Below are 70,041 nucleotides of genomic sequence, written 5' to 3'. Positions count from 1 at the left end.
GGACCAGCTCCTGGACGATGGCTCCCCATCAGGGGACGGGCAGCTGAGCACATCCATTTCCCAAAAGCCTTCATGTAAAGCAATCCTGCCCACTTGGGACTTCTCACCTCATGCCTCAAATGGTGCCCTAGCGTTGCTGACCTCTGGCTGTAGTTAGACCTGCCTGCCCAGCTACGGTGCCGGGCTCTGGCCTCAGGCCAGGACCCGGTTCTCATGCTCCCCGGTCAGCGGTGATGGACGGTCAAGGGCCTGGGCTCCCCGATGCCCCCCCCCAACCAGGACCCTAATGCCAGCAAAACCCCCCCATTCCAACTACTGTGCCCACCGTCCCTCTGCTCGGTGTGGCTGATGTCAAGCCGAGTCCTCACCACAGCCAACATCATCAGGCAGGAGGCAGATGAGCTGCTTCCCCAGGTGGCCTGGGCGGCCAGCGGACCCCGGGCAGAGATGCTCCCGGGCACTGTCCTCGGGCCCATCACACGGGGCAGGCCCCGCGTCACAGTGTCCTTCCCACGCGTTATCCCACCACTAGGCTACCGAACTTTTCCGAATATTTTTCACAATGCCCCGTGTTCCGAACCCACCGAGGCAGGTTATTCCGCTCTCAGTCCTCATTCTGGGGGAGGAAATACCATTTCCTGAGCTCCTAGGATAGGCCAGTGAGTCTAGGGGCCTCCAAGCACGTTTTCTCTTTAACCCGCACAGGAACCTTGTGAATTATGCCTGACGTTACCGTCTCCGGGAAGATAAAGGGAGGCTCGGGAGAGTGAAGGCAGCCCCGGGCTCAGGCTGACGCGAGACGCCGGCCGATTTCCAGCTGGCCTGGGCGTGTTTCTCTGCTTTACCCCACATGTATCATGATCTCATTATCAACGGGGCCCCTCATGTGCATTGAGCTAAATTTCTCCGCGGTCTATTCTCCACCCTCTGACCTGTTCCACATCATAGTCCAATAACCATTTCGATCCTTTTTTCTATTGATCTTCCTTCAGACATTCAGTAGTCAGCCTGAGCCTCTGACCCAAACCTGTTTCCGGGCCTGGCCCAGATGAAATAGGTAGTTACCACAGGAGCTTTGGTGAATAAGGGGGGGGGGGGGGGGGCTTCCAAACATGGGCCCCTCGACCCAGCTCCTTAAAGGAGAACTTCCTGAAAGGCCTGTGCCTGTCCTTCCTCTGGGAGGTGCACGGAGGCGTGGCTGGGGGGGTCGGGCTGTCCTCGCATCCCTGGCCTGGAAGCAGGTTCCTGCTCTGCCTCTCACGAGCAAGTCACTCTGTGACCCTCATCTGTAAAATGGCCAGGTAGGGTCCCTAACTCCCCGGCTTCTTCGGAGATCTAGATTCTGGCGTGCACGCGCACCCAGGGCCTGGCACATAGTAAACACTCCAGACCTGGAGTTCCTGATCTTCCTTATTTGACACTTGTGCACTCTACAGTACCGTGCGTTCCCGCAGAATGCCAAGTGCTGCTCCACAAGGACAGGAGAAAGAAACACCCGTCCGCTCCCACACTCGATCACACAGACCCAAACAGGGACGCTCCTGTTTCCTGCTGGAGGAGTCCAAGGTCAGAGCATGTACCGACTTGGGAAAGTACTGGTCCGAGCCTGTGAGTCCGATGAGGTGCAAAGAGGATGTATTTGAGCAGCCAAACGTCTTCCTTCTGGAAACGGGGAGCGCTCAGCCCAAGGCCAGAGGAATCTCTGCGACCCCCTCTGATACAGGACACAGGTTTTCTTGAGCCCGGGGACGCCTGGCTGCCCTCGGCCTCCAAGCGTAGAACCCGGTGCTGTGGACCTTGCCCTTGGAGCAGCCGGCGTCTCCCTTCCCCAGAGGCACCCAGCCCCCGTGCACCTGCCTGCCACGTGGCAGTCCTGGGAGCCAGGCCTCTCCTCCCTCCGGGCCGGTCTGCTTCCCACAGATGGGGCCCCTGTGCTGTCGCCCTTGGCACAGCCCTTCTTCACGCAGACCTCATGGGACCACACATGCCTCTGGGAGGCTTGGGAGCCGCCTGTGAGCACCCCTGCACGCCGTCAAAGCCCACGCCCAGGGGCATGCCCCTCACACATTCCCTCGCCGGCGTGTCCTCTAGACCCAGAGCCCCCAAGAGTCAGGTGACTTCGAGTCCTCGTGTTCCCACCACGAGCACACGTGGCATAAAGGCACCCACAGGAAAGAAAGAAAGGAGGGTGGGGAACCAAACTCATTCCCTGGGTCCGGGTCCCTCCACCGCCCTCGTCCCCCCGTGACCGGCTCCCCCCAGCAGGGGCTGCAATCTACACTTGCCTCTGCAGCTTTGGGGACAGACTCGTTGGGACAGTTTGGATGTGAGAGGTTGAACCAGCAAGAGAAGTCACACTGCTCATTCCCAGGTGCTTCTTGACGTGATCCTTGGGCAAACAGTGCACCTGAAGCCACGAGTAACAGGACAGGGAGGCTGTGCATGCAGGCCAGGGAGCAAACCACACACCGACTCACAGGACTGGAACACGGAAGGAACTGGGCTCAGATTTCAGCTGGGCTCAGGAGGCGGCCAGGACGTAGAGCAAGGCATTCTAGGGACTAACCTCCTGAGCCCTAACCACCAGGTATTGCACACCTGAGCCCCAGGTGCTACATACCTGAGCACCAGGGTACCACTCACCAGAGCCCCGGGTACTACACACCTGAGCCCCAGGTACTGTATACCTGACCCCCGGGTACTGCACATCTGAGCCCCAGGTACTGCACACCTGAGCCCTGGGTACTGCACACCGGAGCCCCAGGTACTACACACCTGAGCCCCGGGTACTACACACCTGAGCCCCAGGTACTGCACACCTGAGCCCTGGGTACTGCACACCTGAGGCCCAGGATACAATAGACCTGAGCCCCAAGGTACCACTCACCTGAGCCCCAGGTACTACAGGTGTTGCAGGCTTGATGCCTACTGACCACAGGCCCATCTGCCAGACAACTCACGTTTCTGTCTCAAGGGCTGTGAAGCATGTTCACAAACTGTGCTCCTGTGGGCCTCACCACAATCCCATGAGCTGCGACTATCATGTCCATGTTACAAGTGAGGAAACAGAGGCCCGGAGAGGCTAAGCAGGTAACAAAGCCAGACCCAAGCCCCTGGGCCCCTCCGTTCCCTCTCCTGCAGGGTGAGCCGTCCCGCAGAGCTGCGTAGACCCCAGCCCGCCTACTCTGTCCTCCTGAGCCTCCCGACCCCTGGCGGGAGGACACACTGACAAACTGCTCTGAAAAATTGTTTGTAGCAAAGGACTTGAAACAAATATGTTTATATGCTTTCACCCGTTAAGTACCTTCTGGGAATCCATCCAAATGAAATAACCCAGAATATAGAAATAAAGCTTTATGTACAAAGATGTTCATTGCCTCATTATTTATTAAGAATACACTGTATTCTGAAAAACTGGAAAACACCTAAATGTCCAAGAGTAGGGAAACGGTGCAGTACATTAAATTATGGTTTCATATGCATTTATTTAGAAGATACTAGTCAGAAAAAGAAGGTAAAAAAAGGCAGGAAAACACACTTAAATTTAAATGAGAACAAGAGGCTACAAAAGCAGATACGTATTTTTTGTTCTACAACTTTACTTTAAAACTACTCGTCGAGCACTAAAAGGTCAGAGGAATAAAATGGAAAATGAGAGAAATTTCAATCCTATCTACTGAGGCCCGTAACCAAGGGACAACTGCAACCAGGTAAGAAAATTAATGCGCAGAACAAAATGTACCGAAGGGTAACAGAGCTAACTTCTGATTGTAGAAATGCAGGTAGTTACAATTGGCAGCCAGGGGTATTACCTGAGTATTATTTCCTTAGTTAGACAGATACTGGATTGTTTAAAGACCTGCGCCCCCTGTCCTCCCTCCCACCAGCCCCAAACCCATGGCTCTCGGGATGCAGCCCAATGCCCCGCGGCGAGCACCCGGCTCAGGGACCATCAGGCCACCAGGTCACGGGCGGTTGGCAAACACCCCGGTGGGGACAAGGTGGCCGAATGAAGAGGCTCAGCTTTGCAACAGGTGAATCGCAGCTCAGCCCATTCCCTGGCCGTGTGGGTCCCCAAGCCCCCGTGCCCCTCCATTTCCTCTCTAAGGATGAGCGGCCCTGCAGAGCTGGGTGGACCCCACAGATAAACACGTGGAGTCGGCTCCCAGTTACCAAAGGTTACGGTTCATGGAACTTAGTGGAACCCGGGTCACGGTCGGCAGCTGCCCTGGTCCGATTGCGCTGGTCTTGCTTCCACCTTAACCACGTCACTGAGCCCATTGTTCAGAGAGGCCAGGCTGAGGCGCCCTGGTCTGGGAGGGGTTCAGCAGCCACTGAGCCATCCAGCACCTTCCGTGTGGCAGCAGAGGGCGTCCGGCCTGGCTCCCCTCCTCTGGGGCCCCCACCTCGGGGCATCGACGGAAGCTCCGTGAGGTCCGGTGAGATCGGCGCCCGGTCTGTGGTACACAGACCATGGCGATGATGAGGGTCATTTTCAGATGCATCCAGATAAGCGACTATTTTTCTCTGACCTTTGCAGTCATTCTCACACAGTAGGCGGGTGATGACGCTTAACTGTACCTAATAACCCCCACAGACAGCCGAGGGTGAACCTGACAAGAAGCGATCGCGTTCAGAAAGGACTTCTGGGGTTTGGTGTGTTGTTTTCTCTGGGTTAGGAGCTTCTGAGTCTGAAGAGAAGGGTTTTTTTTTTGTGTTTTTTTCCTTTTCTGTTCCCTACAAGAGTACGATCTGGGGTAAAATACCATGAGTGGTGCTCAAAGGATGGGTGGTCCAGCGTCGGCCCTACCTGCGGCCAGCCACGCTGCCCCAGGCCCGGGACGCCCACCCGCAAGGTGCGCAGCCTGGACAGAGGGCACCTGCGTGTGCTCCAGCCCCACCGACGGGGCCTCCTGTGCCCATAAATGCCAACTCCATAGACCTCAGGCTCCAGGAGCCTCTGGGGACCAGTGTCATCTGTGCACCGCCAGCTAACCACAACCACAGAGCGTCCCGGGGTCCGCTGTAGGCAGCAGCATGGGACGTCTCTCTGCGCTAGTCTTCCCGTCTGTGTACGGAGTCCTCTTGTCCGTGTCAGCTTGCCAGGGTTGCCGCAGCTTTAGCGCCACAGACTGGGCCGTTCGGACAACGGAAATCCATTCTCTCACGGTTCTGGAAGCCGGGGAGTCCAAGACCGAGGTCGGCAGGCTTGGTTTCTTCAAAGTCTCTCTCCTTGGCTCGTAGATGGCCATCTTCTCCCTGTGTCCTCACACGGTCGGCCCTCTGCGGGGGTCTGTGTCCCAATCTCCTCTTCTTGTAAGGTCCCAGTCATACTGGAGTAGGACGCATTCATCTGACCTCGTTTCACCTTAACCACCTCTTTAAAAACTCACTCTCCGAATACGGTCACATTCGTGGGTAGTGGGAGTTCGGACTTCAGCGTGTGCATTTGGAGAACACAAATCAGACCACAGGGATCCCTGGGTGGCTCAGTGGGTTTAGCCTGGGGCGTGATCCTGGAGACCCGGAATCGAGTCCCACGTCGGGCTCCCTGCATGGAGCCTGCTTCTCCCTCTGCCCGTGTCTCTGCCTCTCTCTCTCTCTCTATAACTCATGAATAAATAAATAAAATCTTTAAAAATAAAAAAAATAAAAAAAAAAAAAACAAATCAGACCACAATATCATCCAAACTGCTCTCTCACAGATGGAAAGCCAGCCTTTTCCTAGATCTCAGAGCAAACAGGTATGAGAGGCCACAGGGTCCAGTGCTCCGTCCCTCCCCCAACCTTTTATTTTTATTTATTTATTTTTTTAGTCCCCCGACCTTTTAGAACATGCTCTCTGCTCTCCGAAGCCCTGTAATCGAACTCCAGCTTGTATAAAGTTCCCACTCACTCGGTGGAAGAGCACTGGGTTGGAAGACAAAAGGCCCCTGGATCAGACTCAGGGACCAGCTCCAGCCTCTGGAAAGTCATTTGAAGCTCACCAAGCCTCAATATCCTCATCTGTAAAATGGGGAAGTTAATACTCAATCCCCTAAAGCATGAAGTCTGCATTGGTGAGCACCTTGGGGCGAGGATAAGGAGAGATGCCCCCGTCAAGGGAAAATATAAATGAGGCTCCTCGTGACAAGGACGCTACCTGAGGACAGGTATCGGAAGCCTAATTTTACAGCAATCATATAAATTAAATCACAGGTGATTTAATTCTAGGACATTGAAATAAGTCCTCTGCCTAAGACCACCTCCAGACCCAAGTCGGCCAGCCTCTTTGAATTTCTAGAAGTTCGTGAAAGAAGACAGTGGTTCTTCCAGAGTGTTCAAGACTGCAGAAGCTACCCCTGATGCAGATTGACAGGCCCCTGGGTGGCCCAGCCAGCCAGCTGGCCCTCATTGTCCTCTGCAGAAGTGTCCTCTGGAGAAGTGTCCTCCCAAGCGTGTCGTTCACCACAGGAAGGAGCCCAGAGGCCCGTGCAGAATTCTCTGCATTCTAGAAGAAAGGGAAGCCCCAAGGTTCCAAATCCCTGCACCATTTTCATTCATGATGTAAAAACCCCATCTCTGGACTCCCAGTTGCTCACCTATAAGATCACAAAGGAGAAGCCAGGGCGCCTGGGTGGCTCAGTGGCTGAGCGTCTGCCTTTGGGTCAGGGCGTCATCTCGGGGTCCTGGGATCAAGTCCCACATCGGGCTCCCTGCACGGAGCCTGCGTCTCCCTCTGCCTGTGTCTCTGCCTCTCTCATGAATAAATAAATGAGATCTTTTTTAAAAATTTAAAAAAGAAAAGAAAGAAGGCAAATGGGTGCCACTCCGGATGTTTGTAGGGCAAGGAAGAAAGGACATGGCCTCAGGGATGGGGAGACCCAACTTAGAAGCCCTCTGCTCCGTAACCGAGTGGCAGGCAGCAAGCGCTCTGGCAAGTACTACTTTCTCCACGTGCCCGTGAAGTTCATCAGGGACATGACAGTGGGGTCGTTCATAACAACTCCTGGGTAAATGAGCATTACGCGGAGCTGGGTGAGGGTCTGCGTATTGTATCAGCTTCCTCCCAACGTCCCGACAAGCAGGTGACCTGTGCAAGGTCTTCTCCGCTCGGGCTTCTGCAGCTATTCTAATGCCACCTTACGTGCACAAGCGCTTTGCAGTTTAGAAGGTGTTTCGTGGTGCCCCTCATTGAATAGGCCGCGAACACGGGTCCCTTGGATAGCAACCGCCTCACTGACCACTCAGACCCGGAGAGGTTAAGTGACCCGACCGACTGCCATAGTGACCGAGGCTCACCTGGCTCAGCTACGGGCTCCCATAAGTGGGCTCTCCTGTCACGGCAAACAAACAGACACTTTTCCTGTTCCCTGTGGGGAGTGCAGGGACCTGCACCCCGCGAGAGCAGCACTGAAATGTCGGGGCCAGACCTTGGCCTTGCAGGTCACGTTTGCCATCAGACTCCTCGGCTCCCCGGGGCCTTCCAAAGTTCCCCTGGAACTGTCATTTGATGTGATCCCTTGCCTTCTCCCGGCGGGGCTCTCTTTTCCTTCTTTTAAGCTAAGGGCTTCCAACTATTATAATTTTAAAAAGGCAGGAAGGTCATTAGCTTTTTAAATCCTCCGTATTTTACCTTGAGGTTCTATTTTCCTGTCTCCTTAATGAGATGTGAGAATAAATTGATAGTTTCACCTTCAGGACTTGAGCGCTTCTTTCAGCCCAGAGCGAGGCAAAGAAATCCCGCTGCCCCAGAAGTTCCCACGGCCCCATCTCCCCCTCCTCGCGAGCATCGAGGGCAAGGCAGGTGGGGCCCGTAGCCGGTCTGCATTCCACTTGGTGAGCCCGGCCGAGCCCCGCTCCCGTCTCTGCTGTCACAGGAATGCACACACTGTGCTGTTTCTGCAGTTGCTTTTCCTCTTTTTGATGAGGCTTTGATGAGGAGAGAGGCGGCTCTACCTCTGGCAGGCGCGATCCCTCACAGCGGCTCACCTTCTGCTGTGGGTGTCGGGCCCCGGGCACCACGCACGATGCCAGCCGGACCCGGCCCTCCCCAGCCGGCGGGGACGGCCACATCCCGTGTTCTCAGGAACACGGCAACTGGGCACTTGTGGTGTTCGCTCAAAGGTTCGGAATTTGAGGCTCGTGGCTAAATTCAGTAATAACACCACAATTTCACCCAAAAGCATTATAGTGATTACTGAGTTATATTAGGAGCTTATTTAAGATAACATCTTATTTGCACAATGTAGTTCAAATAGATGGTTAGTGCAGTCACTGCAATTGTTAAACTCCTTATGTACATTAGCATAATCACTCTGGAAGTGCGTGCCGCTTTTAAACATATGAACAGTTAAAACCGAAAGCATAAATATATGTCTTTTAAGGTGGCGGCAGTTAGAATAAGAGGGTTTAGGTTTATATGTAAACAGGAATTTAGTTGTCTCTTTAGCTGTACAGTAGGATTTAAAAATCTCTCCAAGACAGTTCTCTTAAAGAAGCCGAATCTGCTCTCCCAAACTGCTCTGTTTTATTAATAATAGTTTCTGTCTATCAAATACCCTCCGAAGGCCGGGCGCGGAGCTGGGCACACTCCGTAAATGTCTCACGTAGTTCACTTCTCCCCGCGCTGGTAGTCGTGGTAGACATTAATATGATTATTCCCACGGGATTGAGGGTCTAAGAGGTGACATGACTTGCCCGAGGCCACACAGCTAGAATTTGGGGGGCACTCTCCACCATCACCCAGCACCACCAAATGTGGAGCGCCCGGTCGGGTTCCAGACAAACAGCAACACAGAAGGACGGGCTTGTGGGTCCTGACTGGTCCCCCGGGGAGCTCGGAGTGCCCCTGGGCTCCAGGACCCACACTGGGCCGGAGGGCACAGCAGGAAGCCAAGCCCGAGGCCGGAGCCAGGAAGGGACTTCCGACGCCAGCGCCTCCCTCCTCCCTGGAGAGGCCAGCGGCTGGACAGAGGCCGCGGGCGGCCCACACACCACGTACACCCGGGCCTCCGTGCACGTGAGAACGTGCACCGGCCCCGCTGTCGCCCACGATCACGGCACCCTGAGCCAGCACGATGGCTTCTCCCCGGCTGAGAACCGTCACTCTTTGGTGACCCTCGTCATCACCCCAGCAGATGGCTGTCTTTCTGTGCTGGGTTTTTTTTTGTTTTCTCTTAACGGAGAAACATGCTTTTCCTGACTTCACACACGAGACTCTGAGCTGCTCTGAGAGGCGCAGGTCAGCACTGCAGGGGCGCGGGGAGCCCCCCTCGCCAGCACCCCGGCCTCCCGAGCCCGAGATGCTGCGCTTCCGCTGCATTCAGACTATCGCACCGGGACTCTTCCAGGTCATTCAAGAATAATCCAAACGCCAGTGCCCCGGGGTCCAGACTCACCGGCGATCCTTCTAACCACAGCTTCCACATCGCCACTCTCTGAACTTCTGGAAAATGCTAACCAGTAGCTCCACTGACTAATTTGAGCTCAACTCTGACCGTCCGTCTGGCAAGAAAGCTGTCGGGCTGCAAATTAACTAAGCCGGCAATAATGCAGGAGGGACTGCCGCGGACTGTGCATTCTATTTCACACCTAATGTAAATTCGTGTAATGTGACCCGTTGAACTATGTTACAGAGGAGCACTAAATCCGCGCACGTTCTTTAGCAGGGACTTTTGCTAAGCACACAGAGCATTCCCAGGCGAGGTCAAGCCCGCTGTCTGTGCACACGCTGCCCCGGTGAGCGCCCTGTTGGCCTTTCCCACAGAGGCTGATGCCACCTCTGTTCAAACCCCAGCCCTGCCCTCTCCCCACTGGAAACCCCGGAGCATGTGTCTGAGTCCTTTCTGTAAACTGGAGACGGCGACGGTCCTGCCACCACGTTGCTCTGAGCACAGGGTCCAGCGCTCAGTGGCTATTAGCCTGACAGTAACTGGTATTTTCATTAGACACATACACAGGTTCTCTTGGACCGTTGTATGTCGCACACGGCTTATGCTGAGAGACCGTGTCGGCCCCGGCATACCTATGCACACTCCCTCATCAGCTGGCCCGGTTTTGCTCACGCCACCGCATCCCGGGCATCCTCGAACTTTCACGAATGGACAGCGAGGCTGCAGAGAAGCCATCCTCAAAGTCCTCAGGCCGAGTCCGGTGGCCCTGCACCTGCCTCCCACTCATCACTGCACCGTCCTCATTCCGGTGTCCACCTCTGGCGGCCTTCCCTGGGCTAGCACAGAGAGGCTTGGAAAATGCCTTTTTTTTTTTTTTTTAAGATTTTATTTATTTATTCATGAGAGACACAGGGAGAGAGAGGCAGAGACACAGGCAGAGGGAGAAGCAGGCTCCCTGCGGGGAGGCCGATGTGGGACTCGATCCTGGGACCCCGGGATCACGCCCTGAGTCACAGGCAGATGCTCAACCGCTGAGCCACCCAGGCGCCCCAGCAAATGCTTTATTTATTGAAAGAAGTTGCCAAGTCTCCCTTGGCTGATGATTTAAGTGTAAGTTTTGGTCTGGTTCCTCCAACAGGTGATTCAAGGTGGGCTATAAACTGATACACACACCTGCGTGGCACGCTCGGGGAGCTCAGCCGGGGCCCACGCTGGTCCTGGAACGGTCCGTCTGACCCCACACGGTGACCAGAGGCCCTGCACCTGGAGGGGGGCCGGGGAGGACCTGCGCGCGTGGTCGTCCCGTCCTTCGTCCTCCAAGGTAGGTGATATCAGCCCTATTTTACAGATGAGCACCCCGGCCCTTGGCAAGTCTACGTTCCCAAAGGTCACGCAGCTGCTAGGTGTTTGTCTACACTCGAAGGCAGGAAAGCAATTGGTGTCTGTTCTAGGAATTAGGGACGTCGGTGCTGAGAACACTTAAAAATAGCCCTGTGCGTTTTCCCATTCTCGAACCAGGTTTACTGATCACGGACTCAGCTGAAAAAATCCAGCAAAATGACTCAGTTCCTAGCAATTTCTCCCCGTCACATTGGGACAACCCCAGCAGAGCCTGTGGGCATAGAAAGAGAGAGAGACACAGAGAGAGAGAGAGAGAGAGAGAGAGAGAGAGAGAGAGAGAGAGAGAGAGGAAAAAGGAGGCATTAGCTAGAAGGCCCTAGCCATTTCCTCTCACTTGGCCCTGCAGCCTCTCTGTCAACTCCGGGGCGCTCGCAAGCCGAAAGCGCCTGCGGTGAAGGCAAGGGCAGGCTGGAGGGCTTGTTTCCTGTCTTCTAAATATACTCTTGTTCCGATGGTATCTGGTCCCCTGCGTCATGGAGGATGGCCGCCCTTTACATTGCAAATGTCTCAGGAACTCCTCAGCCCAAAGGAAGCTCCAGGGGAGAAAGCGCCAGTTTCTAAAGCACCTTCAGGAATGGCGTGCTCAGGCTCCTCGCTCCTCTCCTCCTCTCCAGCCTCCTGCTCCCCCTTCTCCCCGCCGCCCTCCTCCTCTCCAGCCAGGCCACTGCCAGCCCTCAGGGCGGGTGGCAAACATCCCGCAGTGCAGCTCCCCGTGAATGTTAGCAGAGGAAACACTCAAGAGCAAGAAGCAGGCAGAAAGCCCTGTACACCTGCTGTCACCCTGCTGCCTCTCCATGCCCAGCCTCCAACCGGGTGTCCCTCCTGGAAGAAAGGACCGACTCAGGACTGTGGCAGGGGATTCTTGAGCCGAGTTCCTTGAACACGGCAGAAAGAGAGGAAAGACGGGACAGGAGGTGGCAGGGCCTCGCGGGTGGCCTCAGAGCTGAGAGCGGACAGCCACTCAGGTAGCATGGCCCTCGGCCCCAGCCGGATCACCTGGAGGGCGGGCTCCTGAGAACTGGAGGGTTTTACGAGGATGAAATGACAAGTGCCCTGAGCCACACACCCCGGCGCTATCGCTCGGCACTAGGATTTGGGAGGCCGTGTGCCCACCCGGGCCTGGGGCATTTCCGCGATCTCACCTCACACTGACAAATGTGCCTCCTTCCTTCTCACAATTGGTGTCAGTCAAAATGACAACAGTGTGCTTCACAGCCACGGACAGGACCCTGAGGCCCAGAGAGGTAAAGTAATGGGCCTGATGTCACAGAGCTCAGAAGTGGCAATGGTGGGATCCAAGTCCACGCGAGTTCCTGTACCCTCAGCATCCTCCCCAAGGCAGTGGCCGCACCTGTGGTGGGAGGGGCTGGTCCTCCAGGTGCAACCCTGGGACGTCCTCTGTAAGCCCTGGGACCCCAGCCCCTTCCTCGGTGTGGGAGAAGGGAAGGGAAGGGAAGGGAAGGGAAGGGAAGGGAAGGGAAGGGAAAGGAAGGGAGGGGAAGGGAGGGGGAGCTTCCAGTAGGGCTGCGGGCGTCAGGCAACGACTCCATGTAGGCCAGGAGCCCGGGGAGCGCCCCAGGCCTCAGGAGGTCAGCACACCCCTCCCCCCTCTGGCCTCCTGGGGGAAGGGCATCACCCCCTGGGACGCGGCCAGTGCATGAGCTTATTCACAGCGCGGAGGCAAGTCTTGAATGGGCAGCTACTTACCCAGTCCTTGAGGTCACCGGGCTGGCTAGGAAGTGGTTAGGGTGGCGCCCTAACACCAAGCCTTCTGGAGAACAGTCTTCTACCTTCTACCTCAGGGTGACCTTAGTGCCTCCTCCTCGGGGCGAGACCCCTCAGGCCCGGCTGCCTGTGTTCCCGTGTCTCCGGGCCCCCCGGGACTGCCCACTCTTTGCTCCCCCCGAATAATGGGGGCCTTCACCAAGGGGTACTGAAGTCGGTGGCCTGCTAGAGCCAGCCGTCACCAGACTGCTGAGCCACGTGCGACCATCGCTTCCCAAATGTGCATTCGGTCTCGTAGGCAGCTTGGAATCTGCAGGGTGGTACTTAGGCCACAAAAGTGGTCAGACATGGGCTTTTTTTTTTTTCTTCCTGTGGTCAGTTGTCAGACCTTTGCTGCCGTACGACTAGAGCCCACAGGTAGACAAGCAGGAGGGAGCCCACCCTAGATCTTTGATTCACTCGCTTTCCTGTTTGGGGTACGAGGGGCCCAGCTGGGACCCAGCGGAACCTCCCAGGAGCCAATGCTCCTCACTCTCACCGGACAGGAGCAGCTCTCCTCTCCGCCATCACGTGCCCTCTAGAGCATCACCCCGACGTCCCCAAGCTGGCCGAGCCCCACGTCCTCATCTGCAAAAGGAGGCCACCCCTGGGAGCAGCAAATGAGACAGAGCCCGGAAGGTGATGGAGCCTCACATTTCACAGCTGACACTGTTGCTTGGGTCCACTTCTGCTCGGGCTCAAAGAGCTTTCTGCAAGTTTGCTTCCCCCTATTTTGCTTTGATCTCCCCGAGCTCTCGGCATCCCCCCCACCCGCCGCAGAGAAGTGCCCTTGAAGTCTGGAACACCCAGGAGCAGAGAGGTGCTCTTCACAGGAGTGTTTATAAGGCTAGCTCAGCTCCAGAGCCACAGGGTGAGCGAAGAGACACGGTGAGGAATCGCCCGAAGCCCCAAGCCACCTTCCGGTTTGTCACACGACTTCATTTGACAACTGGGGCAGCTGAGGTTTTGGTCAAGGCCTCGGTAAAGCCAAGACCAGATGCGTCTAGAAATCACACCTGGAAACTGGGAGAAAGGGTTACTTTTGGGATCCCTGGGTGGCCCAGCAGTTGAGCGCCGCCTTCAGCCCAGGGCGTGATCCTGGAGACCCGGGATCGAGTCCCACGTCAGGCCCCCTGCGTGGAGCCTGCTTCTCCCTCTGCCTGTGTCTCTGCCTCTCTCTCTGTGTCTCTCATGAATAAATAAATAAAATCTTTAAAAATAAATAAAATAAAGCCAGGTCAAGGTCAGAGTCTTCCATGCGCTGGGCCGCACAGAAGTCCTGGCCTGAGTCGACACATGTCGCTCCACAGGGCAGATCACTCGTCAGGCAGGACAAGACGAAGGGAGCCCTAACTGGGCCGTTGGCCTCCGCTTCTCTCTGGACCTCACCCACAGGCGCGGTGGCCCACATGCCCCCCTGCCCGCCGGAAGTGAGATCACCCTCAAGGAAAAGCAAAACCACATGGTCCTTCCCCTCTCTTCCAGTTCCACCCCAGGAGCGGGCAGACTCCGCTCATCTTCCCATTCCTGCTTCAGGTCGTGTCGTCCAGCTGGGAAGCAGAATTAGAAACAGACATCACTGTCTGTGGCAGGGCAGGGAGGGATTTTCCCCAGGACCTAGTGTCCAGCGGTGCCTGAGCAGCTCCGTCGGTTGATCATCCAACTCTTGATTTTGGCTCAGGTCATGATCTCGGGGTCATGGGATCAAGCCTCACGTGGCGGGGAGGAGGGGGGTGGGCCGTGCTCAGCAGAGTGTCTGCTTCTCTCTCTGTCTCTGTCTCTCTCTCTTTCAAATAAATGAATAAATCTTATCATGAACACCCACCAAGTCAATGTTTGGAAGATGAGGGGATCCAGCTCTCCCAGCCCCCTGCCCCTGCCTCCCTTCTGTCCCTGCTGCTGGCACTGACCTGGGTGAGACCCACCCCTGTTCTCCACCCCCTTAGGTGCCTGGCACAGGGGACCGCCTCCCAGCAGCAGCAGCAGCCCGCTCACCCAGGCCTCGGCCACAGGAGCCCCAACGATGGCCAGTGGCCGGCCCCCCTCCCCAGACAGAAGCCTCGGGGCTCTTCCTGACTGCCTCCTGCACCAACTCTCTCAGTCTGGCATATTGCATTCCCTGCATTTCATGATGCTTTAGCTTGATTTTAAGTATCATTGAAAAATCCATATATACACATGGCAACAAACAAGTCGGAGCATGAGAGGATATATAATGAAAGAGGAGGCTGCCCACCCCTCTCTGATCCCACAGCCTGCTCCCCAGGAGGCAGTTACTATCGAGAGCCCCCCTCTTCACAAAGGGCAAACACTTCACCGACTTCCCTGCTTTGCCATCCTTCCCTGCGACTGGACATGGGCATGTGAACAACAAGATGTGCGGGTGAGTTGGTCCATGGCAGGGGAAGGCGGGGCCAGGTGGCATCTGGAAAGCTCTCAATTACCAAATTAAAAAAAAAAAAAAAAAAAGACAATTGCATCCGGCACAGACCAGTCCCTTTCCTCATTCCTTGTACTTGGATGTGATGTGTGCAGCTATAGCTGCCACTTTAGGACCAACCGTGAGGAAGTAAACCTAAGGATTCAAAAGCCACCATGTTCCATGGAGGTGGCCCAGGAAAGAAAGAACCCAGGTCCCTGAAAACCTTGGTAAGAAGCAACCTCTTCCCTCCAGAGGTGGAGTTATATGAGAAAAAAAAAACGTATTTATTATTTTTTTAAACCAGTGGTCGTTGGGTTTTCTGTTCCTTGCAGGGAGGCCATCCTAATCGACACAATATCCCAGCACCGTTTGTAGGTTCACTTTTATCCGAGTGGTTACATAATTTACTCACTGCTCTGCACTTGGTTTTTCTCACTCTGCAGTGTGTGTTTTCAGTGTTTCCACACCGATTCCTACAGGCCTGTTTTATTCTTTTCAAGACGCCCAGGGTATCCCATTGTATAATCCCCAGCGAATGGACATCTTCAGTGTCTTGATTTTTATCCCATTGCAAACGCCGCCTCCTCAAACATCCTAGTAGACGCGTCCTTACACACATGTGGGAAGACGCCTACACAGTAATTCACGCCGTTGTTTGTGCCGAAGGGAGACCAGCAGCCCCGTCCCCGTGGACCCCATCCTTGCTGCCACACACTCCCTTGACTTCTGAGCGCTCCTTCACTCTCCGGGGCCCATCGTCACCATGGCTCCCACCTAGACTCCCCTTCTTCTTCACTCACTCCCCTGCCAGCCCTGACCCCGGGACACCCACCGCCTTGACCCAAGGGCTCCCGCTGACTGGTGACCTAGTTAGGGTGAGGAGGCCCTTAGCCTCCTTCTTCTGGGACTGAAACCCAGGCTCGCTCTAGGCAGCCCTCCCTGCAGCCCGCGCTCCCCCGGCGCTAAACCAGACGAGCCGTGGGCACCTGCCCTGCTCCCCGCAGCCCTGCCCAGCACCATTTCCAGAGCGCGCCCTCCCAATCCTCCCCCTTTTCTGCTCTGCTCAACTGGCCCCCCCACATCAGTGGTGGAGGCCCACAGGAAGCTCAGTGAACAGCCACACCCCACCTACAGCCAGGCCCGGCCCCAGTTTCAACACCTGTAACCTCGGAAAGTCACACCAGAAACCCAACCTCATACCCCAACCCAAATCCCACTTTTCGACAGAAGCTGACAAATACCACTATGGGTAGAGAAGGAGGCACCAGGCCGAGAGACCCGATATCTAAGAACGTATGAAATGTGCTCTCCAGTGAGAGCAGACCGACCTCCCATCCCATCAGACGGGACTACCTTATGATCTCCGGCACCCACTGGAGTAAATGCCCATCACATGGGGCGCTCCGCCCAGACACGCGGGTCATATTTTCAGTATAAAATTTAGTGCAAAAGCCCTCTTCTCTGCTTGCCAGATCACAGAGCTCATTCGGATCTGAGGCTGGGGCTGCGGAGTTCCTGCTGGCACAGCTGCCGGCACCTCTCCTGTTCTCTCCCCCACCCTTCGTCCCCAACAGCCAGTGGTACCTGAGCCCACGTGCAATCTTCGAGGCCATCGGGGCTGGTCCCAACTTCACAGGCCAGAAAACGGAGTCTCTAAGAATCAGAAAGATCACATGGTCACTAAGTGACGGAGCCAGGGACGGGAATGGCAAAGCTGCCACTCTATGGGTCCCTCCCCTGTGCCAGGCACCTGCGTGCACCGCTCCCAAGTGCTCACAGCCCGCCTTTGAGCGACGCAGTGTTGTCTCCATCTCACAGATCAGAGGCTGGAGGCTGCTGTTCGAGGTCACACACAGCTGGTGCGGAGCAGAACTTGGGGACAACCCGGCCACCTGCCTCCGTGTCCCTGCTCCTTTCACTACCCCGTGACGCCACTCTTAGGACAGGAGCAAAAACGGCAGGCTGGAGAGGAAGAGAGAGAGTGTGTGAAGGAGAGAAATGAGTGGCTATTATTAAACAGTGAGCATGCAAATAAAGGGCCTAAAGCAGAAGCCAGCAGGTGTCAAGTCAGGCAGGACCTTTCTTCTTAGGCAAGGAAGTGCCCCAAAACCGAGTAGACGACGGGAGTGTGTCCTGGACGCAGGAGCCAACGCGAAGGGGCTCTGGGGGGACCAGAGCTGGATGCACATGAGCAGCAAAATAAGCAATGCAACCCAAAGTTGAAAATAAATATAATAAATAAATAAATAAATAAATAAATAAATAAATAAATAAAGTATCTACAACGGCCACGTAAAGAAATGACTGAGTGAATAAACAACGGGGAGGATGCTAGATCATTTATGTCAGTACCAGCCCCCAAGAGGCCAAGGGAACCGGCCTCCTGCCGTGCCCGTGGGCTGCCTGTGACTTGTCTCCGAAGAGGACGGCGTGGAAGCACGTGGGGTGACTTCATGGCGGAGACCGCAGCAGACCCTGCCTCTGCCAGGTGCTCAGGGCCACGTCAACAGCAGAATTTAGGGCCGCCCAGGTGGCTCAGGGGGTGAGTGTCTGCCTTGGGCTCAGGCAGTGATCCTGGGGTCCTGGGATCGAGTCCCACATCGGGCTCCCTGCGAAGAGCCTGCTTCTCCTTCTGTCTGTGTCTCTGCCTCTCTCTGTTTGTGTCTCATGACTAAATAAGTAAAATCTTTAAAAAAAGAAAATCAGCATAAAGTACCTGATGGGGGTGTTCGCTTCCCATGATGTCATGAAATGACACGTCACCTCTGTGGTCTTCCCTCCAAACCCTTAACCCCAGTCCAACCATGAGAAAAACATCAGACAAGCTCAACGTGAGGCGCGTTCTACAAACGACCTGACCTCAATCAAGGTCATTCAAAACAAGAAGAGTCTGAGAAACCGTCACAGGCCCGAGGAGGCCACAGGGACAGGAAACCAAATGGAAGGAGGGGTCCTGGAGAAAATCCTGGGGCAGAAGAAGGCCCCTGGGAACACTAGTGGAATCCCGATAACCCGTGGAAGTCAGTTCGCAGTGATGAGCAGACATGGGTGCCAGGTTGGGGCAAAAGCACTGTAGCTTTGCCACCTGCTTGGGGGCGGGGGGTGGATCTTTTCTGCAAACACACAGCTCTTCTAGATAAAAGGTTTATAGTCAGTAAATTGCAGAGATGTTTGGCTTCCCACCCCGGCATCCCACTGGTGGGGAGATCCTTCACATGTGGAACTCGGGGCCGTCAGGGCCTGAGCATCGGGCATCCGATACACGGTGAGTCTCCCGTGCAAGAGGCCTGAGGCCTGGTGCCAGGGTGAGGTCCCAGGGCTTCCCGGGAGTCCGATGGGATTCTAACCAAATTCTAGAGTGCTTAGAGACCCGAGCTGCATTGAACGGATCTCCCCCCCCCCCCCCCCACCCTCTGTGCATTGTTGGCCTTTGGCATCTCCCACCCCTGCCTTGTAATCAGGTGGTTGCTGGGTTCAAATTTCCTTTCGGTGTGAAAATGCAAAGCGACCTGGGCAGCAGGAGCAGAGCAGGTGTCCTCTTTCATCCAGCTGGGGTCACTGTCCCCTAAGGGCTCCCCCCTCCCTGCTCCCCCCGCCCCAGTCCCTCCTGCCCCACAGAGGTCTCAGTCCTCGGCTCATCAGGACCTGGCTGAGCTCCAGGCGGTCAGTCCCCCGCCCCCTGGCCTCGGGAACATGGGGGCCACGACGGGGGCCCCAGGAGGGCAGGCTGGCCCCCGGCCAGTGGGTCCCCAGATGCCATGCAACCCACACCTGAGCCAGGTAAGAGAATAGGTGTGTGTAAACAGTATTTGAAAAAGAAAATAGCTGTACAAATACAGCGCTTGTTAACACAGGTGTTTATAGGTGGAATTATTTTTCTAGGGCTGCTATCTCCCGAGCTTCTTTGTGAGTCCCAGTTCACACCTGCAGGGACTTTCCTATTAGGTGAAAGCACAGAGAGGAAACAGAGAGTCCCTATCGACTTCGCGGAGCAGGAGGTCAGCGATCGGCTGCAGGCCGGGCTGGTTTCCACCCAGTCAGTCTCTTCCTGCTGGAGCGACTTTCTTTTTTTATTTATTTTTCTTAACCTGCTCTAACAGGATCCGGCCCTTGCGGCGCTTCCTGCTCGGGGACGAAGCTGCTCGTGAGCGCCCGGGCCCGTGGGTGCTGCCTGGGCGCTGCTGTCTCATCTGTCCTCTCTCCCCAGGGCGAGGCTCGCTATTTCTATTCCAGGGACGAGAAAACCAAAGACACTTGTCCGAAGTCCTGGAGCTCCTGCGAGGGGAGGATTCCGGGGCCGACGTCCATGCTGGGCCGAATCCGGAGGGGGCTCCGGCCGTGTCCCCGAGACCCAGCCCCGGGGACAGGGGCACCGCAGGTGGAGGCACAGACGCCTTCGGCCGCAGCTGCGGTTTTGTTCGACCTCGCGGAGGACACAGCACCGTCGGGGTAGCAAGCAGCAGGTATCAAAGATTGTGGAAGAGAAACTTAGTTGCCACTGATCCGCACGCTTAAAAATGGTGAGGATGGCAAATTTTGATGTTACGAGTAGTTTGCCATAATTTCAAACATTTATGGAAGAGAGACTCAAGGGTCTGTTTGCCAGCAGCAGGGACGGGGGAGGGGGGGGGAGGACACCTGCGGAGGGTGACAGCAGCCCTGGCGTCGGTGAGGCCAGCGGAACGTGGCAGCCTGGGGGACGCCGGGAGGGCTGTGTCACTGCTGGAGCCCGGCAGACCGAAGGAGCGGGGCCAGCGGACACGGTGACCCGCTGGTCAGAGGCCACCCGGGGGAAGGCCCCTCGTGGCAACCTGGTGGAGGTGACCAGGGGCGAGCAGCATGGCATGGGGAGGCCTCGCTCCCTAGGGTCCCAGACATGCCTGGGAGGGGCCGAGCCTCCCACAAGCACACAAGGTGGGGGCTCAGGCGATGCCACCGGCGTCACCGCATCTACAACCCCCGGGGCAGACTTTATTCTTCGGTTTTAGCAGCAAAATCCTCCCATCCATCTTGAAAAATGAGATTTCTAGAAGTGTTGCTTGAGAACTATTGTTCTCCGGACGCCTGGGTGGCTTTGCGGGTGGGCATCTGCCTTCGGCCCTGGGCGGGATCCTGGAGTCCGGGATCGAGTCCCACGTCGGGCTCCCTGCATGGAGCCTGCTTCTCCCTCTCTCTCCCTCTCTCTCTCTCTCTCTCTCTCTCTCTCTGTCTCTCATGAATAAATAAAATCTTTAAAAAAAAAAAAACTATTGTTCTCTTCCTCCTGCCTCTTGGACCTCCGTTCACAAACCAGCTCCATTTCACAGATGAGGAAACCAAGGGTCAGAGAGAGACATGGGGCGTTCACAGGTGGGCCTGGTGAGCGAAGGCTGGCCAGGGTAGAAGCTCAGGTGTCCTGCATCCCACGGTGGCTCTCCCATCCTCCATGACACTGGAAAAGGGGGGTCTCTGTGAACAAACAGGGGGGTCTGGCCCTCTCCAAACCCCCTGTCTCCTCCCTGGGCCCCACTACCCCTCTCCCTCCATGTGGCAGATGTGCCAAGGCAGGCGGGCACACGGGTCTGAGCTCCCATCAGAGGCCAGCAGCTGGTCGCCCTGTCACTGGCCCAGAGGAGGGGCTTGGAGAAAGGAGGAACACCGAGAGAGGATTTTATCCCATTTTATTTTATTTTACTCTAAAGATTTATTTCTTTATTTGAGAGAAAGAGAGAATAGAAAGGGGCAGAAGTTACAGGGAGAGAATCTCAAGCAGACTCCTCACCAAGGACAAGCCCAACACGGGGCTCGATCTCAGGACCCCGAGATCGTGGCCTGAGTCAAAGTCAAGAGTCAGATACTCAACTAACTGAGCCACCCAGGAGCCCCCCACAATCGAGAATTTTAAAGTTTGCCGAGGAGAAGCTGCAAGGTTTTCCATCTGCATCTATGACAAGTCCCTAAAAGATGGGACGGTGCCGATAAATGAATGAGTAAAAGATGGGACAGTGGACACTTATTTGGTGTCGTTCTGATTAAGATAACCTCACATTATGGTCTCGGACCCGCTCTGCTACCTGGAAGTGATGAGAATGCTGGGATGTATCCTCACGCCCCGCCGCCACGCTCGAGACTCTGCGCTGCACGCTGGCACCCTCCACACCAGAGGCCTTGGGGGACAGCACACCCGGAGCTGAGGGGTACGGCAGCACCCCGTCGGCGGTGCCTCAATCGATGAGCGGATATTTGGCGAACCCTGTGTGCCAAGAACATGCATCATACAAAGAAATGGACCTTCCGTCGAAGCTCACTATTTCCCCTTACTCTCTATCACCCCAATGTGCAAAAGCCCCCCTATACACACACACACACCCCGGGCCAGGCCCGAGGCCGCTCCTGCCGTGTGCAGTTGTAGACTTAGCCCCGCACACACATCCGGCCGCATCTTCTGACCCTGCAAGTTGCCCAAAGCATGCTGCGTGCCTGGGGGTGGCCACCCACCTGTCAGCACCTGAACAGGACAGGTGTCTCCCAGGTGAGAACTACCTCCGGCTCTGGCTCTAAGGGAGGGCCTCTCCCCTGTGCTTCCTGGCTGGGCAAACTGCATCCCTTCCCCCGTGGGCTCCCCCCGAGGTGGGGGCCCACGCATCAAGCACAGCTCAGAGGTGCCCGGACACAGACCCGGGCTCCCCAGGCCAGGACAGCCTCTGACGTGCCCCAGGATTGCCGGGCAGCTGCCTTCTCAGTGTGTGATGGGGTGACACTGGCGCCCATGAATAATCATGAAATAAAGGGAGATAATTAATATTTAGCTTTGCCAGAGGGAAGTACTTGGGGGGAAACCGCCATTTAGTCGGAGGGGCGAGAGTTGTCAGCTGGAGGCCAGGCCTAGCGAGAGGGGCCGGCGGCAGCCCCAGGGCGCCCACGGCAGCTTGCTGGCACCAAGGTGACCTCCACGGGACGAGGAAGTGTGGAGTGGCAGAAGCACAGGCCAGCCCACATGCAGGCGGGTACCCCGGGGACCGTGAGCAAGGTCAGGGCCATGCCACGCTGCCCCTCGGAGCCCGCCCCGGGGTCAGCCTGCACAGGGCCTCGGTGGGGCGAGCCAGGGGCACCAGGGAGGCAAATGCCCTGCGACAGGCTGAGCCGAGAAGCCCTAGGGCCCCGCGTGACTGTGTCTGAAGGCAGGGCTCCTAGGAGGCTACTGGATCGGTGGCCTCAGGGAAGAGACCAGCGCTCCCCCCTCGTCACCTTCGCACCAGAACCTGGCCCTGCCGGACCTTGATCTGGACTCCCAGCCTCTAGAGCTGTGAGAATTTCTGCCGTCGAACCCCCTAGTCGCCAGCAATTCATGCTCTGGAGGGCAGCCCAAGCTAAGACACCTCCACCTGCCCTCCCAGGACAGAAAAACCCTCTAACACAGCAACCCCCGGGAGGCCACCTGATTAGGCTTGAATACTTCCAGGGATGGGGTACTCGCTCCCATTCCTTCAGCTTTGGGACAGTTGAATGGAGAGAATTAGGGACTTTGTTCCTTGAAGTCTTCTGTTCAAAGCCCACCTCTCCTCCGTCTATACGGTCCCTTCTCTCCTGGGGCAGGGAGTAGTCGCACACACGTGCAGGCTAGCCCGAGACCTGAGCACCAAGCGCACAGCCCCTTGCTCTAGGCCCTCACATCCGGCCTGTGCGCCGGGCCTGGAGACTCTGCCTCCTTCCCCCTGGGCACCCACGTCCTCCCCCACGGCCTCTTGCCTCCCCACCCGCCGCCAACCACCACAGGCTTTCTCCTGGCCTTTAGCTGTGGCCTCCCAACTTCCCCTCTCACGGCCTCTCCCAGATGCACGCTCCACACTGCTCAGGGCCAGCTTGCCGAAACACCCTCTGACCACACACTTGCCCATTGAGAATTGCCACCGTGTCTCCCCAGGCCTGTGGGACAACAGCGTCCTCGGTGCTTCATACCGGGTCCCAAAACTTGTTTCTGTGACATCTCCAGCCCCGGTGTGACCTCCTCTGGCCCAGCCCCACCCACCATGTGCATCGGCACTCACACACGGGCACACTAGAGGTATGTGCACATGCACTCACATGCACACACGCACACACTGCACCCAGGTGTGCATGCACACACACACACACACACACACACACACCCCCTCCAGCCACTCTGTCTGCCAGTTGCTCCGACTTCCAGCAGTCGCTGCTGCCCTGGCTGTGTGACCCGTGACAAGTCACCCTCCACATCTCAAGTCTCTGTCCATCTGTGAAATGGGAACAATCAAATCCTCTCTATCTATCTCCCTGGGGGGTTATGAGCTCTCGGTGGAAGGATGGGGACGAAGTCTGACGCAGAGTCTGGCATGTGTAAAGATTTCAATGAATGTTGGCTGCCTGCTGTCCGCAGAAAGCCAGGGCTACCTCTTAGAGAGCCCTACATCGGGGCAGGGGAGGCGGGAAAAGAGAATGGAAATCAGAGGCAGAGGGAGGGGAAGGCAGCCTGGAAGGTGCAGCGCCCGCCACCACGGGACAGAACGGAGCTGTCCTTCAGAGCCCCGCAGACACAAACCCTAATTATCCTTCTGATATTCAGATTAAAATATTTACACAGCAAGCAGAGCTGAAACAAAAGCCATAATAATTTTTTAGACTAATTTGTTCCATCTGAGAACAAAAATCCAAGTTTCTCAATATGAAAAGGATAGAGGATGGGTTTTTCCTCTCCGCTCCGGAAAGACTGGAAGGCACAGTAGCACCGCTGAGGAGGAAAGGACCAGCGTCCAGTGCTGGGGGGCTGCTGGCTGTTCCCAGTGCTGGGCTGAGTCCTGGCTGGTGGGCCTGTGACGGGGGAAGAGCCCCCCCCACCCCCCGCAAAGGCCCCTGCTGGCCTTCATCCGAGGGAAGTAGAGAAGGGTCCCAGCAGCGTCCCCTCCCCCATGGCTGTCGGCACCCATGGGGTCTGCACAGCTCCCCTCGCCTGGGAAGGAGCACAGAAGACACCCCCAGAGGCCAAGAGACACGGGGTGGGACTGGGAGGCACAGGGAAACACAGACAGGAAAGAGGCTGAAAGAATGAACTACAAATGAAAAGGCACAGGGAGGAAAGAGGGAGGGACGGGGCAGGGGGGAGATGGGAGAGGCCAGAGACGGGCCTGACTGGGCCTACTTTACCCTCCACCCTCCTGCTCCAAGGAAAACCGGCCTCCCCTTTGCCAAGTGAGAGGTCAGCAGGTCAGGCCTAGCAGTTCAGAGAAGTGTTTGATTTCTGGCCAAGACAAGGAAAAGACCAAAGTGCCCTGAAGCCCCTGGTCCCCCACCCCCAACCGCCAGAACCAGGCAGGGTGGGGCCACAGCCCATCCCAGGGAAGAGGACCAACGTGGCCGAGGCCTCGGACCGTCTCCTCGGTGAACTGGCTGCTTGGCCCACTTTGTAATTCCCACGCCCCAGAAAGCAGTGGTCTCAGAGGCCTGCCCCACTGGACACCCCACCCCCTCCCCCCGCCCCAGGCCTGGACATCGTCCGCTGTCCTTCCCAGGCACTAATCACAACTCAGGGCAGTGGTAAGATCGGCAGCTGGGGGCAGAGACAAATCCCAAGGAGACAAAGCCCAGGTCATTCTCTGTCCAGTTCCCAAGGCTGCCGCACCTGCTAGACTCAGCCAGAGGAAGGCTCTTCACTTGGAATCCTGGTCCAGCTGGAGTGGGACAGGGAGGGGACAGGGATTGGGACCCGAGAGCCGGTCAGGAGCCCCAGGGTCCCGTCCTAGAGGCTGAGCATCGGCATCCGGCCTGGGTGCGGGTGGTTAGCTCGAGGGAAGGGCCATGGGCCACACAGGGAGCCAGGTCCGGGCCGCAGGGCCGTGAGGGGCTCTGCTGGGGTGACACAGAAAGCCCTGGGAGCAGAGCCTGGCACACAAGCGCTCCGCAGACCACCAGCAGCCAGGGGAGAGAGTCTCCCTCGCAGCCCCAGAGAGAACCGACCCTGCCGACACTTTGACCGTGGACTTCCAGCCTCCGGACGCGCGAGACAGTAGCTCTCTGCTGGCTGGGCCACTCTGGTCGCGCTGCGTTGTTACGGCAGCCTCAGCGACAGACGCAGCTGCCCGGGAGCCGTGATGACACCTGTTTTACGGAGGAACGCCTGGGAACTTTGCCAAGGTTGCATGGGCCAGAGCGGGGCCCCTGTGGGGAGCCCAGGTGGGCACCAACCTGGCCGCTGGGGCGGGTCTCACCTGCACGCTGACCCCGCGAGCTGCAGTATGTCACTCATCTCTTGCCCTGAGTGGGAGGCATCCAGTGCAGACCAGCTGGGAAATGCACTTGACCCCTGGCCATGGTCATTCCCTGAAGAAAGAGCTGAGTCAGGGGCACCCTGCCCTCCGCGGGGTGGAAGGGGAGCCGGAGGCCAAGGGCCTTCTGGCACTATCTCAACAGGCAATCGGGAACTAGTTCCCCAGCTACCAGAGCCCTGAGAGATTACTTCAACTTGGGCCACTTCCCCACTCTTTCCCCTTTCGTACCCACCCTCTGCCCTGCGTGGTGGCTGATGAACCCCTGACAGCAGCAAAGGTCAGCCCTGGGATCCGCAGCAGAGGCTGGAGCCGGAGGAGGGCTCCACCCTCCAAAGGCCAGTCTGGCCCAGAGGGATGGGGCGGGGGGGGGGCATGCACCCAGGCCTGGAGCCACCAGGGGTAAATGAAACCTCCCTCCATGGGGGACCCAGGCGCCCCCGCCTCACCAGGGTCAGTCCTGGGTGATTGCCCAGGCGGGAGCGACCTCAGACTGTGATGTTGTTCAGCTGGCCACCTCGGGTGGGTCCCTAACCTCCCAGCTGCTTCCTGACCAAGATTAGGACACAGGGGGGAAGATAAGATAACGGAGGGGATCCCATCCGGCCCTCACCTCGGACCTGGGCTCCGCCAAGTTGCTCACTCAGAAGGGTGACGTCCGCTGTGCCTTGGGAAGGTACAGGGGACGTGGGTGAGTGCAAAGGGGAGCTCGGTGCTCCCCGGAACAGGCCGCCATTCCTCCCAACCCAGGGCCCCTTGCTGGCGGGCGCGCTCGCGCGCTGGGGTGGCTGCGTCCGCGTAGTATTTCCGAACCAAAAACACATTTTTTACATATGTTATTCCCCACCCCGATCCTCGCAAGCAATCCCACGAGGTAGAAACTGTTGTGTTAATACACAGATGGGGAAACTGAGATTGGGGCTGGCTCAGGAAAACTGGGCCGGAATTCAAACCTGAGGGACTCCCAGAGGCGCCCCGCACCTGCCACAGAAACCAGCCTCGGGACGGGGCCGGTGCGAGCAGCGCCTAGGCCACCTGGGGGGACGGGCCCCCACGGAGCTCGCACGGCTCCCCCGTGCACACAGAGCCAGCCCCGCTGTCAGAGCCCCCTCCTTACCTCTAACCCAGCCCTTCAGCTGCAGCCTGAGCCCGTTTCCTGTGTTCCGTCCAGAGCGAAGACAGAGAACCACCCACTCAACACCCATTCTGTAAAAACCCTCGTGTTCCTGCAGACGTAACAGTCATCCTGCAGGCTAGCTTCCCCCAAACTTCCCTCCTGCTTCGAATCCTCCAGCCTTTACCAATCTCTGGGGGCAGTGGTCTGGGGGTGGGAGGCCGGGGGGTGCAGAGGGAGCCCGCTGTAGACGTGGGCAGGCGTCCTCGGGCTCCCGCCCTCCCGGGTGTACGGGAGCCACAGTCCATGGAAGACAGAAGGGGACAGGGACGGGCTGGGGCAGGCAGGCGGCACACGGCCCAGGCCCCGGGAGCCCAGCGCTGCTCTGCCTTTGGCCCTGCTACCTCTGCTCTCCTTCCGTCCGATCCACAGTTCCCCATGGTCCACAGGCCTCCAGAACCTCCGGGCCCGGCCAGCCGCCCTCCCCATCCAGACCCGGCCTTTGCAAAACCTGCCGGGATCCCAGCTCTGCACCCCCGTGTTACACCGCCCGTGTCGGGTGGGCACCGGGAGGGTCTGGCCCACCCAGCTCGGGCCCTGGCAATCGGGACACATCTCCCTCCTGTTTTCTGATGGGAACAGAGGGAGGTCTGTCGCTCAGAGCAGAGCAACGGCCTAACCGAACTCGAGATAGCTGCCATCTATCACTTCCCTGCAATCTGCAAGCTTGTCACTCGCCTGCAAAGATTAGATTAGGGGGAGCCGGGTCATCAGAAAATCCAACTTGAGATACCTAACATCCGGTTCTCTTTTGTCCGAGACCAGCCTCACTGGCACTTGTGCAAGTGTAGAACAGGGCGGGCAGGCCTCTCCTCTGCGCGAGCCTCGCCCCCCTCGGCCCCCACACCATTAGCTCTTGCCCAAGGGCCTTGCAGTTTTCCAACGTGGCGGCCCAAGCCTTTGGGGTCACCCCAACGGCCGGTCCCCGCCGCTGCCCCTGGGTGTTCTGGAGAGGCTCACAGTCCCTGGTCTCTTGCTTCTTCTCTGCCTCAACGACAATAAAAGCCACCACCCCTCACCCCAGTCCTGAGGGCCCTTCCCCAGAACTGGTAATTGGATAGGATTTGAATGGTGAGTGTGTCCTCTTTGCATTTCACACCTGGCGGGGTGAAGCTAATGAAGAAATGGTCTCTCCACAGAGGGCAGCAGAGCGGCGTGCTGGGCTGGGGCCCGACAGCCGGGTCCCACCCTCTGGGAAGACATGCCAGCCAGGTGGCATGGGTGTCCCCTCCCTGCCAGCACCCCAGGGGCAGCCCCGGCCTCAGTCTCAGGGGTGGCCAAACCCTGCCAGCTCACACAGCCCCTGGGCCATTCTAGCTGATGTCTCCAAAGCCAAAAGTCCCCCGAGAAGTTTCTGTTTCAGTCTGAGCTCCAGGGGTGCCATGTCACAATGGGTTTCCTAAGCTGGCGCTCCTCGGGTGCGGTTGAGGGCGCAGAGGGTCAGGGATGCTGACCTGCTGCCCGCACCCCCTGACCGCACCTCTCCCTCCTTGGCATGAGGGCCCGGGTCCTCGCTCCCGGGGCCAGCCTGGGGTGTCTCAGGGGCTGTCACCTGCAGCCCAACGCCTGGGCCGGACGAGAAGGGTGAGGAGGCCAAGGAGGCTGGGCCCTAAACCCGAGGGCACCCCCAGTCAGGATTTCAGGACGGTCCGGGAGGCACAGGGTGGGCGTTCAGGAGCCATCGGCGGCTGGTCTGGGTGCTCCCGCAGGGGGGTCGCTGCCCAGGGCCTGGGCTCCCACGGCCTCGGGTGAGAGAAAGAACCCCGAGTCCTTAGCAGAGAGAAGACCTGGTCAGAGGGGGCCCGGACATTCCTCATCGTCGACGGATCCCAACCCTTCCCTCTGCGGCTGACTCTGTCAAGTCTCCTCCTGCCCCAAACCTACTGCAGGTGAATGCCTGGGAAGTTTAACATTCTGGGGAAACATCACAGCTGTGCTCCCTGGAATCACTCCTGACCCCCCCTGCTTCTCTCCATCTGGCTCCACGGGCCCCTCCCCTTCTCCAGCTCCTTACCCTCCTCCCTCCCTCCGTCCCTCCCTTCTTCCCCCTCCCTTCTCTCCCCCTTTTCTTCTCTCCTTCTGTGCCTGGGGGGGGGACCCCTACTTTCATGGGCCCTCTCCCCCAAATGAACGTCTCAACATCTACAAATATTAACTTCATTAATTTGGGAAGGATTTATCAGTGCAGAGGTTAATTGTCTCTCCCTGACATGTTTTTACTGAATACATCTGGGTGACAAAATTAATTTCCTCATTAGCTATTTTTAAAAGTGGAACAAGCTAAGGGGGAAATTGGTGCGGGGAGCCTGCCATGTGAGCTGTCCCAGCCTCCAGGCGGCCCCAGGCTCGGCCCCAGGTTCCCCTCCCAGGGCTGCACGCTCAGCCCCGGGACCGAGAACCACCAAGGTCAGGGCTCAGGCGCTGCTGCTTCCAGGGGGAGACCCGAGGTCTGAGTTCTGGGGCGAAGCCTGGTCTCTGCGGTGCCCGGAGCCCCAGGGAGAGGGGGCCTGGGCCCTGCACGGAACCCGGACCCGCCCGGGCTGCTGCAGGCCCCCCCCTCCCCCTGAGTCCCTCCTACTTGGACCCCCCAGTAATGGCTCTCTCGAGCAGAGGAAGGCCAGCAGATAGACCGAGATACGCCAGAGGGGCCCGGGCTGCACAACCTGTGCGGCTGAGCCCAGAAAGCCAGACCAAGTCACTCTGCCCCCAGGAAGCCAACCCCTCCCTCCGCGTGCTTATGGCAGCAGCTTCCAGCCCAGACGCCCCCGCAGAGGGACAGGGGACGGTGGGAGCCCCTGCACTGAGGGTCGCTCAATCTGTGGCCCCCGTTTCCTCGACCATGAAGGATACTAGCTGCCCCACTGCCTTAAAGCCTCTGGAACCGGAGGCTTCCCTCATTCCCATTCAGAGGGCCCAGGAACCTCCCCGCCACCAGACCCCATGGCTGTCCCCGCCCGTCTCCACCCTCTGTAACCTGCCCCCAACCTTCCAGAGTGACCCTTCCCCTCACTCTAGGTCCATTTTACCCATCAGTGCTGCCTGCCCAGGACAGAGGCCACCAGAACTGAGAGACCCAGCCAGCTGCAGAGTCCAGAACCCCACTGAGCTGAGCCGGGTACGCACCCCAGCTCCTCCCAGGAGGCAGGCCAGCGCCCTGGGCCTCATCCTAGCAGAGGAGAAAGGCCACGGATCAGACCCTGCCATGGGCCACAGCCAGGCCAGACCCAGGAGCCCCTTCCTCCAAGCCCTGACCTCACCAGGGGTCCAGCTCCAGGCTCTCAGCCCTGTCCTCTCTAGGAAATAAGGCAGCCTGGGACGGGGTGCTGATACAAATCCCAAATCTCCTGTTTCTATAAACTGAGACACCGCACACACGCGCGTGCACGCGCACAGGACGCTCCCCAACGGCCGCTGCTGACCTAGCCCGGAGAAATTACCATGTGCAATTCCAGGAACAGGAAAAACCAGACCTAGGGAGCTATCTGAATGTCACACGCTGTCAGCCTGGGGCAGGAAGAGGATGGGCTGCCGGCACCTCCCCTCCCAGGCTTTTATCTCCCTGCAGTTGGGCCTGCCTTTCTCACGGCCACCTCTTCCTCCTGAGGGCAGCAGCTCACCTCGGGCAGAAGGATCCTTGGCACCGGTCGGGCTCGGCCCTTCCCTAGGCTCGCTGCTCAGCAACCGAGCACCCACGTGGCTGTGAGCCGAAATGACAGAGGGGCCCCTCCCTGCCCGTAGCGGCAGCAGGAGGTGATCACACATACAACGGGACGCACAGTCACATTCCCAGCTGTCCTCCCCACCCAGCTCCAATCTGCCTTCCGTCTGGGAGACCATCTCCCTCCACCTGTCTCCCACTGTCCCTCCCTGCTTCCAGCCTGCCCGGCCCCAGGGGTTCCTGGAATGGGAATTCCAGACCTTGCAGGGGGCTGGAGTCTGGAGAGGAAGTGGGACGATGGGCTCCTGGGCTCCGGCTTCCCACAAGCACTGCACCCAGCCTGGCCTGGGGATGGGGGCGGGAGCAGGCCTCAGGGCAGCCCAGGGTCCTGATGCTGAGCCTGAGGATGGAGCGAAGACTTCCCAGGGGGGATGAAAAGGAGCTGGGTTCTGAAGGATGAAGAGGAGTCTGCCGAGCTGGTCAGAGGGGAAGAACGTGCAGAGGGAGCAGCATTTGCAGAGGGCCTGGGACTTGAAAAGGGGCCTGCCTTGCAGGGGAGCTTGAAACCGCCCCGTGCCGTGAGCACGTTCGCTTCAGAAGGTCGAGGAGGATGGGCCCGGGGTGGAAGGAGCCCTGGCTGTTTCTTCACATCAGTGCTCAGCAGGAATTAAGCAGAAGAGAGGCAGCCTCCAGCTGTGGGTTGGGAAGAGCACTTGGGGGCAGAGCAGAGGCCAACCCGGAGCTGTGACAGCCACGGCAAAGCTCAACCTCAAAACCGGGGAGCACTTCTCATGGCACCGCTTCCCCTAAGAAGCACAGTGCAGGTTGTGTCTGCATCCGGTGGATTCTCAGAAAACCTCGGGGAGCGCGCTGGAAGGTCTCTCTGGTCCTTGGCACCCTGGGTCCGACCCGTGAAGTGGTTTGCCCGCAAGGTTTTGTGGAACCAGGAAAGTTAGATCTTGCCCTGCTTTAGAGATGGGGAAACCGAGATAAAGGGGGGCTGCGTATCAGGAAGCCCGTGCCTGTGCCAGGAATAGCGCTCCCATCGCCCCGGACTCCCACACCGGGACCACACGCTTTTGATGTGGGTGCGGCAGCTGCACGCGTTTTCCTGCAAATGCACCTGGGTTGCCTGTGTCACCTCCAAATGTGGGCATCTGGGTGCTGCGAGGTGCCCCCACCTGAAACGCTGCCTCCCCCCGCCCCCTGCCGAAGCCAGCAGACAGTGTGCAAAAGGCAAGGCAAGAAAGGAGACCCCTCAGAGCAGAGCGGGCGCCGGCTCCGTGCGGCTGACATCAAGGCCCGCGTTCACGGAGCTCATTCGGGTCTGTCCCCATCCACGGCCCGTGCCAGGATCTGGTGACACAGCGGCCTGCCTGGGATGCCTAGAGGCCGTCCCCGCTGAGGCTGCTTGAAAGGGAAGGGGGTGGAGACAGGGCTTTGCCCAGCTGGTCCTGGGGGCCGTGGTGCTCCCCAAGGGCTCACCTGTCCTCTCCGGGCCTCCCAGATCTGCCATCCGCTCCCCAGGCTGGAAGGGGGAGGGAGGCGGTTCTTGCCTTTGGAAGAACAAATCCTGGTCAGCTCATTTCCTCAGCTCAGCCAGCAAGTGTGGGGAGCAGGTCACCAGAGCGGGGACTTCCAGAGCTGATGGCGCCAGAGCGTGGTGGGGATTGACAGCCACCACCACCGCCCCCCACCCCAAGCAGCGTGGGTTTCGAAAGCCAAGGTTTTCTTGTCTTCTGAGCCCTGTGACTTTTTGAAAGGGAACAACTGAAGCATTGCTTGGCAATTTTTGTTCTCACTCCAAAGGCACGTTGCTTTGGAAAGTGGTCAGATTCCGCATTTGTTGATTTTAGAATCCAAAAATATGGCAACGGAGAAAGGGGAGGGATGCTTTTTAGGATTTAAGATATTTTCTCAGACACGTTTGAAACATGATTACGGCCCGAAATATTAATGGCAGGTGGATCTCCTGCTCAACAAGGAGCTTCCACAGGCCTGAGTGTGTGTACTAGGCATTTCTGGGGTGGTTACAGTGTTCTGCTCACGTCACCCACCAGCACCCCATGCCCTCAGATGTAAAAATTATCATTGTCCGTATAGTGTATAGGGAGGGCTGTGCCAAGCGCTCTGCACAGATCACCTCATTTAAGTCTCAAAACAATCATAAAAGGAAGTGTCGTTAAACCCATTATACAGATGAGAAAACAGAGGCTTAGCACAGAGACCTGCCTGAGCCCACCGCACTGTTCACTGTCAGAACTGGGATGAGCCCCAAGCCCCCCAAGGCCATTGCCGGGAGCCCCCCCCCCACTATAACGTCTCCCCTTTCTCCCTCTCCTGCATCTAGTTTCCACCACGGACGAAACAGTCCCCATCTCACCCCCTACTCCACTGAGCCCCTCCCCACTCCTCCCCAGGCCCCTCCACCCCACCAGCGTCAGATTCAGGAGCTTCTCCAGAGGAGGTGGCATCCTTGTTGTTGAGAGTGGCTCTGGGTCCCCTGCTGTGTCTAGCACAGAGTGTGCTACCACGAGGGAGGCGGCAAGCGTGCACGGGAGGAGCAGTTTCATTCTGCACCGGGGCGCTGTTTTTCCTTCTTCACAAGCCACATCTACGAAGAAAATTAATAAAATCTACTGGCGAGGCCATGCTTGAATGGGGGGCGGGACCCCCTGCAGAGCCAGGTAAAACCCAGCCTGCCCCGCGTGGAGCCGGACGGTTTGCATTTCACACACAAGGTTCCCAGTGCCTCTGCCGCTGGTGCTGGCCTTGCCCTGCCACCCATCCACCAATGCCTGCCCCTGATTCTTGAGCTCACCCCCCTGACTCTTGACCTCATCCCCCTGACTCTTGATCTCATCCCGATTCTTGACCTCATCCCCCCGACTCTTGACCTCATCTCCTGATTCTTGAGCTTACCCCCCGACTCTTGACCTCATCCCCCAACTCTTGACTTCATCCCCCCAACTCTTGACCTCATCTCCCAATTCTTGACCTCATCCCCCAATTCTTGACCTCATCTCCTGATTCTTGAACTCACCCCCCTGACTCTTGACCTCATCCCCCTGACTCTTGACCTCATCCCCCTGACTCTTGATCTCATCCCCCGATGATTCTTGATCTCATCTTCTGATTCTTGAGCTCATCTCCCAGATTCTTGAGCTTATCCCCCAGATTCTTGAGCTCACCCCTGCGATTCTTGACCTCATCCCCCCAATTCTTGACCTGATCCCCCCAATTCTTGACCTCATCCCCTCGATTCTTGACCTCATCCTGGAGAAGGCAATTATGACCCTGCACTAAATGCTCATCGATGTTTTGGACTACTTTGAACCTCTGGTCCAGAGCATAAGAACAATTAATGGGCCCATTCTAAGTGCTCTATTTGAAGGAGTCATCTGTTGCATTGGGGGATTTTCCTCTGCATTTTTAGAAATGCCAGGAAATAAAATTCTCAGTGTGACTCCATTACCCTCATCTGGGGCACTGCGAGCTCACCACCGTTACACCTTCAAGAGGACCTGGGGCTCCCCGTGAAAGGGGCGAAGCGCAGCCTAGGGTAACGCTCTGACTTCTCAAACCGTGATACCATTTATTTTGGCTTGGGCACATTCAAATAAAAAAGAAAAAAATCCCTTATACCCCACACGCGCGTGCACGCACGCACATACACCGGCTTTCGGTTCACAATGAATGTGTGGGTCTTTTCTGTGTCTCTGTGGCCGGGTCGCTGGGCCTGGGGGAAGGCCCGGGGGACAGAGGCGGGGCGGTCCCCATGCTCCGCACACCGAGGGACGGGTCCCCTGCACCCTGCCAACCCCGTGGCTGGTGAATCACGAAGCCCGTGTCCTTCCCCAGTTACTGTAGCTCACGGAGCTGACTGAAAAACCAGTAGCAGCTGCAGGAAATGGGTAAGAGCACTGACCACAGATAAACTGTAGGACGGCACGGAGCAGTGGTGGAGAGACTCTGGGACAGGAAGTGGCGCGGGCAGGCTGCAGCCCCACGCCCGCTGGCGGGCCACTCCCGCCGGCTGCGCCCCCCGATTGCGCCCCGGGGCCCACCGCCCGCATGGCCAGCACGTGCACAGCGTGGCCAGCTGGGCAGGGCCCTCAGCCGCCCCTCCCTGGGGGTCAGAGGGAGAAAGAGGCCCCAAGGAAGCCCCTGGCTTGGGAGGTCCGGGGGCTCCTGTCGCCGGCGGGGGCGGTGGCTCTGGTCATCAGGCCCCGGGCCGTGCGCTGCAGGTCATGCCCTTGCACCTCCTGGACCAGGGTCCCTGCAGACAGAACAGCCACCTCTCAGGAGGACGGGGCCAGGCACACGGAAAATGCAAGAATGCAAGGCGGGAAGTGCTGCATCTGTAAGTTACAGACCCGTGTTTTCCAATACCCGTCAGCCAGGTCGAAGGACAGACCCTCTGAGGTTCACAGTGACAGTGCGCATCACAGCCAGGCACCGTGCCACGTCCTGCCCCACCCTGCCCCACCGAATGCCCACAGCCCCGCCGGGCACTAGGTCAGGTTGGCCCCCACCGCACAGATGAGCAAACTGAGGCTCTGGGGATGAAGTACGCCTTGCCCCGGGTCGCAGGCCTTATAAAGGGGCAGCGTCCGGATTCACGACCGACCGGACTGCAGTTAAATACCCTCCGAGCACAGGGAGCCGCGAGGTGTGGACGCGAGGGACAGAGCAGATGAGCAAAGCCTCTGGCTGAGGGCCTGCGGTCCGCGGTGACGCCGTCGGCCCAAGCAGCCCAGTGAGACGGGGCCCAACGTCTCTGCACCCAAAAACAGACCCAGGGGTGCTTCCAGGGGACCTCTAGGGCAGGGCGGTGAGCCAGGCCCCACCAGGCCCTCACTTCCCTGTGCCAGGCTTCCTGACGAGCTGTGGTGGAAGCTCCAGGGTCCCCACTGGAACTTGGGAACCGAGGGCGGCCTGGGGGGAGGGGTTCCGCCGAGAGGGGCTGACCTGAGCCCTCCTGGGGCCCTCCTCAGGCTCTCCCTGCAGGCAGCGGCACCCGGGGGAGCGGGCGGGGGCCCCGCGAGCCTCCGAGAGGCGGCCAGGTGCACCTGCCCCGCTGGCAGGAGCGGCCCCCTCTGCTGGCACCCGGGCCATCGCTCGGGGTAGCAAGACAGGAGTTCAGCTGGGCGACTGACTCACCCTTGTTCCTGGAACTGTCTGAAGGCGGGAGAGGATGCTGTGGGTAGGTTCTAACTGTATCATCTGGGCTGGGGCCGGTAGCAGATGGTCCTTACAAAAAAAAAAAAAAAAAAAAATACTTCCATGTGGGCCTAAAATAGCACAGCACTCACCATCAGCTGAATGGGGAAATGTATGGGCCGGTCCGTCACGTGGGGGCGGCCGCGGCGGGCGGCAGGTTGGCCACGGGCACGGCGCAGGCTGCAGGGCAGAAAGGGGAAGCCCACCGACCGCCCGGCCTCGTGGGGGGCAGCTGGCGACGCAGCCCCGCTCGAGTCCCACGACCACCCCGGGCCCCCTCCAGCCTCTCACACACGCAACCGCGGCTGGCACGGCGACAGCAGCACGCGGAAGCCAGGCCATGGGACCGCCGAGTCCGGGTGCCCCTGGGCCCTGGGCAGCTCCCCTTCCCTCGCCTCAGTTTACTTATCTATAAAATGGAGTGAACAGAGCAACATCCTACGGGGCCAGGCCAGGCAGGTGGAGGGTCTCTTACGACCCCCTCTGGGCCCACGCTCGGGGGAGGGGACGACAGGAAAGTGGCAGACTGCGCTCAGAAGGGTGGCGGGTGGCCCTCCTGCCCGTGCCCCCAGAGCTCCGCTACCCAGAGGCCTGAGATGGGGTCTCGGGTGGTGAAGACCCCCGGGGGGGGATCAGATGGGCCGCTCCGAGGGCCCCCGCGCTGCTGCCCGGCGCAGAGGTCTCCCTGAGATGGAGGCGTCCCCGGGGTCCCCTGGGGACGAGCCGGGCGCCGGGCTGCTGGGTGTTTAACAACTGGCTCCGTCGGAGATTGATTTAAAAAATCGCCGATTTGTGCCCACTTGGGGGATGCAGAGGCCCCCAGCACGGCCAGGTGCTCCGCCATCCAGCACCCACCCACCCGCTGCCCCCGAGAGGCCGGCGGGGCAGCGGGAGGCTCGAGGGCACACGGGTCGGGAGATGTGTGGACGCTGCGGTTGGTCTGCGGGTAGCTGCCCGGTGTGGCCGCGCGGACACAGGCGCCGGGCCTCAGCGTGCGGGGTCGGCCGCGGGACCGCCGGGCAAGAGGGCCGTGGGGTCGTGGCGCTCGTGTCTCTGGGAGGGCCGGGGATGTGGCTGAGGTGACACCCGTGGGAGCGGCTCCGGGCTGCAAAGGCCTGCTCGCCCCCCACCAGCCCGACCCGGGTGCCGCAGCCCCCCTGCTCCCGCCCGCGCTGCCCTCCAGCACTTCTTCAAAGGGCTGTCAGGCCGCCTCCGCTTCCTGTCCTCCCGCCCGCGGGGCCACCCGGGCGGCCACCACGTCAGCCCTGGCCGACGTCACCAGGGGCCCCGCTCTCCACGTCCAGGCCGTGTTTCTCAATCCCCCTCTTACTCAACCCTCCCGCCAAGGGGCCTGGCTGCCCCTCGCCCCGGCTCGGCTCCCTGTCCCTGCCTCCCTGTCCCCATCTCCCTGTCCCCATCTCCCTGTCGCCGTCTCCCTGGCCCCGTCCCCCTTGCCCTGTCTCCCTGGCGCCATCTCCCTGGCTGCGTCCTCTATCTGTCCCAGGCCACCCACCTCCGGGTGCCCGAGCCTTCGCTGGGGTGGCGGCCCCCCTGCCCCTCTGTGAGCGCAGCGCCTCTCCCGCCGCCCAGCCCAGCGCCCCCGGCCGCCGCAGCACCATGGGGCCCCCTCCTCCAGCGCGGAGCCCCAGCCTCCCGGCCGCCACTTCCTGAGAGGCCGCCGTCCTGTCTCTGCGGCACCCGGCCTCCGGCATCGGCCAAGCCGTCCACGCATCTGCCCTCTTGCCCCGGCGCCCCGCACTCCGCGCAGCCTCCCCCTCCTGTCCTCGCGCGGCCCAGGTCATCCGACATGGAGCAGCGGGGACACGGACCGCATCCCCTCGAGAGCCGGCATGCGCACTAGCTTCAGCCCACCCCCCTGCATCCCCCCAACCCCTCTCTCTCCCTGCATCTCCCCCAACCCTCTTCTCTCTCCTCCTACCCCCTCTCTCTCCATCTCCCCCAATTCCCTTCTCTCTCTCCCCTACCCCTCTCTCTCTGCATCCCCCCAATTCTCTTCTCTCTCCCCTACCCCCTCTCTCTCCATCTCCCCCCAAACCCTTCTCTCTCCATCTCCCCCCAACCCCCTTCTCTCTCCATCTCCCCCCAACCCCCTTCTCTCTCTCCCTCTCCCCCTCTTTTCCCCCCCTTTCCCACCCTCCACCCCTCACCTCTCTCCTTCCTTCTCCCCCCCACCCGCAGAGCAGTCTTCCTCTCCTCTGCCCCCAGCACCCACCCCTCCAACCCAATGCCCACTCTTGCTTCTGATGTCAGCCTAATCACGCTTTCTCTCTCCGGAAGACATTCTTTCCCTCTCGCACCTCTGCCCCCCACTCCCCAGGAGGTGTCTCCTATTACCTGCCTCTGACCTTCCATACCATTTTCTTCGTAGCTGTTAATAAGTCTGGAATCATTGACTTATGTGTGTGGTTAATTAATGTTTATCTCCCCACCCCCGGGGGCTGGTTACTGCCCCTTGGGAGCGGCCCATCAGGAATGGCACTGCCTTCCCCAGGGCATTGTCTCCATTGTCTCTGAGCTGCGGGAGGCCCGGCCCACCTGCCACCTGGGCACTCCCAGCCAGGGTGACCATGCAGAAGCCCCAGGACGTTTCCACCGCCTGAGGCAGGACCCCCAGCCTCCTGCCCCAGACAGTGGGAGCCCCTAGGTTTACCCTGCCCCCATGGGTGGCCCAGTGCACCGGGCGTGTTCCGAAAACACGCATGGATGAGCAAATGGCGCCCCTGCCTGTGGGTGTCTGAACAAGCCCCACTGCCTCCAAGGCAGGTGCTAACGAGGGCCTTGCATGTGGGGCTCAGGAGGCCACCTCCCTGCAGACGGTCCCCTCGTGGAGCCCGCCCAGAGCTCAGCAGGCAGGACCATAGACAGACCCCCTTCGTCGTCTCCCCGTCTACAGTGCTCAGGGCCCAGGTAACAAGGTCCATCCTCGCTTGGCCGTGTGCCCAGGAGCAGCGGCCGGTACCTTCTCTCTGCTGGTCAGGATCTCCGCCTTCCCCCTCCCCGGGCCTCCTTCCCCATCATCCAAATCCCTGTCCCTTCAACCAGGTTTGGTGAACTTTCACTGAGTCAGAATTCCCACTGGGCTCCAGGTGTTCCGTCCCTGCAACAGACAACTGTCAAGAAGTCCCCTTGTGTCACAGGGGCCGCCCCAGCAGGGACCATCATGTCCCCCTTTGCTGCCCTTTGCCATCGTGTATGTGTGTATGGCCAAGCTACTGTCCTACATGTGCTCACCCCGTCAGTGTAATGATCGCTTCTGGGCACCTGGGTGGCACAGTCTGTGAAACGTCCTGCTCAGGTTATGGTCTCAGGGTCATGGGTTCGAGCCCCATGTCAAGCGTCACTCAGCAGGGGGTCTGCTTGTCCCTCCTTGTCTGCCCCTCCCCCTGCTCATACATGCTGGCGCTCTCTCTCTCTCTCTCTCTCTTTCTCTAAAACAAATAAATAAAATCTTTACAAAAAAGGATTGTTTCACACCTGAACAGGTGCTTGGCCCTGGTCACACAGTAACCAATAATTCCACATGTCCTTGGCCACAAGGAGGTCACTTCTGAGCCTCTTTCCCTCCTCATCCGCCTGCTTTCTTGAATCCCTAATCCCTTTTTCTGTGTCAAGCACTCTGCACAGTTCTGGAGACACTTCAGAGTTGGGAAGAGTTTCTATAGCTGAGAACGAGTCAGAGGGCAGAGGGTTTCAAATGGAAAATGAGGGTGTAAAGTACAGACAAGACGCCACAGAAGCTGCAAGCGGGAGAGGTTAGCATGGGTAGAGCAGTGTACCCGAAGTTGTAGGAGAGATCGCATCAGGCCCGCCCTCAAGGGACAGACAATAACAACAACGGCAGCTAATGATCACTGAGCCCCAACAATGTCGCAATCAGTGTATAGGAGATGCCTTGGCCAATCCTCACAATCACGCCGGCACAGGTGTTATCCTTGCTCTCATTTTACAGATTAAGAAACTGAGACACACAGAAGTAATTGGCTTAAGGTTGGGCAGCTTGTAGATGGCAGAGCCAGGACATGAACCCACGCGGTCCGACGCCAACAGTGCTCTCCGACATTGCCAAGGGATTCGGGCGTATGAGCTACCTATGGCTGTGTAACAAATATCCCCACATTTAGCAGCCTGACACAACATCCATTTGTCATCTGGCAGTTCCTGTAGGTCAGAAATCAGGGGCTGGCTTAGCTGCTGGCCTCTCTTGAGCTGCAGATAAGATGACAGCCATCCTGGGGGACCTGGTGGCTCGGTTGGCTAAGTGTCCCACTCTTGGCTTCCGCTCAAGTTGTGATCTTGAGGTCATGAGATGGAGCCCCGGGCTGGCCTCCTCCATGCTAAGCATGGAGTCTGCTTCAGATTCTCTCTCTCCCTCTGCCTCTCTCACTCCTGCTCTCTTTCTCAAATAAATAAATAAATCTTAAAAAAAAAAAAAAAAAAAAAAAAAAAAAAAAAGATGAGAGCGTGCATCACCTCAGGAGGAGACTAGGGAAACACTGAGTTCCCAGCTCACTCTCGTGGCTTCTGGCAGGCCTCAGGTCTCCGCTGGCTGTGGCTGGAGACCTCACGTCCTTGCCTCGTGGGCCTCCCCACGGGGCAGCTCACACCGCAGCAGCCACTCCACTCAGAGCGAGGCAGCGGAAGAGAGGGACAACAGGACAGAGGTCACAGCCGACTGGTGCTCCAGTCACGGAAGTTGCATCTCATCACTGTTGCTGGTGTTTGCTGTCTACTCACGAGAGGCAAGTCGTCAGGGTCCGGGCCATGCCCCAGGGAAGCACACGGCAGGGCATGCCTACCCGAAGTGGGGTTGGGGGCACGCCCAGGCTGCCCACCCCGTCGGGCTAGTAGACGACACGGGCGTCCACCAGCAGCGTCAGGTGTGAGCTCATTATCTGTCCTTTGGTTCCCTGAAATCCTAACCGTGTGTTCCTAAGAAGAATAGCCTCGGAGTGAGCTAAAACTTGATTCCCAGCCTGAGAGAGTTCTTCCTCCTGTTCTTCCCAGAAACTAAGTGCCAAAGAAGACGAGCACTTCTTAAAGATCAGCGGCGCGCTCGGCTATGTAAGGAAACACAAGTGTATTTCGCTGGCGTTGGGCTAAAAACTTGGCAGCAGCTTCCACTCCCACCCCCTCGCCATACGACTTCAGCTGGTCCCCCTAGAGCGCTTCTTTCTTCATCTTTCCCTAATGAAGAGACACCCCAGTGGTTCCAGGGCTAGAGTTTCTCCTCCAGTCATTTCCAAGCATTGCCATCAGTGTCACCTTCTGAGAGCCCCTACGCACACAGGCCCCGTCACCCCTCAAAGACCACCTGTGGCTCCAAACTCAAGTCCGGGGTTCAAGACCTTCTATTGTGCAGCCCAAACCTGCACCCCACACAACCCGGGTGCTCCGGGTAAGCTGGTCCACATGCCTTGAATCTCCTGCTTCCGTGCCTCTGATCGCCCCACTTGCTAACCCTTGCATGATTTTCCTGCTCCTCTTCACCTACCCAAAATCCTGACCTTCAAGGTCAAGTTTGAGCCCCATCTTCTCAAAGAACCTGTCTGAGACCACCCCAGCCATCCGAGGCTGGACTTGGCACAAGGCAGTGTGTGTTCAACAGCCTCAGCTAAATAAAAATACTCGTCGAGGCAAGCAAACTACTCCAGGAAACTCGTCTGAGCTTTCCTCCCCAAACCTCCAGCCCTGTCCTCATCATCGCGACTTGCTTACTCCCTCTGGGTCACCTGGGCAATGGTTCCCAGCATCCTTCTGTATGAACATTGGCTACTACCCAACCCGGTGCCTGAGGAGATGGCTTTCCCTGGGCCCCGCACATCTCCCGCTGCCCAGACATTCCCGGTGACACCGAGGGCTCTCATGCAAGGCTGTGTCTGATGCATCTCTAAATCCAGAGCAGGGCAGAGACAAGGTCAATATTGTCAGGAATGAGGAAGAAAGTGGATCCGTTCATCGATTGGACTCCCCCAGGAAAAAAAACACTGGAGGTGCTTTACTCTAGTTCTTTAATGCTCAGAAATACAAAGATAACCTTCCACTTAGAAATCTAAGAACATAAACTCAGTCCCCTCCTGGCAGAGAGGAAAGCATGACCTCTAAAGCATGTTAGAGGTCAACAGTGCAGAGCCACTAAAGCTGTGCGCCTGAGGCCCCATCTCCCAACAGTCCGGGGTGAGACGGGCAGGCAGCAAAAGCAGACAGGACAGGCCGATGGGAAATAGGCCTGCAGTGCGCGTTGTGCGCCTCAGGAGCACCCACACTCCCTGAGTCGGCGTGGTCCCCCGAGTCCTCCTGGTAACGCCTCCCTCTCCCCGGCCATGGTACATGACACCCACATTACTCACTGCACATTCACTCTTGAACTTTATATTCTGCTGTTCTCTTTTCGCACATTGTTCAGAAATAAATGCTGGTGCCCACATTACATTTGGCTTTTAAATAGCCTGCCGCAGAGGAGACTTGCCCAGTGCTCTCCGAACCACACCGGACGGGGCCCAGGCCATTTGCACGGAAGGCAGAAGTTAGAGTCGGTGTGAGCTCACAGGTAACGGCACGTGGAGGCCTGCCCTCGCTCCTGGCACCGCCATCGCCAACCAGGAGCCTTGACGGCATCTCTTAATTGTTCTCAACTAAGGCTCACTTTTCTAAGAAACACCTTATGTCAGACTTTTTTGGTCTCGGACCACTGCATACACCTCAAAATTAGTGAGCGTCCCTAAGGAGCTGGCGTTCGTGTGAGTTGTATTTGAAGATATTTACTGCGCTAGAAATTAAAACTGAGAAAATTTCTGAATATTTTTCAATTTCTTTCAAAAAAACACAATACACATTCACTACATATTGGCATGAATTTCACATTTTAAGAAAAATAACTGTATTTTCCAAAGCAAAAATCACAGTGAACAGAATGGCAACCGTTTATACTTTTTCCGGGCTCCCAAAATGTCTGAATTAGTGGAAGACAGCTGGATCCTCACATCTGCTCCTGCTTTCAATCTGTGCACTTTGTTGTTTTACTTGAAGGATGTGAAGAAAATTCAGCCTCAAATATGTAGTTGGAGAACAACTTTGTAATAGGCTTCTCAGATCATTGCGGCTATTCCTCTTTGATACTACACCAAAACTCAACGAGTGGTACTTTCTTAAAGGTTAGTTGCAACATAGAGAGTCTGAAACCATATCAATTAATTTTGCAAACACTGTTGTATTAAAACCCACTATCATGCAGTTTGAGTATTGCTTTTTGCCTGTTCGTGAATTTGCAACATCGTGCATTGGTCATTTGGAAAATACTGATTCACTGAGCTGCGCAGATCCAATGATATGTTGACACATCTCATTAGACAACATCCAGAAATCACAGCATTACCTTAACCACTAACCTCATCAGAAAAGTCTGAATCAGGAAGCTATCAGGCTCACACGTTTTCTAAAATTCTAATTTTCACTGGGAAGTTTCAATTTTACAATTGGCAACAAATATTGTCGATTATTTTTCTTGCAGAAACAGGCTCACTTCACTTATTCTCAAGAAAATGTCTGTGAAACTCCCAGGTCTGAATAACCTAGTTTGTCGGTCAGTTGTCCCATAAACACCAGGCTGCAGGGAAAGCCTGGGCAAAAAACCCAGTGCCTTGCCAGTGACCAATGACATCTGGCCACACGAACAGAACTCCATTCACACCACTGGAGCAATTGCACTTAGGAAAAAAAAAAAAAAGACTTCTTACAGTGTTCGTAAACATTTCTATTAATGTATCCAAGAGAATCAATTATGATCTTAAAAGAAATGTTACAATTTTTCAGGGAATCAAAATCAGTGAAACCATTTTGATCATTTAATTCTCCTTCATTTAATATTTTTAAAAGTCAATATGATGCTTCCTTTCACCCTTGTTTTTTCTTTCCTGTCTGAGGTGTTGGAGAACAACGGTGAGGCGGGTACATGTGTCCAGGGGCCTTGGCGCCAGGTTGCTGGCATTGGAATCCCAGCTCTCTCGCTGTCTAGCCATGAGAGTAGAACAAGTTTCCAATTGCTCTGTGCCTCAGTTTCTTCATCTGTGCCATGGAGTAATAATAAAGCACCTGCTTGTTGGTGTTGCTGTGAGGATCAAGTGAGCTCTTGACAATGATGTTGTCACTAGAGGCATGTTGTCACCTCTGCAGACAGGCTGTATCCCAGGACCCTGTGCTTTGTGGGAAAGCCTCCAGAACTGGCTGGCTTTCCCACCCCCCAGGCAGCATATGCCCTCTGTCTCGGGTGCCAGCATGTCCAGGAATCTAGAACAGTTCAACCACAGGCAGCCCCCCTCATTCTCTCCTCCTCCTATCGGTGAGGGGTGACATGAATGAGGAGAGAAAGAGGCCCAGCAACAGGCCCTGATACCTGAGCCCTTCTGGAGGCCTGAGGGGAGCAGGGAGAAGATGGTGGTAGTGGGGGTGCCCAGTACCTTGTGATCCAGGTGATCTGCCATCATCACCTTCCAACGAGGGCATGTGTGACAGGTCTGGTGACCTGGGGAGTGCCCCCCAGGTCTGGTCCAGCAGCTGAGCGTGAAGCTGTGTGGAAGCTCCCACCACAATGAGCACAGCCTCCATGCCCAGCAGGCAGCGCACCAGCCCACCCTGCCCTGGGAGGGCCTCCTCCCAGAGGAACCGTAAGAGATGTGACCCCTTGGCTGGGGATCCACCACAGAGCAGGGGCAGACTCCATCCCACGAGGCAGAGCTCAGGAACAGGCCTCAAGAGAAAGGGGCAGAGGATAGAGGATAGGCTGCTGGCCACCTTAACCTGACACTCCCTAGCGGAGTGGAGTCAGCACAGGTGACTCAAACAGGAAGTACCTACAAAACCAGTAATAACACCTAGAACTAAAACGCACAGCATGCTCATGAACGTGGATCTGGGCAGGTAGGCAGAGCCAAGCAGCTCCTCACAGAGCTCCCGTTCTGTCCAGGAGGCCCTCCGGGTGTGCTCCTGCCTGAGTCCTGTCCTACCCAACGTTTCTCTCACAAGGAACTTTGGTGACCCTCAGTCTCCAGTAACCTTAGGCCCAGTCTGAATTTCCCTCACTAGAGGTCTTTGTCAACATTGCCTACCACTGTTTTCCTGTGAAATGGGAGAAAAAAGTGCAAGTCATATATCTGATAAGGGGCTAATAGCTGAAATAAAGAACTCATGCATCTCAATAGCAGAAAACAGAAAAGGAAAACAAAAGGAAAAGAAAAAAATCCAATTAAAAATGGGCAGGAGTTCTGAATAGACATTTTTCCAAAGAAGACCTACAGGTGGCCAACAGGTACGCAGAATGATGTTCTACATCACTCACCGTCAGGGAAATGCAAATCAAAACCACAATAAGGTGGGCACCTGGGTGGCTCAGCGGTTGAGCATCTGCCTTTGGCTCAGGTCATGATCCTGGGGTCCTGGGGTCAAGTCCCACATCAAGCTCCCTGAAGGGAACCTGCTTCTCCCTCTGCCTGTGTCTCTGCCCCTCTCTCTGTATCTCTCATGACTAAATAAATAAAATCTTTAAAAAAAGAAAAAAAAAAACCACAACAAGGCATCACCTAATAGCTATTCAAGGGACTATTATGAAAAAGACTAGAAGTAACAAGTGTTGGCAAGGATATGACAAAAAGGACATCCTGTTGGTGAGAATATAGATAAATGTATGGGCTATATGGAAACTGGTATGGAGGTCCCTCAAAAAATTAAAAACAGAACTGCCGCATGATCCAGCAATTCCATTTCTGAATATTTATCTAAAGAAAATGAAAAAACTAACTTGAAAAGATGCACCCCCCTGTTCTTTGCCACATTGTTTCCAATTGCCAAGACAGGGGAAACCAACCCAAGTGTCCAGTGATGGATGAATGGATAAAGAAACTGTGGTACGTCCACGTAGTGGGATATTACTCGGTCATAAAAAAGAACGAAATCTCATCGTTTGCCACATGAATGGACCTCAAGCGCAATATAATAAGTGAAACAAGTCAGACATAGAAAGATAAATGATCTCCCCTACACGTGGAATTTTAGAAAAAAAATTAATTAAAATAAACCCTGCGCTCACAGATAACGAAGCTCATAGAGAACAGATTAGCAGTTGCCAGAGGTGTGGGGTATAGAGTAGGAGAAATGGGTGAACTGTTTTTGGTATTTCATTTGCTTGTTTAAAATAAATTGAGAGAGAGAGCGAGCCTTCTCCTCAAGAATCTGACATTATAGCTGGAAGAGGTAGGTAATGAACAATAAACAGAACAGTAAGTAATTCTATAACATGTTCGAAAGTGCCACCGAAATCTAGAAACGTAGCTACAGAGATTAAGAGTTGGCAGTTTCAAATGTGGGTAGCCTTTCCTGAGAAAATGACATTTAAACAAAGATGTGAAGGAGGTGAGGTAGTTGTCTGTGTGAATATCTGGGGGAAGAACCTTCCAGATGGAGGGATGGCCTGTGCCAAAGCCCTACGCGGACGCTCATCTGACCGGAAGAAGAGCAGAGACGGCAGTGGACCTGGAACTGAGTTAGCGACGGAGCGAGGACAGGGAATGACACGGTGCCCAGGCCGTGGGGACCTTCCAGGACATTATAAGGGCTTCACCTTCTGTGCACTGGTGAGTGAGATGGGCGGGCAGGGGCTTTGGAAGGTCTCAAGGACGGGAGCTATGACAGGATGATCTGAAGGCCATCACTGAAGTAGCCGAGACCAGAGACAGAAGACCAGTGAAGACGCTACTGCAGTCACCCAGCCCAAGGAACCCGGTGGCACTGGCCGGGTGGTAATGGCCAGAATCCATACATGTTTTCAACATCGGTTCAAAGGGATTTTCTGGCTTTCTCCATTCGAGGAAAAGGCATTCATTCTGGGGTTAGTCCAAGTCAAAGAAAAAAAAAAAACATTACTCACTAACAATCATATATATTCATATTAAAACTGTATCCAGGAGACACCCGGGTAGCTCAGCGGTTGGGTGTCTGCCTTCGGCTCAAGGCATGACCCCAGGGTCCTGGGATCGAGTCCCGCATCGGGCTCCCTGGGCGGAGCCTGCTTCTCCTTCTCTCTATGTCTCTGCCTCTCTCTCTGTGTCTCTCATGAATAAATACATTAAATATTTTTTTAAAAAAAACAATATCCCCAAAAAATCCCAATAATATCATTTATCACCCATCGTGTTGACAAAAACAGACACTGAGAAGGCTACAGAAAAAGAAGTACTATTATGCCATCAGACGGGTGTAAATTGGGGTCATCTTCCTGGAAAGGGATTCACTGAATCTACCAACACGTTCAATCCCACACCTCTTCACCCAGCACACCGTTTCCAGTCGCCTACCCCACGGAAACATTATGGGGAAACATATGTCCACAAGTAAAGAAAATATTCACAAAAAGACCATCACTGCCACCCTGTTTGTAAAAGCAACCAATTGAAATAAACCCACGAGCTTATCACGGAGTGACTGGCCACGTAAACCGTGGGTGGACATACCGCAGATGAGCCCCTAACCCTTGAAATAACTCTTGTAGACATGCACAAGGCCCGGAGGGCGCCCCGACTTGTCCGCAGGGAACACTTACAGGAGCAGGCAGGTTGAGCAACACAACTGGTTCTGTGTTTTTCCTTCCCTTATAGGTGGAAAAGCAAATCCAGGCATTACTTGTGTCAATATTATCAATGGAGGCTTTTAAGCTTAGGCACAAGAACCTTTAAGATCCCGTCCCGATCATGGATCGGCTGGCCCCAAAGCCGCCCCATCTGTGTCATACCCTCCTCCAGAGTTTCCACTTAACTTGCATTTCATAAAGCTGAAAGCTTCAGGCTCCTTACTAACCTAGGCCCTTTCTAAATAAGTAGTCATTTCGTGTACCTGATACTATATTTTAAATTTTGCATTTTCATCTTAAAGAGGAGACTAAAAAGTATAAGCCGTATAAACCCGCATCTGCCCTTACAGCTGCTCATGCTGGGGTCCCAGCTCCGCTCGGGAGCAGGACGGCAACACTTCCCATGAAAGCCCTTTGGAGGACTTCCTACAGGCTGAGTGGTGACAACAAGCAAAGGCAAGAAAAGGGGAGCCAATAACCAATCCCCCCAAAACAAAGAGCTGTCAATAGAGAGACATGACGTCAGTGAGACAGACCCCAGAGTCCTTTTCCACACTGTGCCGAGAAGCTGGGGCAATTTTTACAGGAGACCCCATTGGCCTGGAGATCAGACCAGCCATGAACACAAGTGAAATAGGGAGAAAGTCAAGACAGTCTCTAGGGGCGCCGGGGTGGCTCAGTGGTTGAGCGTCTGCCTTCGACTCAGGTCGTGATCCCAGGGTCCTGGGGTCAAGTCCCACATCGGGCTCCCCGCAGGGAACCTGCTTCTCCCTCTGCCTGTGTCTCTGCCTCTCTCTGTGTGTCTTTCATGGATAAATAAACAAACGGGTTTTAACTCTCCAGTCCCCTTGGCAGATGCCCCTCGCAACAGAGATCGGGGAGAGAAACGCACTGAAGCCTAATGTCACTAAGCATTCAGATCTGCTCCCCGGCTCTGATTCCACAGTCACCAGGCAACCGTTGGATTAAGAAGTTCGCCAGGTAGATTTCCCCACACAGAATAGGGTAAGCAGAGCACTCAGCTCTCCGGACCCCTCGACAGATGGAGTTCTCCCTGTAACATAAGAAGCTGACATCCCGCGCAGGCACCGGTGCCGTGAGCGTGGTTAATGGGAGCCTGCCCCAGAGAGAGGGGATTTGGGACTTGTCGTCTGAGCCTGCAGAGCCAGCACTCCTGCCCCCGCCCCCGACGGTGAGAATGTGCCCACTGCCGACATGCAGACCGCTGTGGGGCCTTTCACACAGCTGTCATCCAAATCAACTCTGTCCAAGCCGTGTTGTGCGCTTGGTGACACGCTGTAGCTGGGTGGTGCCTCTAGGTCCTCATCTGTGGGATTATATACAGTCGACTGGCCCTCATGCAAGCCAGCTGGCAAGCCTGTGGCACGGTGTGACCAGGCAGTCCCGATCTGAGGTCAGAGCCTGTTGTTAGCAGGTGTGAGGCTACCTAGGCCAGGATCCGTGTCCTCATAGGTATCCACAGAGGGTCATCTCCTCTCCTTCCCCGTCCCTGCTAGAAACCGTCACAGGAAAGGTGCAAGGCAGCCCCTCGCAGGTGCCATGTGCTTATTTCCAACACCAGGAGTCCTGAATATCGGGCAGGAAATCCCACCCCTGGGGCACGGCTGGCTTCAGAGAGTGTCTCCATCCTCTGCCAGTGGATCTTCGCACCTGTGATCAGGAGATCCAGTGGGAGAAGAAGAGCGAGGCCTGCCTGGCTTCTGGAGAGCATGGCTGCCTACTGGGCTGTGCTGGGAACAGAGGACAGAAGCTGTAGAGGATGAGCAACAGAGCTGGCGCCTGAGAAGAAAGCTGGTGGGACAATCTCAGTGACGGCTGACGGCTGGGCCTGGTTAAAATCCACGACGGACACCTCGCTGGGCAGCAATGAGACGCCATTGCCCGGTTCACCAAGAAATGAGCAGCACCGCCCTGAGACTTGGTTCCTTCTGTTCTCACAAGCAGGGACATTTTCTTTCTCATTCAAAAGAGATGAAATACAGAGAAATCAAAGAACACGTACAGAGGCCGTGAAACGCCAAGAGGAGGACACGCATCTGCTCAAGGTGTCGCACTGGCAGGCCAGGGCCGAGCAGACGAGGAGAGGCAGGGATACCCTGCTCTAGAACAGGGTGTGGGGGTGCTCCAGCTGCAACATCTGTCACCCCACTGCCTCGCCGACCGGCCTGGGTCCCCTGCCCCGTTCACCGCTTCAGGTGCGTCCCGCCCAAAGCTGCTCAGGGGGAGAGGATGACCTTCCCCATTCTGGAGTCAAGGGTACGCCGGGAGCTGCGCTCCCCTGCTAGAACCTGCAGACAAGCTCTGCAGGACCATTTGTAGGAGAGGGTGGGGTAGTCAGGCCCCCACGACCCCAGACACACCCCAGACATATCCAAGTGAGGCGCGGCACGAGGCGGTCTGCTTTTCTTACAAAAACAACGCTGCCTACACTCATCCATCTCCTACTTCAGCTGGTCAAGGGGCAGCAGTGCACACAGTCCCTGCAACCCTGCTCCTAACTGGGACGGTCCGGACGCGGCCTAGGTGAGCCTCGTAGACAGGTCCCCCGAATAAACTGTGGTGTGTTTGCGAACGATGAAATGATCGGCAGCTGTAGGAGTGGACTGTGCTGGAGCCCCGCTCACCCCCAAGAGCCTGCTACACGCCCTCGCCTCACCCCGGCCCCGCGGGCCCAGCCGTCCCCACCGCACTTGAAGCCTGGAGCCCGGCCGGCCCCGACCTCCGAGGGCGCAGGGCACGGGGCTCACCCATGTGCACATCTTAGCGCCCAGCCTCCACTCCACGGGCCCCCCAGGGCACCGCAGGTTCTCGGGGGACCCTCGTGCTGTTGAGGCGACCTCGTGGCCCTGCTCCTCGTGGCGGGATTATTTTTAATCACCTTCAACTCTTCAAAAGACCTCCGACTTTCGACGTGCGTGTGCTGCGCAGAGAATTCTGTCCTTTTAAATACGTGCCACGGCCTCCGCATCTCACCCCGTCACCCGAGGGACAACACAAACTCAGCTCTGGAACCCGGACCCCGGCAGGAGAGGACTCCTCGCGGAAATTGCCCAAGAGGGGCCTCGCTTCCCTCCCACACCCGTGAATCGCAGGCAAGCCCCGTCCGAGCCATTGTGCGGGCGCTTCTAAACAGACAGCCGGTCACCATGGCAACACTCACATCTGTCATTACCTCCGAGAGAGAACACCTTTTAAAAGAAATCTACTTAGCAACATGTCATGTTAACTTCTGCGCTTCTTACGGATCCGCTCAGGAATCCAGGCCGCAGTGCCCTGGGATAAACGGTGCCTCCGTGAACAATCTGGAAGGCACTGCCGCAGCCCAAAGTGGCCTCTTCCCCGACCTGCCCCCACCTGTCCTTGGATGAGTCAGGTAGCGCGGCCTCCCCGAAGTCACGCGTACTGCCGTCGTCGCACGCAGGGCGGTTACACAAGCCAGTTGTTATGAACACAACAGCTGTCACCCCGGCGTCGTGCATGCAGCGCCTCTTAATCCTCGGGCCAACCTATGCAGCAGGCGCCCCCCCCCCCCCCGCCCCTCAGCGATGAGGAGCCGGGCTCCAGCCACCCCCGCCCCCCAGCCCGTGCAGCCTGCTGCCGCGGTGACATCACCAGCCACACCTGGTAGATCTCAACACGCCATCCACACCCTGTGGATCTGCAAATTTTCCCAGCAACTCAGAAAGGAGGAATTTTTTTTTATTTTTATCATCATCCCCATTTTATAGACTAGAAAACTACCTTGGAGGAGTGAAGCATCTTGCCCAAGTTCCCCCGAGAGGACAGCGCAGGTGCAGGGAGGCAGGCTCTCCTCCTTGGAGGGAGCCTCGGCCTGCCTCTCTCCGAGCCCGAGAAGAGGCCACCCCGAGGCCTCCCCTGCTCGGTTTCGGAATCAAGTTCGACCTCTTGCACTGGTGAAAACCTTCCCAAGCAGGCCAGTCCGCTGGCTAGGCCCTCGAGTCTCCCAGATTTTATGTGGAACTTTCTGGTGTCCTTGAGGGAAATGAGGACTAGGGAAGCTGGTGTGAGACTTTCATGCACAGCAAACGCAGGGATCACTGGGTAGGCGAGTGGCCTGAGAGTCTGCATTTCCCACCAGCTGCCCAGTGAGGCTGCTGGTCCTTGAAAATAGACAAGGCCCCTCTGTTTAGAAGGAAAGATGTGGGGGGATCCCTGGGTGGCACAGCGGTTTGGCGCCTGCCTTTGGCCCAGGGCGCGATCCTGGAGACCCGGGATCGAATCCCACATCGGGCTCCCGGTGCATGGAGCCTGCTTCTCCCTCTGCCTGTGTCTCTGCCTCTCTCTCTCTCTCTCTCTCTCTCTCTCTCTCTGTGACTATCGTAAATAAATAATAATAAAAAAAATACATTAAAAAAAAAAAAAAAAGAAGGAAAGATGTGCTGTAAAAAGGATGCAGGTTGCCCCCAGGACGACCCAGGACGACCGCAGGCTGCATGTTAAGGTCTCGTGTTGCTACGGAAGCCTTAGAGAATGGGCTCCCGAGCTGGGCTGTAAGCTTTAGGAGAATGGCTCTACACCAGGAGCCCCTCTGAGTCACTCTTGATAGCAGAATGTCTTCAGTCCCGATCGCCCAGCACCTGGCCTAGTGCCTGGAATATGCTAGATGCCCAATAAATATTGACTAAAGGAAGGAAGGAAGGAAGGAAGGAAAGAGGGAGGGAGGGTGGGCTTGATTAAAAAAAAAAAAAAAAGGCTTGCAGCAAAGAAGACTCTGAGATGTGATCTATGTTATAAATCACGTGACGCTTGTACTGTCCAAGATGGGCACGGATGGTAATTAACTGGTAGAAAGAATTCAGGCTTGCTCATGAAGTCTCAGGCATTTCTGTCGCCCCATGGGGTCTAGTACCTACCTTGCGTATACTGACTACATGAGCCTTCCAGAACCAAGAAACTTCTGGATATTGGAAAGATGTAACTTTAGGACCTGTGATAAATTGTCCGTGTGTCAGTTTGGCTGGGCCCACAGATATGTGGCCAAACATTATTCTGGAAGCTCCTATGAGGATGTTTACAGATGAGATTAACATTGAAACTGGTGGATTTTCAGTAAGCAGATTGCCCTCCCTAATGGCGGTGGGTCTCATCTGACCCGTTGAAGGGCTGAGGAGAACGAAGACGAACGTCCGTTCCCCCAGACCAGAGGGAAACTGGCCAAAGAGGGCCTTTGGATTTCAAATGCAGCATCAGCTCTTCCTTGGGGTCTCCAGGCTGATGGCCCACCTCACAGATTTTGGACTTGCTAGTTTTCTTAATCATGTGAGCCAGTTCCTTAAAATCTCTCGCTTGCTCACTCACATATATACATATATACGAAATACATATATGACATACACGTATTAGACGCACACACCCCCCCCTCATCGGTTCTGCTTCTCTGAAGAACCCCGGCTAATACAGAGCCAACAGGAACTCTATCTTGTAGCAGACGGTAAACACTGCTTATCCCAGAAGATACTAAAGAATAACACACAGGCTGGAACGGAGGCTGAGTACCCTCGTGGCTAGTGAACTAACAAGTCACAGGACATCTCTAACCCCAGGGAACGAGGGGCTTGCCTTCCGACAGTGACTGTCAAGCGGCTGCCCCCCCCCACCCCCACCCCACCCCAAATGGATCCTCGGGTTACACTTTGAGAATCACCATGGCACAGGCGTCCTTGGAGGGACAGTCTCGGCCACAGTGAGGCAACCAGTATATTCTAAAATATAAGATAAGTTCTTTTTACGTGCCCTTCGAACATCAGGCGGGTCCTATGAAGCCATATTTGACCATCTTCGGCCTATAAAGAAGATGATTTTGTAGAGTTAACCGAATCCATCTACTTGGGGCTCATCCTTCAGACAGCACTGAATAAAGGCCCCCTGACACCCAGAGTCCTCTCTCCTACAGATCCTCTAGGAGGTTCTGTGCAGGCTGGCGCTGTCGCTTCCTCTCCCCATCCTGGGTCCTGATCCACCAAGGGCTGGCAGTACCTGCGCTGCCCCCTTGGGACTGAGGCAGGACCCAGAGGAGGGGACATGCGTAAGCACCCGTGGTGCACCTCTCATTTGCAGCCTGTGCCGCTGTGAGGCGTCAACTGTGTTCTCATTCTTCATTGGAAGGTGCTACAGAAACACCCCTATTCCTCGTTTCCTGAGGCACGTGGGCTGCTGGAAACTCTGGGGCCTGGCCTTACCTGGTGTTTACAGACCCTCCTACCTCAAGCAGTCAGAGGCCGGAGACCACCTGAGGGCGGGGCCGTGCCACATTCACCATCTCCCCAGGGCCCGCGACACGAGGCATGAGACACAGCACAGGTGATGAGTAAGTGAAGAAAGGGAGGAGGGAGGGAGGGGGGGAGGGGAGAGAGATTTGTCCCAGCCTAGATCCCCGCTGACCACTCCCTCCAAGCACCTGTCACCTGAGGCTGTAAGGCCAGATGCACCCCACGGGGGAGGAGCTAACTCCCACCACCCTTCCCTGGGACTGCTGCCAATTCACCCCTGACCCCTGGCTCCTGCCACCCAAGCAAGCCCACTGGCCCCCACTTCTTGCAGGCCACACAACGTGTAGATTCCGGGCCTGGAAACCAGCTCCAGTCTTCACCCCCTGGACACCCGGCTTGCCCAAAGCCCTGGGCTGGACAAGAGGGAGAGGATACGGCACTGCCAAGTGGCTTCTGCACCCTTCCTGAGGCCACACGTCGCGCCCTGGGGCCCTTCCTGAGGCCACACGCTGTGCCCTGGGGCCCTTCTGAGTGGGGCCCACTGCCCGCTGTGCTCCTGCCTGGCCTCCAGAAGCCTCGCGGGTCCCACACACACACACCACCCAGATGGTAAGCCCTGGGCTACATACCCAAGTGCACGCCCCTGCCTCCAACCAGAGGACCTCACCAGCCACCAGCTGCCAAGGGCCGGGGGCAGGGGGCGGGTGTACTCCAGACCCTGCGGCAGGAACCAACATGAATGGGCTGGAAAAGCCGTCGTGGGAGGGAGGGTAGAGGCAAGAGGCCGAAGACTGTGTCCCGGGAGAGAAGCCACCATGGTGGCCCAGGCCCAGCTCTCAGGCCCGTCGTGCTAGGAGCGATCTAAGGACCTGGGCACAGAGCGCTTTACAACCCCAGTGGATGATTGTTCGGGTGGCAAATATCCCCACAGAAGACTTCCCTTCGGTTTTGCTTAATAATTACTATTTAGAGGAAGTCGCGGCCACACACGCACGGAGCAGACGCTGCATCTGACCGGTGTTCCTGAGAAGGTCAAGACGGGGAGAAAGGAAAGGTCCCTGGGGAGAAGAGAAGCAACCACCCTATTCCAGAATCAAAAAATGAGCACAGACGTCAGAACCCCGGGGTTGGGGCAGATAACAAGCCCGCGTGGACCCGCCCTCCCTGGAGGGGAGCGGGGCCCGCTGCCCGCTGTGCGCTGTACCTTCTCCGCGGGCGGTGCTCCCGCCAGCCTTCTCCGCCACCAGCATCGCAGACCAGGCCGGGCGCGGGGACAGACCCCCGCTGGAGATCACTCCGACCGACCGGAGGCCGGGGCTTTTCAGGCTTCTCCAACCCTGTCCCCGGAGGAGCAGGAAGCACACGTAACCACGGTTGTTTCCCCTCCTACCCAACGCCCTAAAGACGGGCCGCACCATCCCCCTTGGCTCCCGGGAGGCCCCCGAGGGTGGGGAGGCCGCCTCCCGCTGACCGAGGCCTGGCCCGGCCTCCACCTGCTGCACACAGGGCCGGCTTAGCCAGCACCCATGGGACCCCGCATTCACTGGCACCCCCCCCCGCGATGCGGGCCGTGCACCCAGACACCTCGCCCGACAGCGCACGCCTGCTAGGAAGCCCAGCATTTCATTAAAGAAATCGGGTGCGGAGTCGGTGGCGTTAGCTCCCGTAGAGATGGGAGGCTCTTGGCAGCCGAAGGGGCGCTGGCCGCTTAGACGCTGATCCTCCGCAGGCCCACGGCGCAGCCAGAAGCCCCTCCCGGAACCAAACAGGCTGGAGCGACAGCCCCGGTACCTGAGCGTCCTTGCTCTTCACTCGCCTCATCCCCTCCTTTGTGGGCCCGCCTGTCTCTCCCACTAATGCGCGTCACGTTCATCTGCTTCACACCTTCCAGGCCATCGAAGGTGCTTCTCGAACACGGAGGGAGACAAGGGAACGATGAGCTGCCGCGCAGTCACCTGAGCAAGGAGGGAGGTGAGGCCCCGAGGGGACATCCCCGCCCATGTGCCCCCCGGCCCTGCCCCGGGACCCTGTCTGCCCAGGGCCAGCAGAGAACGGGCTCCCGCAGAAGCAGCAAGGTTAGGGACCTGAGCAGGTTTCCAGCTCCCGAGGCTCCCGGGCCCAGGGAGAGGCAGTTCTGCTACGTCGAAGGGCCAGCAGCATCCGGATTTGCTGGGGTGGCAAAGACGCGCCCACGAAAGGAAAATGCACATTCCTGGGCCCCGCGGAGTCACCATCTCTGTGTTCTCCACTGAGGATGAAGCCAGGGATCTGCACTTTTACCAGGCGACTCCCAGCTCGTGCAACACGAGCATCGCTGCCGTGAAAACATCCCATGCCCTCCGTGACCAGGGCCCTCCCAGGGCGCCCACCCCAAGGCTCCTGCACCCCGAGACCCGAGCGTTAGCAGCTTCCTGGCTCCACCTGCCCCTCCCTCTCCGACACCTGCTCCCCCGTGAAGCCACAGCCGCAGGGCACCCTATCTTCTGACCCTGGCCTCATGCCACCCCCCTCCACCCCGTCCTTGCAGAGTCCCACCCCGGCACCCAGGACATCACGGGGGCCTGACTGGCTCCCCCACCAGCCTCATGTTAGCCTTCACTGAGCCTCAGACAGGGTAGATGGCAAGTAAATGTTTATTGAACAAACAGATGGATCTTTATTACTTCCCTCCAGGAACTCGCTTGCCCCAAACACACAGCCTGTGACAAAACAAAGCCCAACCGGACCTCTTGCTTGATTCCAGTTTGCAAGCTGTGTGCATTTCCATGTCTCTGAGCCCGGCGCCTGGCATTCCCCGTCTTCCCTCCCTCATCACACAGGAACTAAGCCTCGGCTTAAATGCCACCTCCTCTGGGAACCCTTCTTTGATCCCCTCTTGTTCATACAACGAACATTTCCCGAGTGTCCACCCTGGCTTGGGTCCTTTACTGGGCCGAGAACAAGCGAGAACAGGCAGGAAGGGTACCTGCCTGGCCCCTCGAGGAGCAGCCAAATGCCACAGGGATGTGTGCCCCCAGCGTCTCCCGGTACCTCTGCCAGAGTCCTTTTTCGGAGCCATTTCCCTCCTACATCCTTTAATTACAGATCACGCGTGTAACACGCATGCACACAAGCGCAGCTTCTGAGCAAGCACTGAGTCATGCTCATTAACCCCCACACTTAGAAGGACAGGTTCCTCCAGAAAGGTTTGTTGAGGTTTGTTGAACAAACAAAGCCGAGAAAGACACAGCAGGGGGATCTAGGTGAGGCTAAAACTGAAAGCAGACACCCAGTAAAGCCACGATGAGATCCCCCCACACACGTCCGAGCGTGGCCCAAACCCAGAGCGCTGACAACGCCAAGCGTCGGCGAGGACGGGGAGCCGCAGGGACGCTTGCTCACCGCTGGTGGGAATGCAGAGCGGTGCGGCCCCTTTGGAAGACAACTGGGTGATTCCTTACAAAACTAAACACGCTGTGACCCTACGATCCAGCAGTCACGCTCCCGAAGGAGTTGAGGACTTGCATCCACACGAAAACCTGCACACGGATGCGTAGAGCAGCTTTATTCCTAATTGCCCAGGCGCAGAAGCACTGAAGCTGTCCTTCAGCGGGTGAGCAGGTAAATCACCTGTGAACCACCCAGACAATGGAACAGTAGCACTAAAAAGAAATGAGCCAAAATAAAAATAAAAATAAAAATAAATAAAATTAAAAAAATTAAAAAAAAAAAAAGAAAGAAATGAGCCATAAGCGGTGAGAAGACTTGGAGAAACCTTAAATGCGCATCTCTAGGTGAACTAATCCAATCTGGCAAGACCACTCGCTGCAAGATTCCAACTACGTGACATTCTGGAAACGGTAAAACTGGATTCAGTGAGAAGACCCGTGGTTGCGGGGGCTGGGGGGAGAGGGGAGGGATGAATAGGCACAGAGGCCTTCTAGGGCCGGGAAGCTACTCCGGGGGGCATGACAATGAAGGACACACGCCCTTATGCCTCCAAGCCCACGGGACGTACAACGCTAAGAGCGGACCTGGACGCCGACGTGGACTCTGGCTGATAATGCTCGCCGTGCGTCACTGTCGGTCCGTCAACCGTTTAACGAACGTCCCACTCCAGTGGGGGAGACCGTACGTGCGTGGGGGCAGGACGTATGGGGGAAGTTTCTGTACCTTCTTCCTAATTTTACTGTGAACCTAAAACTGCTCTAAAACATAAAGTCTTTAAAAAGTTTTTCAAGAATAGCATCCATCATAATAGAAGCCACACTTTGCCTTACTCCTACCAGTGACAAAAGCAAGGTCCCCAGTTATAAACGTCAGAGCTGGAAGCGCAGCAGCTTCACCTGGCTGTGAGCCCACACTCGCCCTGGTGCCAGCCCGTCAGCTGACGGGGCCGCAGGATCTGGAGCTGCCCTTCCCGGGCTGCCGAGGGGCTCCAGCTACCCAGGGGTCCTGGGGCAGGTCACGCCAGCCGCCTACCACCCACAGGGGACTTCACGAGACAGGAGCTGCTGAGAGCCCTGGGCCACAGCATGGACCCCCAGCAGCCTGCAAGGGGGGGTGACATCCCGCACAGAATGAGAAATGGGACAGCACAGGCCGTGGAGTCCGACTGCCTGGGTACAGATACGGGCTTCTGCCTCTCGCCAGCTCTGTGACCTTGGGCTCGTTACTTCACTCTTCCGTGCCTCAGTTTCCCCATTAGTAAAATGGGGTCATCACGCTTTCTCCGCCGTAAGACTGCTGCGCCATCTAGATGAGGTGATACCTGCAAGCGCTCCGCGGAGCAGGGGGGAGGACGCCTGCCAGGGCGCCTGCTGTTCTTACAAGCAGCTGTCACTTAGCAAGCACGGTGCCAGACCCGCTGTGTTCCTCAGCTTACCTCATCCTCACCCACCTCCAAGGAAGCATGACAGGCAGTCTCCGTGCTCAGAGGACTGTCCCAAGGCCACCCAGGTAATGAGAGGGATCTGGACCCCGGTGCCCTGCCGGCAAAGCTGCCCTATCACCCGGCCTTCTGGGGTCAAAGGTCCCCGCGGAAGATGCATCGGCCCGCAGTGAGCAGCCCCGCCGAGCTGGCTGGAACATTCCTCAGATGGTTGTGATCTGGGCACAGTGACGACCTGGCTGCAGGAGGGGGGCCGAGTAGGGGGTGGGCTGGACAGAAAAGCCTCAGGTAATGTAAATGGAAACTCGAGCCCACAGCCCTGCACCTGGTGTTTTTGCATTTCCCAAGACAGCTGAAGGGATTGTGTATGAAGCTTCACACCACAGAGGAAACCCATCTGGAGCCATCAGGGCAGCTGGGCCGGGTCCCAAAGCCGCCTCAAGTCCCGGCCTAGAAATTCGGTGAGTGTGGGAGCTTATTGGAACGCTGCCCCCTCGGGTCACCCGGAGCCCAGCTGGAGTGAACCTGACCTCAGCTGAAAGGGGGTCTCTTCCCACAGGGCACTCCCACTCCAGCCTGGGGGATCCCTCTTGGCTCCAGGGAGGCAGGAGCAATGCCTGTCCCCACAGGCTCCTGGGGAATCAAAGGAAGACCCCAAGGCCACTTGTCCAGGCTGCACGGATCTGTGCCAGGGTGGCCACCCCCCGGGCCCCCTGAGTGTCTGGCTCCTTCTGACACCAACTGTGCGGGCGGCACACACCAAAGACGCAGGCGTCCTGAGGGAAGCGGTGCTCACACCGATTACGTAAGCTGCCCAAGGTCACATCTAACTGGAAGAACCGGGACTGGACCCGGGCCCGACTCCAAGGCCCTGGCACCTTCCCTGAGCCTCTCTGAACGGGAACCACAGTTTGGGGAAACCAGCTCGAATATGTCGCCGGGCACCGGCCACCCCCGAGCACAGAGCACGAGCCTTGGCGCTCCGGGGAAACCCCAGACACCAGAAGACCAGGTCCGTGGCCTTGAGCTACAGTGAGTTGTGGGGCAGCAGTGCAAGAGCACGAGCAAGCGGAGCCAAATTCCTGCATCAGCAGGGCTGGCCCAGCTGTGTCAGACAGACAGACAGGCACGTGCAGCGCGGTCAGGGCCGGTAAAGCTGGAGGAGCCCTCAGCAGCTGTGCGGGTGTGGGGTGCAGCCGCCCTGTGCGATACCCGCCCGAGGTGGCCGCAGGGGACGAGGAAGTCCGGTGGCAGGCGGGCCGAGCCAGGACCAGGCCCCCCAACACGGCTGCAGGAAGAAGGTGGCCAGGAGGCCCTCCAACCCCAGTTGGAAATTTTTATTTGAAATGAGAGGCGGAGGGAGAGCGCCCTGCAGGGACACACACCACAAGGGCGCTGGGCAGAGGCGGGATCTCATGGCTCCATGTGTGTCCCTGCGGGCAGCAAGCATGCAAGGGGTTCAGAGGACGCCCCCCAACTGCCCCGCTCTGGTAAGCTGGGCGGCAGTGCCCCAGATCGGTGTCCAGCCCCACTGTGTCCACCCCCACAGATCCGGGCCTGGGCCCCGCTGGCCCCAGTCCCCCAAAAAGGTATGGCCGTATTTGTTTGATTTACCTATTTACCACTCCCCCCAAAACAGACTCATGCCCCACAGGTGCCCCAGTTCCACAGGCTGCTCAGACTTGAGTGACAAAGCCACCCGTCTCCTGGACCCCCTTCCAAGAGGTGCCCCAAGGAACAGCAACGGCCCTGAGGCCCTGACGGCCACTCCCCCAGGAGTGAAAGGCTCAAGAGCCCAAAAGGTGGATCACGGCATGAGGTCGATAAATGGGCTTCGGGGTCAAGAACCACTCACCACTCCCCAAGTCCACTCACGGCGAGCGCAGGCACACAGGACCCCTGGCTGCCTCTCCAACCTGCCCCCCCCGAACTGTGCACCCCCTGGCCGGCCACCGCCCCCCCCCAAGACTCTCCCTGTCCCTGCACTCAGGGTCCCTGGTCGCCTGGCAGATTCAGAGGCCACGACCTCCAAAGGGGGTGACAGCAGCCCAGCGAGCAGCCTCGAACTTTTGCTCCGACACCAGCCCTGCGTCGGCAGGCAAACTGCCAGGAGCGGCACCCACAGGGGAAACGGGCCAGACGACATGAAAGCGACAGCAAAACCAAAATCGGGTGGGTTATTTTTATCGTGCTCGAGACTCGCAGCGAAGGCCCGGCGGCGGCGGAAGGGGCATCCCAGGCGCATCCCAGGCGTCGGGCAGGTTTCCCTCGCCCTCTGCCTCTGCCTCCTCCTCGGGCCCCCGCGCCCCCTCCTCGGGAACCGGAGAAAGCGGATCGGGTCGGAGCCAAACCGTCCTCGCTCTGCCTTCTCCACAGGGAAAACTAATTAGTCGCCAAATATTCAGAATGGGTAATTGCTACCTGAATTAATGAGGGCAAACAGCCGGCAAGAAAACAGTGGTTTACTATTTCTGAGAGCTCGCCTCCCTCCACCCGAGGCCCGGCTCTGCTGGGGGCGAGCGGCTGGGCGGAGACACGCCTCCCGCCGGCAGCCTGCAGAGCGGGGTTCGGGGTTCGTGCAGCCCCGCTGCCCCCGCTCCCGGGTCACCCCAAACACCTGCATGGCCAGGAATCTCCCTTGGTCTGCTCCAACACATAGCACCCGTGTGCACACGTACACATGCACACTCACACCAACGCTCACAGCACGCATACCACACCCGTGCGTGCACCACACACACCACACACAGGCATGCACCACCCAGGCCGTACATGCTCCCACATATGTGCACACTCACACCAATGCTCACACACTACATGCATGCGTGCACCACACACACCACACACAGGCATGTGCCACCCCCACGCCATACGTGCACACATATATGCACACACTCACACAAGTGCACGCATGCACGCAAACATCACACACTGGCATGTACCACCCACGCTATACGTGCACACATATATGTGCTTACTTACACAATTGCACACACACACCACACAGGCACGCACCAAGCACACCATACATGCACATATATATGTGCACACTCACACAATGCACCACCCACACTCATGTGTGCACCACATGCACACACAGGTGCACACCACCCACACTGTACCCGTACACATACATGTACACACACACATGCACACAGCACATGCACCACCCATGCGCATGCACCACACACACCACACGTGGATGCACACACGTGCACACAGCACATACCAGGAACGTCCAAGGCTTCCAAGGAGAATGCATCAAACCAGATCCTCAAGCAGGGTTTTCATCAAGTTGCTCCAAGTCCCTCAGCTCTGGCAAGAGGGTACATAGGCGGAGTGGAGGGCGTGGCAGGCAGAAGGAGGGGAAGGAAGAGGGGAAGGAGAGATGAGTGGGGCTGGACACAGACCTGGGCACTGCCACCCAGCTTACCCAAGGAGAAAACAAGGCCCTGGGAAGGCCGCTACAGCCCCAGTCCGCCCCCACCCGGCACAGGCTCCAGTCACACCCAGAGTACCCGTGGGGAGCCTGCTCAGCCCCACCGCAACCTGCTGTGCGACCTCGGACACATCGCTTTCCCTCTCTGGGCCTGCATTTCTGTCTGTACAAAGACCAAGTGACTCGGTGTAATCGTCAGAGTTCTGAGGCGCTGCCCCCCAGAAAGGCTTCGGTCAAGTCTGGGGTCCTCACGGTGTCCCCCTGCCCTCTGCCCCTCCCCCAGCCCGGCTGGAGCACTTACCGCAGGACTTCCCCTTCACATGGCCACCAGTAACTTCCTCTGGGGTGGCCATGGCTCTCCGGAGACATCCCGATGTCACAGGCAGCTAAGGCCAGGGACATGCAGGCCAGGCCACCACCGAAAAGCCACACAGGGGATTCTGGGCTGTGTCTGCAGGGCCTGCCGGTGCCGGACGTGCATCCAAGCGAAGCAGCCACGGAAATGGAGTGTGTCCACATACACGATGTGTGCAATTTGTCCTTCACTTTTTGTATTCAATGGGATGTAGTAAGCAGCTCCCGGGGCTGGACACGGACGCTTCTTTTGCTAACAGACCAATGATAATTCTATCGGCGGCTGGATCACAGATCTAAGTGGATCCCTACTCAGACTATTTCGCTGCAGGTTCTTCCAATCGCTGGCTTTTAGTAACACATCTACATCGATCTTTAAAGGTTCCCATGTGCCTAGAAACAAAGTCTGGCGCTCCACACACCGGGTCGTTAGTCATGGTCACTCCCGGGGCACGGGATCAGGGAAGGCAACTCAAGCTTTTTGTAAGCAACATGCAGTCACTGTTTAAACCTCTTTAGAAGTGGTTTTACTAGCGGGTTTGGATCTGGCGGGAGCAGAGGCACAGAGGCAAGGAGCAAAGGGGGAAGGGGGAAGCGTCCGGCGGGAGGAGAGGCCGGAGCCACCACTCTGTTCTGCTGGGGCGGCTCTCCCTGGGCTGGCGAGGACAGCACCCGGCCTCAAATCCTGCCCTGTGCACTCACCTGGCACCTGGCTGTTGATGGGTCTCCAGGGCTTCCGTCTCCTCGTGTGTAGAACGGGATGCCCAGCCAGCAGGTCAACGAGGTCAACAGAGAACGCCTGGCACCCAGGGGCTGTCATCAGCGTCTGTCCTGCCACCTTCCTCCCTGCTCTGGGTCCAGAGAAAAGGAAACACTGACTCTCATGGCTGCTCCTCAAAATCCTCCTTCCCCTCCAGCCTCCCCGAAGGTTGCCAACCCCGTCTCAGGGCTTACCAACCCCGTGGGCTTCCTCTCGGAGACAGAGGACCCCTAACAATGCTGCATCTTTGGGCACAAATGTGAGCATGTCTAGAAGTCCCGAGATGATTAATAACTGGGACAACCCTCTTTTGTCACTAACAATATATGGCCATGAACCTACGGCCCCGTGTTTGTTTGTTTGAATTTATTTTTCCAGGAAAATACGGTGAGCCCAAGAACACAGAAACAAGCCACTCTGGGGTTGCCCAAGGGTGTTCTTAAAAATCCCAATGGTGCTTATACAGTTCTGTGATCCTCCCCTTCACGTGGACACGCGTGGGTCAGGAGTCAGGACCCCCGCACATATACAGACAGGAAAGGAGGCCTGGCAGGCAAGAGGGCACAAGGCTGCAGGCCACCCATCGGCCTGCTGCGGTCCCCGAACGCTCAGCAGCCCAACGGCCCTGCCAGGATCCACGGGCGTCTACACCAAGCCGGGCCGCAGACTAATCCCAGCTCACCTATGGCCAGGTGACTCTGGGAATCAATGCCTGTAGCCGAAAGGCCCAGCTTCCTCCTCTGTAAGGGAGCACCTCTCTCCTCCGGGGTTGTCAGGGGATCCCATGAGGTCAAGCTGACCAGCCAGTGGGGTAAAGGTTGATGTCACCACGTTCTTGCGGGTGTCCGGGGGCTGTTCTCAGGGGGCTGTTCTCAAGGTCAGATGAGCTCATGTCTGAAAGAGCGTGAGGATTTGAAAAGCGGGGCCTTTAGTCACCCCCTGGGAGCCAGACCTGTGTCCCCAACCAGCCGGACTCCCCAGGACTGGGAAGGAAGCTGCCCAGAATCCAGAATGGCTGGAAGTCACCAAAGGCTCTGCGATGATCCTGCACACCCTCGACCTGCCCCCTTCCCCCACCCCAAGAGCACGCATGGTCTCCAGGGGTCTCAGTCCAGAAATCCGGGATCAACCTTTGGCCCTCTCCCTGGAGACACTTCAAACACTTCAAGGGCCTCACTCCACACCAAAGACCACGGCACTTCCCACCACATCCTCACAGCCAACAACCTGCAAACGGACGGCCACACAGCGCCCGTCACACATGACCCGGGAGCTCGGCTCTGACCAGCGAGCCACTGGCGCCCCCAGACCCCGTGCCCCAAATCCACTGCAGGGGCAGGAGGCATGGCTCACCCCGGGGAGGGGCTGAGATGGCTTCTGTCTGGGACTTGCACCTTCACCCCACTCAGCGAGAGCTGTGTCTCTAGAAGCCTCTCCTCCACTTTCTGACAGGCTAATGGGTTAAACATTTTTAATTTTAGAAATAACCGCGAACAACTGAAGAGCCCACACTGGCTCCGCGGCCCCCAGCGCGTGATCTCTCCATGCACGGGGAACAACAATATTTTTAGGCCTATTCCAGTTACCCGCCCCGGCCGCAAATGAAATATTAATGAAAGGTTATGCTCGCAGCCTTCAGAAAATGATTACTCGAGACAGCAATTATATTTTCCCCCTTTCTGTGTAATAAAACTGCACCTCACTGCGCAGTAGGAATTAATAATTCCGAGCCCTGTTGTTACCGAGGCGGCATCAAAGCGGAAGGGAAGGCATGCCCACGAGGGAAAATACAAACACGTTTAGACCCACAAAGAAAGTGGGTGACTTCAAAAGAGCAGGATTCTATATTCAGGGCTGGGATCATTTCTCAAGGTCGTTAACTGCTCTAGCCGACTGAAAGAGTGGCCCAATTACAAAGCACACCGAGAAACAGAAATTAGAACAGGACATAGCGACGGCTCCAACTCTGGGTCACTCAGCAGGGCCCACGGCCTGGCACGGACCCGGAGCCAGTGGGCCAACTCCCCCGAATCCTTCCAAGGGCCTCGAAAACTCAGGCAGCCAGCTGACTCCAGAGCCAACAGTTCAGTAGCTTCCCAGGCAATTTCCACGTGAGAAGAAAGAGGACACCCGAGAGTCCGGAACAAGACTAGCCATTTATTGAGCACCTACTACACGCCAGGCAAATGCAGTGAGGCAGGAATTCCCAACCTCACTTGATAGATGAAAGCACCAAAGCTCCGAAAGATTAAACGATCTGCCCGTGGGTACACGGTAAATGGCAGATTTGGGGTCTGAACTGACATCAAACAGGGTCGGAGCAGAGAACAGGTCTGTCCTGTTCACTGTTGGGTCCTCACGGACCACCACCGTGCATGGTGCCTGGTGCCTGGCATGGAGTAGGTTTAAGGAATTTATTTAACGAACGAATTTAGAGGAACCTGAATCGAGCATCCACGCTTGGAAGGCAAAATTCTGCACCTTCTCAACAGATTTTAAAGAAAAAAACAGTTGTGACTTTTTTTTTTTTTTTTTTTTAATATGGAACGCTTGGTGAATTTGCGTGTCAGCCTTGTGCTGGGGCCACGCGGATCTTCTCTGTATCATTCCAATTTTAGTCTATGTGCTGCTGAAGCGAGCACAAGAAACAACTTCCAATGAGTCTCAGCGTGGAGGGAACGGGGTAGGTGGGGAAAAGGGCAGGCAGGCATGTGTCTGGGCCATCCCGTGACAGCGGGCACCCATCGGTGCCCCCCCCCCCCCAGCACATGCTCTAGTTTTACCCCTGGAGGCGCTGTCAAATATTTTTCATGCAATAGAAGATAATCATCCACAAGATCAGTGGTATCTGGTATGAAGCAATTATGGTTTCATTTTGTTTTGTGACCATGTGAAAATCAGAAATTTTTCATGACGCTCGCTCCCTTGAGGAAGCGATGACCGATTGCGCCCTGCCCCTCCGGGTGGTGGGGCTGCCCACCGCCCCGCAGCCCTTTAGGTAACTCTGGGGCAAATGAGAAAAACCTTCAGGCCTTGTCTTAAGAGAACAAGGTCGCAGGTCGCAACAGAACAGATACTTGGGTAGCTGCGCTGGGGCTTCAGATCATGTGGCCTGGAGCCCAGGGCCCAACCGGCGAAGGAGAATCTGCTGACCCCACTGGAGGTGGGAAGAGCTGCTGAGGCAGAGGGAACAAAGCTGTCCTGGGGTCACTGAGGTGGTGGGGAGGCCTTCCCCTCTGATGGGGAAGAGCAGGGGTTCCCAGGAGCTATGCCTGTGGAGAGAAGGGGCCAGGGAGGCCAGGAAACGGCCAGCAGGGTCATGGGCAGGTTCTTTGGGCCCCAGGATTCTTCTGGAAATTGCAGCACCTCTGTGTGCACGTAAGGAGCTGGGGCAGCCCCTTGTGATCTGAAAGTGGGGGTAAGGGGTAGGAGAGCATGTGAGAGGGGTCTGTGGGAGACCCTTGGGGAACCCGCCGGCGCTTCAAGCACACGGGCCCACGGGTGGACTGTGCGTTCCTTAAAGCACACAGGCGGGACGACGGAAGCCCAGTCACTGCCCAGGGCCCAGGCCGGCGAGAGGCTGGGGGGCAGCAGCCAGAGGAAGGGACACCCGTTTGCTGGGTGTCTGGTCCCTGTGGCCCCGTGCGAGGTACAATGTCAGACAACGCACACGCAGCCCGTGAGCACCATGCCATCGTGTGACAGACGTCGGTGCAACCCCAGAGCAGCCAGATGCAGAGACAGGGGCCCCAGTCTTCCTGGGGAATCATGAGGGAGCCATGGACACCCCCTCCCGGGACAGTGTTTGCACAAAGGGCTCGGGGGAAAGGTACTGCGGCCCCTGAAACGCCTTCCAACCCAGGGCTCCATGAGACCCCCGGTGGCCGTCCAGACCCAGGACAACCCGCAGAGACATACGAAGAGCACCACTGGAGGGAAGGGGGAACCGAGGGACTGCTGCGTGCAGAAAAGAGACAGGGCGTCTGCTTTTCCTGACACCAAATGAATCCACAGCCACTCAGCCTCCTTGGTCACACGTTCCTGGGGCCCGGGAAGCCACTGCCCAGAAGTGGCAAGGCCCCAGTCGCCTCCTGCCCTCACCTCCAGTCCTTCCCTGCTGGTCACGGCTTGGCCAGGGAGGCCACACAGAGAAAAGGCACAGCCGCAGAAGGGAGGAAGAGGGGTGGCAGGCGGCCAATCCGCCCCAGGGCACCCAAGGGAGCTGGGTCTCGGGACCGAGCAGCCCAGGGACGCCACGGACAGCATGACAGCCTGGGGAGGCCCCCAGGGCCCTCACCGCCCTCCTGACCTGCCTCTGAGTGGGGGCCGAGGTCCAGGAGGCAGAGGACAGGCAGGAGAGGGCAGGCAGGGCCACCGGAGCCACTGCAAGGAGCACTGCAAGGAGCACCCCTGCAGGGGCTGACCAGGGCTGGGCTCCGGGGCTGGGATTACGGAACCGCCCGCCTCGGCCAGTGCCCACCACAGGGGCCCCGGCCTCCACAGGCAACTGTGCGGAGGAGAAGCAGGAATGTTCCGAGAACCTGATCCTCCTGCCCTTTTCCAGAAAATTGAGGCCATTTCCCAGGAAGGTGGAAGAAGCCAAGGAAGCTGTTCTCTGCCACCGTGGGACCCAGGGCACCGACCCAACCACAGGTGCCGGCGGTGACCACCTGCTCGCGTCCAGAGGGCAGGCAGTAGGTCACCCAGGAGGGCAGGGGGTAGGCGGGGGCCAGGCCGCCCCAGGGTCGCAGCAAGCACCCACCCCCCACCCACATCTGCAGGGCAGCGCCCTTCCTCAGCAGGTGCCTGCTGCTTCCCCCACCTGAGGAACAGGATTGCCTGAGGACAGGGAAGCACACCTGAGCCCCGCCCCCCGCCGCCCCGCCCGGCCCTGGGGAAGGGGGGAAGCAGCTCCTGCCTGGGAGGAGCCCCCGGGGCCTGGTCCTGGGGAGCGGGGCGCTGGGAGGACGGACTCGCGCTGCGCTATCTCCGGGGAGGGACCGGGTGGCCCGCAGGGTGCAGGGGGGCCCGCAGGGTGCAGGGGGACCCCCGCCCAGGCCGGCCGGACGGCCGCGGGCGCTCCGGGCACAGGGGCCGCCGAGCGCGGGGCGGGAGGGGGCGGGGGGCGCGGCCCGCGGGAGGCGGATTGAGGAAGTTGGGGTCGGGGCTGCAGACAGGAGCCCTCGCGGCTGAATTCCCCTTGCAGACATCAGAGGCAAAGAGGAACACGCACTGGGACCACCTGCGCCGGCACTTCCCGCTCGGTCAGAAAAACAGGTCGTCGCGTCTCCAACGCGGCCGCGGGGTCGGGTGGCGCCGCCGCCCCAAAACCACCGCCCGGGGAGGAGGCGCGGCTGCCCCCGGGGCGGTCCGGGGCGGGGCTCCGACAGGCCCCGCCCCTCGCTGCCAGGGCCCGCCCCGCCAGGCCCCACCCTCGCCCGCCAGGCCCCGCCCCCAGACCGCCAGGCCCCGCCCCTCGCCCCGCCAGGCCCCGCCCCGACCCGCCAGGCCCCGCCCTCGCCCCGCCAGGTCCCGCCCCTCGCCCCGCCAGGCCCCGCCCTCGCCCGTCAGGCCCCGCCCCGACCCGCCAGGCCCCGCCCCCAGACCGGCAGGCCCCGCCCCTCGCCCCCAGGCCCCGCCCCCGGCGCCTGCGGGTCCGCCTCTCCTGCGGGTCCCGGACCCCCGCCCCGGCCCCGCCCCCGGGTCCGCCCCGTTCCCGCCCCCCCGCGCCCCCTGCGGCGGCCGAAGTCACCCCAAGTTGTCGACGTCCGTTTCGTTGCTCAAGACGCTTTTAGATGAAGCCTGTCAGCATTCCTGGGCCCGGATAGGACGTTTCTTGTCTTTCCACCGCCCCACCTCCAGGCGCCCCAAACCCCACCCCAGCCTCGCAGTTTGTGCAAAGCTCCGACCCGGCTGATCCCACTCGGATGTGCTTCAGGCGGCCTCCCGCGGCGGCCTCACCGCCAGACCCTGGGCGGGGGGGAGGGGCGCCCTTAAGGGCCTGGAGGGGGTGGGCGCCCTTAAGGACCCCCTATCTACAGGGTGGGCGCCCTTAAGGACCTGGACGGGGTGGGCGCCCTTAAGGACCTGGACGGGGGGATCCCTGGGTGGCGCAGCGGTTTGGCGCCTGCCTTTGGCCCAGGGCGCGATCCTGGAGACCCGGGATCGAATCCCACGTCGGGCTCCCGGTGCATGGAGCCTGCTTCTCCCTCTGCCTGTGTCTCTGCCTCTCTCTCTCTCTCTCTCTCTCTCTCTCTCTCTCTCTGTGACTATCATAAATAAATGAAAATTAAAAAACAAAACAAAACAAAACAAAGGACCTGGACGGGGTGGGCGCCCTTAAGGGCCTGGAGGGGGTGGGCGCCCTTAAGGACCCCCTATCTGTGGGGGGGACTGAGCGAGGACCTGCACCCTTACGCTCCATGCAATGCCGCTTCCCCCCACACCTTCCCCTGGGGACTCTCACCACCCAGCACCAGAACCCGGGCCCTGCCTTTGGAATGACCCTTCCTCGCCCTGACCCGAATTGTCCTGTATCTGCAGGGCGCGCTGAGCCCTCCCGGGAGCTGCCAGGTGCCCTCCCAACTGCCGTCTGGAAGGGCGGCCCAGCCGGCCTGGGTGCCCCGAATGTGTGCTGGGCGGCAGGCAGAGCTGCGGGAAAGCCACAAGACCCTGGGAAAAGGTGTGCCTGGAGGTGGGAAGAGCAAGCCCTGAGGTCGGGAGACCCTTGTTCCATGTCTGCCCGCGGTGCACTCTGGTTGTGCTTAGGCAAATTCCTCGTGCCTCAGTTTCTTCAGCTGTAAAATAGGGACAGTAATCACTATCTTGCAGACCTCCTATGAGGACTGGAGAAAGCGTGGGCACCTGTGGGCTCCCAGGGCACCTTAGCCATAATTGGATACCCAGGGGGGATGAGGAACACATCCAGAAGCCCTGGACCCAAATTACCCGTGTCAAACCCCCCAGCGCCACCCCAAGTTTGTTGTATAATTTTGTACGAGTTTCCTTCTGTGCCTTGGTTTTCCCGTCTGTAAAATGGGGATAATATGCCTAACAGTAGTGAGGTTTCTGTTGGGGGAGGAGGGTGAAAAGTCCCTTGGGAAAGACTGGTGGTGGCTGCGCAACACTGTAAATGCAATTAATGTCACTGAATTGTACACGTGACACAGGTTCAATGGAAATTTTTACATTATGTATATTTGATCACGATTTTACAAAATCAATAATGTAATATGCCAAGAAGCAGTGAATGATATGACATAAGGTATATCTCAATAAAACTATCTTTAAAAAATAAAAGTGGGGGGATCCCTGGGTGGCGCAGTGGTTTGGCGCCTGCCTTTGGCCCAGGGCGCGATCCGGGAGACCCTGGATCGAATCCCACGTCAGGCTCCCGGTGCATGGAGCCTGCTTCTCCCTCTGCCTGTGTCTCTGCCTCTCTCTCTCTCTCTCTC

General features: G+C 57.5%; 2 long non-coding RNA genes and 1 other non-coding gene across 4 annotated transcripts; all 3 read right to left on the bottom strand.

The window, feature by feature from the left end:
- Positions 1 to 18,801: 18,801 nt before the first annotated feature.
- LOC112927776 (uncharacterized) lies at positions 18,802 to 30,098 on the bottom strand. 2 transcript variants are annotated; one of them, XR_012003249.1, is made up of 4 exons: positions 25,167 to 25,278; positions 24,581 to 25,056; positions 21,015 to 21,193; positions 18,802 to 20,392 (listed from the first exon to the last, which is right to left on the bottom strand). It is a non-coding gene; the product is annotated as an uncharacterized lncRNA (long non-coding RNA). The 2 variants fall into 2 exon arrangements; XR_003236627.2 differs by lacking the exons at positions 24,581 to 25,056; positions 25,167 to 25,278 and adding an exon at positions 30,015 to 30,098.
- A 1,442-nt stretch (positions 30,099 to 31,540) lies between these two features.
- LOC140600037 (uncharacterized) lies at positions 31,541 to 61,349 on the bottom strand. The gene is made up of 3 exons (XR_012003250.1): positions 61,264 to 61,349; positions 35,219 to 35,308; positions 31,541 to 32,669 (listed from the first exon to the last, which is right to left on the bottom strand). It is a non-coding gene; the product is annotated as an uncharacterized lncRNA (long non-coding RNA).
- Positions 61,350 to 65,122: 3,773 nt separating this feature from the next.
- On the bottom strand, positions 65,123 to 65,229 carry LOC112927794 (U6 spliceosomal RNA). The gene has a single exon (XR_003236632.1). It is a non-coding gene; the product is annotated as a U6 spliceosomal RNA (small nuclear RNA).
- Between the last annotated feature and the right edge of the window lie 4,812 nt (positions 65,230 to 70,041).

Source organism: Vulpes vulpes, chromosome 8, assembly GCF_048418805.1.
Source record: "Vulpes vulpes isolate BD-2025 chromosome 8, VulVul3, whole genome shotgun sequence".
NCBI lineage: Eukaryota > Metazoa > Chordata > Mammalia > Carnivora > Canidae > Vulpes > Vulpes vulpes.
The sequence above is the reverse complement of the archived record's forward strand: the minus strand, read 5'-3'. Positions and strand labels throughout refer to the sequence as shown.